General features: G+C 43.9%; 1 protein-coding gene across 1 annotated transcript; it reads right to left on the bottom strand.

The window, feature by feature from the left end:
* Window positions 1–8,827: 8,827 nt before the first annotated feature.
* Window positions 8,828–59,530, bottom strand: LOC148594047 (microphthalmia-associated transcription factor-like; the record flags this gene model as incomplete). Its single annotated transcript, XM_088528323.1, has 2 exons — window positions 59,421–59,530; window positions 8,828–9,074 (listed from the first exon to the last, which is right to left on the bottom strand). Coding segments are annotated over exons 1-2 (351 nt in total), but the record flags the coding sequence as incomplete, so codon positions are not given.
* Window positions 59,531–60,086: the final 556 nt, after the last annotated feature.

Raw genomic sequence — 60,086 nt, 5'->3', positions numbered from 1 at the left:
TTTTATGTATTTGCTCATTACAAAACAAGGCATTAACTACAGCAGGTATCTTTGTTTTAAGGTATGCAATTTTGTGCTCAACATCCTTACAAGGTTGAAAAAAATGCAACTCCAAAGGCAATTAGATGCATTATGTAACTTAAAAGTGTGTTAACAAGCCTCAAAATAGTAAGTGGCACCCTGTGGAAGCTCGTGCAATGACAGCTTTCAGGGCCTGAGCTGTTTAGCTCTGTGCAGGTGTTTGGAGGCAACAAGATGCTCTTATAACAAGTGACAAAGCATTGCTGAGAACTAAAAACTGAAAGAAAGTTTCACAGAGCTTCGTAGCTCCGAGGGTACCAGAAACTGCTCTGAAGGCAAATGTAAAACCTACCGAAGGGATGCACAAGGGGCACGTGGAAGGAGAGCAAGGAAGATGTTTCTCCTCGTTTGCATTAAAGCACTGTATTCAATTACACCCTACAATGCTGATGAACTAGAAGTTTGGAGGAAGCGTTCTAAGAGATTCATACTGTTAATTTCTGAGTGAAGATACTCTTATCTATAAGGAAAGAGGAGGAACTTTAAAATCTCCCCCCTCCCTCCCCTTTAACAAAAAAAGGCTAAAGGAATATCATCTTAAAAAATCAGACATTAGACATGTTCTGTCCTCAGCCCCAGGATATTTTCCACTACAAGCACTAAACAAGATGCATTACTAAAATGACCCTTTTGGTCAAAGGAGGGGCCATGAAGCTGGCACCCCATTCCTGAGGGATAAAGGGTTAAAGCAGCACCCATTACCTCAGCTGGACCATTCCTATTCTCCAGTAAGAACTGAGCTGGAATCCATCCGGCTGCGCGTTCCTAACGCAACCTGACATGCGCCTCTACAAGATCCTGCCATTTGGTTCTCCTCTCTGCCTCTTAGTAGGAGGTACTAGAAATAAGCACACCCCAAAAGCTAAAATGTAATTCGAACAAAGTAATATTTAATTATTGAGCTAGGGGAAGGAAAAATTGAATAACTTCTTAAAAAAACTAAAGCGAACAAAACCCACCAGGTCCTTTGCAGACAACACAATCTTGTTTTTGTTTCAAGTTCATAACTTGGCTCTTAAAGTAGTTGATAATGAACCAGCAGGCATTATTTTAAATCATCCAGTTTTAATAAATGAGCCAGAAAGGAAAGAGGCAGGGCTAATTACCAGCATTCCTTGATGAATTACCTAGCGGTGTGTGGTAAATCTTTGGGCGTCTTTGTCTTTATCCCCAAATTTATCCCTTACTTATTTCTCAAGAGGTTAAAGGACATGGGACTAATTAAGGAGCCAATCAAACGACAGACAGAACCATTCAAGGTAAGGCTGGCTTCTACACTCACAAGCTTTTGCATCTCTGCCTGGTACTTCTTAATCTATTTTTTTTCCTTTTTCTTCTTTTTTTTTTTTTTTAAATATATTACTGCTGGGGTGGTGGGGGAGGCAAAACGCTAATCTCGTCACAGTCAGGAAGGTTGAAATTGCCATGCAGTGCTGGGCAAAATGCTACATATTTGTAATTTAGCCAATAAGAAATTCCTTAAGCCTCTCTTGAATGGCAGGAATGTCTCTGGCTTGTCACTTTTAATTCATTCACTGCACAGGTCCAGCGTCTCAGGGAATAATGCTGGCAAACACAAGAACTGAAACATTTCTGAATACATGTAATACCCAAAGATTACCTTGAACAGAGCTACGTTTTCACATTTTTATGTTCAGCTTCTACCAGAGCTGTCGACTGCCCCATGCCTTGGTGCTGCATGGGGCTCTGGGCAGTATTTTCAGCTGAAGGAGCACATGGAGTTTCAGTGACCACCACTGACCTTTCTCCTATGTTCTTGGCTCAACCAGGAGAGTATGGTTAGACTTTTTTTTTTTTTTTAATTAAACATTAACTGCAAAAAGGGCCTAACACAACCCACAGGTGGATTGCAGGATCCCATTGATGCTGTCAATGTCCACAACCACCAACACCTCCAAACTTGCAGATTAGCTGCTGCTTCTGTGAAGTTTATCCATCCTCCACCGATGTGGAACAGCCTCTGGCACATAGCGGACCATCTTTTTCCCAAGTCTGATAGGTAGACTGTAAGAAATTGATGCCCTGCAGGAAAAACAGGGAAAAGCCAGCAAGCTCTCCTCAATTTCACAGCTGTCACCATGCCAGCAGGACAGCAAGTCCTCAGATGAAACCCCTAAATGGCACTCAAATGCAAACACTTTCCAGATAACCAGGCAATTTTGTGCCAGTACATCCTTATTTCCTTTTGGCAAACAAATACTACTTAAAATTAGCAGGTGAATATGGCCCTTGAGTAAGCACATGTGAAGGGCCACCAAATCCAAGCCGTGGAGGTACTAACACCGGCGGGGGGGCAGCAACAGGATAAATGCAGCAATCCATGAGTTCCCTTCGCTACATGCTCTGCTCCCAGGACTGCAAAGCCCCTGGAAACATCTCAGGCCCCAGCAGCACAAGTGAGCAGGGGCCCAGCCTGTCCTGCGCCCCCTCAACACTGAAGCTGTTCTACACCACAGGGACCATGGCTGAAGTGCCAACACAGAGACAGACACCTTCACCAGGCACGGCGTTTGGCCCGAGACCTTTGCATCCATAGGAAAACAGCAACTGGAATTAAGGATGCAAGCAGCTTTTTGCAATCACACACAACATTCAGATACTTCTACACAGAACTACATTTCACCCTCAAATTCCATGCATTTTTTGATGTCTAATAACCTCTACGTTTGGCAAGAGTTTGCTTTTTACCTCTGCATCTAACCACAGGCATCCACCACCAGTTCATTTCAGAATGGCTTACAGCAAAAGATTTAAGGTCCCAGCCAATACTTTCAGGTTATCAAGGCTTAGAGTTTAAGTCTAAAGCATGTACTTCATACAGGAAAAGCTTGTATTTAACTACAGAACCTCTGCCTTAAACTACAATACCAGAGTTTTAGAGTGGCTGAGTAGAAATAATCCTAGTTTGAAAAGTGCATTTGTAACTAGCAAGACCTGGGTTGGCAAGGTTCTTCTCCAGGTTGTCACTTGCAAAGACATGCCATGCTTGCTAAACAAACCAGCACCCACCACTATCTAGCTATTGTCTAGGTAGATTAAGTTAGCTTTAATGAGATAAGAGTGGCCACAAGCATACATTTACTGTAACGTTCACTGCCACACGTTTATCTTGACAGCCCGTTGCTCCTGCTCCTCGGGAGTGTTCAATAATCCTCCCTGACGTTTTCTCATACTTCCTACAAAGAAAACCATTTCTAACCACACAGGCTTCTCCAGCGAGCTGAGGGACCACGTTACCACCACAGGTCGCTCTTCGTGGCAGAATGCATTGCTAAAGCACCAGGAGGTATTTTTTTGATATGTGCCCCTAGTCGTTACCATCACTCAGAAGGCATTCATGGCATTTCACAAATGAAGAAATACACGGTATCCGCGGCAGATAACTTATTGGACTGGTGTATTTAAAATCCAAATGAGCAATGACACGAGGGCTAAAGCAGGAGGGCTGCTGGACCCCTGCGTGGCTCCAACCTGCTCCCTTTGCTGCAGTTCTGTCTGTTCTGGAAAAGCTGCAGAAAGGGGAAGGTAGGTGCAAACCACAGTGATTGCAGGGATGCGTCAAGAGATGAATGGACCCACTCTGGTGTCAGCAGTGACCAGCCTAGCAATCAGTATGTGGTTCTTGCCTTCAGAAAGCATATATAGAATCACTCTCAAAGAAGAGGGACACCTAACTACAAGCTATAGCAGAAAGAGAAACTTTTTCTTTGAGGGCATTTTAGCATGTGATCTGCTGTTTAGGAGTCCTGCTTATATCTTATATCACTAAAACACTTGTTCAGTATCCAAAATAATACCTGCACTGTGTAGAAACAATTCCCAGGAGGAAACAGACCAAGTGCAAGTCTGCAGCCCAACTCCTGCAGCTCTACACCGAACTGCAGCAGCGCCCGATGCTACCGTTGTGGGCTGGCAGCCATCTCATCTCAGCTGCACCAAGCAGAAACCACGCTCCAAAAATCCCTAACGCAGGGAGCGAGGGATGGAGAGAGATGTGGGATGCCCAGCACTTCTCATGCTACTCATGAAGCATAAAAGTCACCAAGTCCTGATCTGCAGGACCTAGCAGCATCTTCCAAGGAACCAGATCTGCAGTTCTATGAACAGCAGCTGGCCCTGAGTCCATTCCCCAACTCCCATCTGAGAGGACTCCAATGCATCTCCTCACTTGGAAGGCCCGCTGGTATCAGTCACCTCACCAGGGGCACTGTGGAAATGAAGGACCTGCATTTTGGGCAGGCAGTCCAACGCATCTAAGCGATTGTGTCATGGTTGTTCTGGACAAACCTCTTTATCTGGAAACCAGGCAGAACAACACAAACCATGTGGCGCAGATACAGCTATATTTTTTGTACCATCCCAACAAGCAAACAAGCAAGTCTCCACTTCTCCACCCTGCCCACTTCCCCAGATTTCCGCAGGAAGCTTGCCTTCTGGACCTGTGAGAACATGGAAGCAGAGCCAATGCAAGTTCTTTAAGTCCTCAAAAAATGCTTAGAATGAAAAGGAAATAGAAGCAAGTAATCTTCAAAGGAAAGTCTTCGCAATCTACATCTCAGTTCAGACTTTCACTATCTGCAGAGCATCTTGAAGACTGCTCAGAAAAATAACTAGAGGAACTTGCAAGTCTATTTTGGGAGAAGGCAGCATGAGGGCCAATAATTTCAGCAGAATTTAGAGCAACTCCTGTATTTGAATCTCTGAATCTTTTAAATCCTGGGTCAGGGGAAATCTGGGCCTCTTCAAAGCATGCAGAAGGGTGGTGAGTCCCGTACATGCGTGTTTGGGGCTCAACTGCAGCAGGGGCTCAATCAGCAGCATGGACTGCTGGAGAATACTGAACGTTACCTTACAGACAAGGCCAGGCCACCACTGCCCCTCACGAAGGTGGTGGAGGTGACACACTGCAGTCAATAAGCTGGCCAGCAGGTAGATCCCTCATTTTACAGGAATCCCGCACACCGTTGGAGCGGGAAGGGTGGCAAACAGCCACAACAGCCGCAGTTGCTGAGCTCTGCCGACCACACAGCACTGAGTGCCACAAAGGGCCGACTGCCCGAACGAGGAGGAAAACTAGTTGTCCATTATCAAGCAGGGAGACAAAAGGGGATCGAGTCTCTGACGAGCAGGGAAGACTTCTGCTTCCTCAGGCAAGGAGACCTGGCATATGTGAAAATGGCTGCAGACAACAACAAAGGGCCAGTTTCTTAATAGCAAGTATACAAAACCCAAACACATCTGTATGGACAAAGCTATTCCATAAATAGTCAAACACTCCATAAACCAAGACATTTTTAAGAAGCTGTTTTCCCTCCCCCTCCCCCCCTTTTTTTAAATACAAAGTAGTTAATTCTTTGTACCTTAAAAATGTTTTCCAATCCAACATTAAACAAGGCTTGGATCTACTCCAATCACCAATACATTTTACATTACACTCTGCTATTTAAAAGGCACAGCAAGAAACTGGACTGGAGCAGAAGCAAAGAAATTCCGACATTTCAGCAGGTTCAGTCCCCAGACGCCAGGAGAAGGACAAGAAGATGCCCACAGCTAAACCATCATCAGTTTTGCAGAAGCGTTCTGTGAAACCCTTAACATATCCTCCTTTTGCTATTAGGCCCCAGGAGTTGCCGCTTCCAATGCTTTAGACCTGGTCCTAGTACACTACTTAATTACGCTTCACAAAGATACACAAAATGCAAATTCCAACAGGTCATTTCCTACCATGCCAAGCTACATTACTAGACAGAGTAATGATGCAATTAAAGTTGTTACTCAAGTAGATGAAATCCTATTTATTCATATGGCCATAAACATACCACATTATGTAATTCTGAGATTCCAATGCAATGTGACATAGATTTGTATTACTCTTTCTTTCAGTATTGTTTTTAAAGGGACATCTTAGACATCTTAAAAACAAACAGAAACTGCAAACTCGTTAACATTTGTCTCCTTTGCAAGCCAGCCATTCCTAACTACCCTCCTCAGACACCCAAGTATTATTCTCACACTGCGAGATAAGGGAGAAAAGGCAAGCTGCACAGGGCACTTACTAACAAAATATTATATTAAAAAAAAAAAAGAAAAGAATGTGCCCACTTTGAGTATTTGGAGGGCTTAATGTTTACGTAAAAAAAAAAAAAAAAAAAAAAAAAAAAAGACCAATTACTAATGTAGTTCCCTATTCTCTTGTATAGAAAAATCTATCCACAACTGAAAATAACCCAAATAATTGATGTACAAAAAGCAGTTCCAGGGAAATGATACTACAGAGTTACTTGAGGCATAGCTGCCTGTCATTTCATCTTCACTAGGAAGATCTTGTGATTTAGCGCAAATATTATCTTTCCTTTGTCTCACAGAAGCACAATATGATCAAGATGTAAACCCTGAAATTTAACTCTATTTTGTGGGGTTTTTTGTTTGTTTCTTTTTTATTTCTTAGGATTTTTTGATTGTTTTTGCACAGAACTAATTAAAGTCTTTCTGTGAATTTGGTTTGAAGTATTGTTTTGCTTTTTGCTGACCCCCTCTTTCTGCCTTTTCTTTACGGGTAAGAATAAAAGAAGTAATCTCTAGCAGTTTCCATCCATCAAGTACACAAGCAGAAAAACTACCTGTGCCAAAGTCTCTTCTCTCATTTTCAAGTCAGAGAGTAAAAGGACTTTTTGGTTGATTTATACTGCAAAGAAGGATTAGGGAGGTTGTTTTTTTTTTTTTTCTGTTTTCCTTTTTTTGCTAATTTTATCAATATTTACATAAACACAGATGATAGGCATAAAGATGTCATTTTGCTTCAACTCAACCTTTAAAGTAGCTCCTCCACTCCAAAAAAGCACTCAGTGCCAAGTAGTACGAGCCAGCCAAGCACCTAGTGCTTTGCTGTCGTGGTTAAGCAGACTGGCACTTGGGCCAGTGAAGAGCACAGAAGTTCTCTTTTCAGGAGTTTTTCTGCTCTCAGCAAAAGCTGGGGATGCTTCTTGTGTGATTCTGAACAAACAGGATCTAGATTCATGTCTTCTGCAGGAGGTTCCCCAGCGATGCTCCAATAGGCCACAGGTCCACTTAAAAAAACCTTATGAAAGGCCAGTTCCTTGCCACTGAGTGTGCAATAACTGAGCATCACCTTTAAACTGCAGCTTCTTTAGCAATTTATACCTCAGAAATACAGGACTGCCTCCCTTCCTCTCTCTCACATATAAAGAGGGTTATGAAAAAGTCAATGCAGAGATCACCACTAATGATTCCTCAGGACTGCAAGTTTTCCATAGTCATAAAAAAACTCCTAAAGTAAAATATTTTACAGCAAGTTTTCTGAGAATAAAACAAACAAAAAAAGCCAACGAAACCCACATACAACTCATGGCGTAACGGATTAGAGCAAAAGTGTATTTGGTCTTTAACTAAAATACAGCAATTGCTTATTTAACCAAGGTCATTACAAACCAGACTATTTCATATCACCTCTGCAATTTGTTAAATCTGAATTATAATACTTATAATTAGTAAAAACCTGAACAAATTCGAGACACGCAAATGTTTAACAAAGAACAGTTTGTTTCAAAGGCACTTGCAAAAGTATTTCTTATTATAGGCACGCACACTCAAAATATTTTATATGTGCATTTCCATTCAATATTAAATAAGAAATTCAAAGTTCATCTGCCTACTTTTTGCCCCTAAATCAGTCTAACATTTTACTTATGCTTTTGATATTCCCCCTTTTGCATTAATTTGGCACGGTCAACACAATACCATAATGCATAAAGCAGTCACACACAGATTTGCCTTGAAATATTGAGCCTGCAAATCTGTCTCAAGACTAACCCCCTGAATGCATACCATTGATATACAGCAGCACGAACAAAATATACCAGGCTACTAAAAAACAAGTTCAAATAACTTATTTGGTAAGAGCACGCCTACCAACAGAATACAGTTACTAAACATCATAATGTAATAAAAATATTTATCAATAATGTAGAATAGGTAACTTTTCAAAACTTTGATGAAATATTTATTCTTATTTTTTCAGACACATTTTATATCTTTTGCTAGCACCTTTACCATTGCTTTCCTCTATTCAGACTTACCCTCTGTATGAAATTATCTCTTTTCTTACAGTTGTTCAAGTTTTTCCCAGTAATTAGCAAGCTACTTCTCCTTTGACAGAGAGATACTAACAAGCTCCTGCAGCTTCCAGTAGGGCAAGGAATCCAAAGCTACTAATAGCAAACAAGTCATTTAAGCAAAAAGGATTACAAAGGCTAGTTGCAAGAGGCTCGAAACTCACCCGTTTTTCAGATTAAGGCTTTCTGAGGAGGTCTTTTGTAATGAGTTTTGACTCCATTTTAAGCAACTGTTTCATTATTTACTTTAAAAATGGAATATTGATTTGAATACTTAGTTTTGTTTCTTTTTGAAATTAAAAGTGCCAGAAACACTGTGAAGAGTTTTCCAAAGGGAATACAGGAGAGACACCCGTTTCATAACAAAACCTCCCTCCTAAGATCAAGAGAGAAGGGAGGGAAAAGGAGGAAAAAAAAAAAGAAAAAAAAAAAAAAGGTAAACTAAAAAGGCTTTCCCATTCTTTGGTACTAGGACACCACATTAAGTGATAAACGAAGCCAGACTGTGGCTGACTTCCCAAGCCGAGCTGCCGCAAGCGCTTGCGGCCGCATCGCTGTGACACAAAGCGCGTGCGACGAGGACCCCGACGTACCTTGAGGACTTCCATGGGCACCTGGGTGGCAGGGGGCAGGCTGGGGGGGACGCTGACGTTGATGGCGGGCGTCTGGCTGACGGGCACGCGCTGCTGCATGAACTGGGCGGCTTGCTGCTTCTGCTGCTGCTCCCGCCGCTCCTGCTCCTGCATCTGCTCACGCATGAGCTGCTGCCGGAGCAGGATCCGTGAGGTCATGCTGGAGGAGCTTAAGGGAGGCTTGGAAGCGCCAGGATGCTCGGATCTGCTGCGGGAAGAGCAGAGACACAGGGCTTAGGGGCCGCCATCAGGTTGAGCACCCGTGCGTTTGAGACCCGACGCGTCGCAGGACCGAGCCAGCACCGACGCAACGCACGGCAAGGCGGGATTTGGAGGCACATTAGGCTGCCTTAACTTGATCTAAGCATTTTCGAGAACCATAAACTCTTGGAAGCGAGGTGCTGCTTTCAAGTTTTACTGCAACCATCCACGAGAAAAATAAATAATTCCCATATTCCCATTTACGGACCGCTTCTGGTTGTTTCTGACTTCGAAGAGCTTCTAGACAAAAGGCTGCATCAAGTCTTATGATAGGCACAGCTAACGTTCCAGGCCAATGAGCCCACTCGAGGGAATTTTACTACCTCTTCTAAGAAAGCACATATAACAAATATTCCGTTATTTTCTCCAGAAAAGTAACTGCGAGCAAATCTCACCATGGGTTAGATCATTCACAGCTAGAAACCAGATCCAAAATGGCGACTCACTTCAGACCAGTAAGAGCAATGGGATATCATCACCAGCAGGATAAACAACATGGGCTGTGTATAAATTATATTGAGCTGGCCAGAATATAACACACAGCACTTACTAACCATGCAAGAGCCACGTTTCACTTGATGGCACATGTGGAAGACGTGGCAGAAAACACCAAGTTGGCTATGAACTCCAGGGACATCTTCTGCAACCAACACTGGGCCCTCAAGAGCATGAGCCAATTTCTAAGACATTTTTATTGTGTCATTAAGACAGAACAATTAAGCTACTTAAATAACGAGCCACACGCTCACCAGGGGAAGTAAGGACTTAGGTTGGACGCTGGTTGGAACATGCAACTCCCTATGTCCACATGGGAAAGCTACAGCACATCTGGTTCAAAAATACTTGGTTTCTCATCCTGAACAGCTTCATTTGATTGGGTGGGAAACATATGAGAACATCAGCATTCCTACAGGAGGAAAGGGTATATTATGCTGTAATGCACAGCTATGTCTGTGAAAGCAAAGAGGAGCCATCGCTGCTACAGGTTCACCAGATTGGTCAAGGATCAAGGTTGGGAGCAATTCATAGTAGAAATTAAAATTAACAAATTAAACATATGTCTATTTGTATAAATAGATATCTAAAGGAGCACACTTTTAGAAGTGACCAAACTCTGCTTTTCCAGAGCATACATGTTGGGGGCAGGGAAGGCAAGGGAGGGAGGAGACAGTCTTGCTATTTAAGACCTGTCAGGTTGAAACATTCACAGAGACACTGATCCTTTTGATAAAACAAGAGAAAACCTTTGTGGTGAAACTAACGCAGCTGTGGAATAATCGCACTAATTAGCTGCTCAAGACAAGTCATTGACTGTGATACTTGCAAAAAAGCACCACACTTGCAATTAACAGCAGCGCATTATCACATCACAACACAGCGCGCAGAGCTCGGGGAGCTCATCTCACCCCACAGCACATTTCCACGCAGAGCAGGTTACCTATTCCCGGCACCGATTAAGTTACAGATGGGCACAGAAAAGGACCAAAATGCTGCTTTTAAGCGAGCACTGCACACTGTTGGCATCGCAGTAGATGCCTGATGGACCAAGCTGGCAACCAGGCAGTGCCTCCTGCTTGTGATCATTTTGGGGCATTTCTCCTCCTCCCAAGGCCAAGCATGCTGAAGATGATGCCAGAAAGATTCTTCCCCTGTAGGAAAACGTCTAGCCCTTTCATCTGCAGGAATTTGATCCCGGAGCGCATATGAAAGGAAGGTCTGAGCACAGGCACTCGCAGCAGCACGGCTGGGCAGCCAGGCAAGAAAGGTGCCGCAAGCAGGAAACCTTCATTCAATCTCCTGCGTGAGCACTGAGCACACCGCAGTCTTCCTCGTCTGGAGGAGATCAAGACTGTTCTCCTGTACATATGCCAGGCCACACTACCTAGAAAAGTGAAGAACAATCAGTGCTCCTTTAGCATATTTAATGCTCCTTGCTTGCTTTTCTGAGCTATGTAGAAATCTTAGGACACGCTCACAGCAGGGACACAGAAGCCTTGAATACAGAAGTGCCCCTAGCAACATGCTATCCGCTACCAGGAGAGCTATCTTCATTGAGGCATCCGAGTTCGAACAGCGCTTTTATCTACAAGAAACATGTTCTTGATCTGCTATTCAGTGCCTCCCTGCCCGATTAGATGCTCATTGCACCAGTGCAGCAAATGCAGCTGCACCAGCAAAGAACAGTTCTTGACGCTCCGATTTCCTGCTATTTATCACCTGGGAACGGTAATGCCCTTGCAGAGAGCAGGACGTCCCACCACACTGAGCACTAAAGTAGCATTCCTTCCATTCGCTGTAGCTTTCACCAAGAGTGGCACGGATGAAACATGGAAATAGAAAGCTAGTTGAAAACTCTCACAGGTATTTCATCCTCTAAGGTAAAAGCTGCACTGTCCTCCCTCCTAATCTCTGCTCCTCATCCAGCTTCTCCTGTCAACTGCATGGGATTTGCTGCAAAGCTCTCTGAGATCAAACAGGAGACAGATAGGTTTAATCATCACTCAAAACAATCCCTTGTCAGAAACACTGTTTTCCCAGAAGAAAAAAAAAAAAAAAAAAGGCAACTAAGCTTTAGATGTAAAATATTTTTAATCGAGAGAATATTGAAGATTGTAAAGTCTCCTGGTCTTGCAGCAAGACCCTGAAGTGCTGCTGAGAGGCAGATATCTCATTACTGAGCAAGCACGATCCCAAATCCAGGCACACAGATCCAAAGCTCACATGTAAACTGATTCACCGCGGGATTATGTAAAGTCAGCAACGACACATGCAACAACAGCTTGATACATGATGTGACTTAGATACTTCCTGCAAACACTGTTTATGGATATCATTTAATTGCTATAAATGAAACCAGCTCATCCTTTTAATTAACATATGATTAAACCAGTTATCCATCAGTCTAATAAGCATACTATAACACAGAATAAACGTTATTAGTTATGAATATCAAGTGCAGATTCGATTAATCACTAAGTGATAACATTTTATTAAAGAAATTTAAATTACATATTCTCTACACAGATGCGTGGGAAATATTAGTTACTGTACATATAAATTATCATGCAGATGGTTGTTGCATAATAAAAGGCAATTGATTCATAGCAATATCTTGATTTTGCAGCTACCAAATTAGCAAGCCAAACATTTTTTGAGCCTAATCTACCTTTAGAGACACGTAGAGATGCAAACAGCCAGCACCTCGTTTTACAGGCAGGATCTTTATCCAGTCCATACAAAGTCTTGCCTAAAGGAAAGTGAAGTAAAAGCAGATATTTCACCAGACTAGAAGGGAAAAAGCTCCCCCCTCCATCCCTCTGCCAAAGCTCTGTTATTGTGACGAGATCTACTGCTCTGCTACGGAGCAGAGAAAGGGTCCACCAGAGGAAGGCACAGTCCAGAGGGCAGAAAAGGGCAATAACACCCAAACAGAAGCAAAAGAAAAAATAATTGCAAAAAGGAGCCAGATAATAAAAAATAAATAAATAAAATAAGCACATACACAGCCCTTCACCCCTATCTTCAGGGAAAACAATTCGGTGCACAAGAAAACTACTACAGTGTTTTCCCCAGAGCACTTTGTACTTCATTCCTAAAACTTAATCATTGATCGTGGGTTGCGGTGACACTTCCCTCGGCCACCCAGTTGGCTGGCACAGCTTAAACTTTCAATGTAAAAACCTGCTGGCTCCTCTCATGCCCTTTCCTGCCAAGGACAGAGCAGTAAGCCGCCAGAATTACATAAATGGCACAGAGACCTTTATCAACCTCTATTACAAAGTAAATACTTCAGGCTTCTGTATTAAAGGAGGCTTCTGCTTTTGAACGCTATGTGCTGCCTGCTAATTTACCTGCCTTAGCATCAAGCAAACATTTCTCCACTCCCTCCAACTTTTCTTACCCTGACCTACCCCCAGCTGGGCTCTCCTCTCCTGCAGCAGGACTGTCCAACCCGGGTAAAAATGCACCCGCAGAACAACTTTTGGTGCAACAGGGATATCTACCTGAATGAACAGACAGCATCTGGTCAGGAGGGAGGGAATAAGAGATGAGCCCTCCAGCAGCCACCATACAAGTCTTAAGTAGATCAAGAGATCGTGTTAACAACCCAGGAGAACGGTTGAATGGGGGGCAGGGAAATAGAAAAACCTCAAACTTAATTTCTTAGCTATGAATTTTCAGCTCAAAACTACCAGGAAGCACTAGGTAGTATATACTTAGAAAAAAATAAAACTCTCTAAAACAGTTATACACCATTTAGTAGTTTTCCATTTTTTTTCCTCTCTCAAACACACCTTCAGAAGCTGCTGAACCTAATGAAAACCACTCTCATGACCCAGGAGCACTTGGTAAATAATTATTAAGCTCTGAGGGTGGCTTCTGCATGAGGTTTGGCTTAATAAAACACACGAGTTGATTTGCTTGAATGCCCCTTTACCTGGGGAGGCTGCTTGCCAGGGTGCTGGGAAAGCTTCAAAGCTGCTGGGTTGAACAGCAAGGGAAAAACAAGGAGGTTCCACCTGGAAGCTGCAAAGGTCACATTTTACAACCCTTTACTACTTCAGAGCAGCACGAAAAACTGCAAACCTAGAATACCATCCCAGACCTCTATATATACACGGGCTAAAATAACTACCATGATGCAACAAGTATTTTTATGTCGAGCCTTAGGAAGCCAGCAGAGGAGAGAGACCTAGCAGAGCGGGAAAGGAGATGACGAGGGGAGTTCTGCAAAGGGGCTTCCCACATGCTCCGATGTTTTTGCATTGAAAAACAACAGAGAGAGGTCGGTGTCAAAAAATAGGAACTCTGCAGTTCTCGTCATCTCAAACCACACAGTTTGCATTCTGAAAAAACCCTCCATTAGACCCCAAATGTGTGTTTGCTATGAAGCCTTAGGAGAACTTAAAAAAAAAAAATAAATAAATAAATAAAAGAAATAACACCCCCCAGGGGAGTATTTCCTAGGTTCTCCCCTGCTAAAAAGTAGCCCTTATTATCTCAGTCCGTCAGGCCCGGCTGCTGCAGCTTTGTGGACGATAACGCCCGCCTCCCCAGCACGGCGTGCGCGGCTCCGGGATCCCAAGCGGCTGCAGCTCTCCAAAGAGAGCGGCACCAGCACCGGAGCTCCTGCAGCTTCCCTCGGTTTTGCTCCCCCGTGCCCTCCCTGCATCCCTATCTACCCTTTCAGCTATCCTATCAGCCCCTCACCTATCAGCAGCTCCGCTCAAAGAGGAGGACTCCCTGCAGCAGAAAATAAGTAAGCAGATAAGATCCCCTACGAGCACAGGCACTCCAAGAATTTAAGAGAGTAGCTGAGAGCATTACTATATAGCAGTTTCACTCTTCTCCATAAGCTTTCAAACCCATCGCTGTCGTTGAAAAGATAGTATAGCAACAACAAAAACAAAACAAAACAAAAAACAAACAAACAAAAAAAAAGAAAAGAAAAGCAGAGGCAGATTTTCCTTTTACTTGCAAGGCTTCCTAGTCACCTTGCTGGAACCTTTTTCATCCGCTCCAGGCGCTGCTTTCCTGTTATCAGTACTTAACCTTTTTAAAGAGCTCCAAATGCATTTGCAAAACATTTTACAAACAAAAAGTCAGATAGCTAAAACAGCCAAAACATGATAAAATAAAAGGCAAGAAGATAACACGCAACAAAGTTTCTGTAGTTACCGGTTTTGTAGTGTAACATTTACCTTGTTTCATGTGGGTAAATAGGGACGATAACACTGTCGCCATGGGGGAAGGCAAAGTATGAGCACTGTGACCACCCAAAACCGGGCTTCGCAGCACTTTTTCATAATACCTGAAGTTAGAAAGTGGCATTTTATCACTTTTCACAGCGGCCTGGCAGCTGTGTTCACACACAGACTGAACACGTTGCACGTTCACAGTTCTGCCCTGCGTTCCCATGCTCAGCATCTCTCCAGGCTAAAAAGCCACCCTGCTCCTCAGCAGCAACTCCATAATTCATGATCTAAACCCTCTGCTCAGACTCTATTTTCTACTTACTGGCTTTGCATATTACCCTGGTGTTTAGTATCTCCCAAAGAACATAAGGCAGCTCCATAACTCTCCTTGCACAACTGACACCTTCACTCTGCCGCGCTGAGCGAACAGCATCTTAAATGGCAAAAGAGAAAGTGTTTATGGAAGATCTCCTTTAAATGACTAAGGATCCCAACAGTGGTAACAAAACAACAATGCGAATCCAGCACTCAAGCCGCAACACAGCTGCGCTATCAACATGTATGACTTATTCCAAGGAATCCTGGGATGAAACAGGGAAAACAAGCCTCAATGCAGCACCAAGATACCTCAAACATCAGAAATATCTTGAAGAGACGTTCTGAAAACTTATTTCAGGCTCTGACCTGAAAGATTCCTTCCAATAAAGCAACTGCATAAGTCAGAATTCCTCTGTAACTGCAAGTTTTATGTTGACTTCTTAAGCAACATTTCCAACTTTTAAGTACTTCTGGCTAACAATAAAAGAAGTGAGGCAAAGAAGATGGTTTATCGTGAAGGCTGAACTATTGTGGCAAGGGAATCCTTCATTCAGCAACAGGTTACCTTATCCCCCATCTTGGTATTTACACTGCAACTGTGATTTGCAGTTATAGGACAGCAATATCAGTCAGTTCTGCACCAGCCATCCACATGAAAAAGCACCTCTGAAGTTTAGAGACTTGCTAACTGAGGCCAAGCAAGGCGACAGTCACGCACTGGAGGACATGCCAAGCTGCCAAGAGCTCCTGAAGGGATGCTTTTCCAAGGGATGTTCTCCTAAAGGATACTTTTTGGTTCTCCTGCCAGTAGCATCCTTGTCATATCCCCACACTGCAGGGAGACCTTCTTATACCAAACCCACCTCCTAAGGCCACCCAGAAGGCCACCTAGCCGAGCATCCTGCCTCCAGCAACGAGGCGAGCAGGGAGCAGAACAAGGCAAGCACATACAGAGACCTCCCCACATGCGTGTCCAATTCCCTGCCATTCCCGGGTCAGGGATTTCCCAAAACGGGTAGAGCTCCTATGCTCTTAAGTGCACTCCATGGGTCATGTCACTCTCACCTCCGTTCCCACCCTGCAGCAGGGCTGACTGGGGGAAGTGCAGCCAAGGGTTGATTAGAGAACCTCTCATGTGCTCTGCAACTGCCCTAAGCTCTATTTTAAACTCGTGGCATCCACAGGAGCTGCAGGCTCTCACAGAAGAGACGCACATTGACTTTAAGGCTGGAGTACTGGAGAACTCAAATCTCCAGGGTCAGTTCCCCCTTTCCTCTCTTTTTAAGGAATTCTGCACCTTGTTTCTAGTCAAACTTCCAGGAATACCAAAGGAGGGGAAAATAACTATACAAACTAATTCTACACAGGGGGACATAATAAATACTATGTTGAAAACACAGTACAGAATGAACCTCATTTAAAATAAGAACATGCAAGCAATGATTATACATCGTGACTTTGCAAAGTGCAAAATATATTTCAAAAGCTTTCCTTAAAATCTATTTATAAAATACCTTCCCGCTCATCCACTGCCTTAATTTTACTTTGGAGCTATCCTCGTCTTCTGCATTTGTCCTATGTTACATATAAACAAAATAAAAAACATGATCTGTTCAAATGGAGGGAAGAGGAGAAAAGTGTTCAAAGATCTTCACTCTTGAAGCAAATTTAATTTTAAATACAGCCGCTGCAGTTTTAAAAAGCATAGAGCAACACTACATTTGATATATTTTGCAGAGTTTCATGTACATTAAGTGAGATATGCTGTCCATAGGAGTTGCTCAGCAGGAAAACCACTTCTTGTTTTGCTTGAAAATGATATTGCTGACTACATATAACGGAGTTAAAAAACAATGCTAATCTCTATACGTACCATGATACATAACAGCTGTTGACAGAAAAAGGGTATCAAAGCACAAAAAGCAAAAGTTGCTCAATTACCACTTGCATAAAGTGGCATTATCCCCTTCATGAGTTATAGAACAAACAAAAAAAAAAGCAAAAAAGCAAAAAAAAAAAAAAAAAAAAAAAAAAGGGGGGGGGGCAAAAAACCCCCACACATCTAGCCTATAGAAAACTACCAGTTTTAGGATTTCTTCACATTTTCCTAACTTCCAGACAGCCTGTTTCGTGTTTTCATACACTAGATGGAGCTTCATCTCCTCTCTCACCTGACTGATGCTACTCACAGGGTCTTGCGCATTATGGTAAAAAGGTAAAGAGGAAAGGGCAAAACACTAACCTTGCTCAAAATACATGAAATGCACATAATTCTGCATGGACATCACGCTATCAGTACCCTACGACTGCTGTGTAGTTCTCCAAAGAATGTAACAATTCCAAATTCCAAACCATTCTGTAGTTTCTACTGCATCTGCAAAACCCTAGCTTTATAGATTACACCACTTCCTATCCCCTTATAAAGGGACCGTTTTTAAGCTCATTACTGAATTATACACCACAATAACTCACTACTTTTCTGGGATCTCCTCTTGTATTCCAGCATACTCGCTTTGAAAATAAACTTTTCAGTGCCTTCGCTAGTAACCTCAAACATCTGCCATTAACAGTCCAGACCATTAGAATTTTTTTCAAAACACAGTAGGATACAGTCCATCAACATCATTTGAATTTAAAATTTAATGAAAAATTTAAAATTTAAATTTAAAATTTAATGAGAATGGGTGAATTTAAAACTTAATGAGACAAAGAGAAAGCCTAGGAGAACAAGGCCCTCCTGATACCTAAGTGACCAACATTGCAATGAGACTGTGAAAAGTCACAACCTTGGGCTATATCAGAGAGGGCAATGGCAAAGAGGACAAAGAAGAATTAGTGTCACCAGTAAAAGACATCTGTCTAAAAACTGAAGGAACTGAAATTGAAGCGACAAGAGAGCCCACTTTATATTGGGAAGCTGCAAGTTTGGCATTTTAATCTCAAAATGGAGGTTGACAGGGATGAGTGTTGCCATCTATAAATACAGCAGGGAAACAAACACCCAAAAAAGCACAACCTTGGCATTGCATCAAGTGATATGAACCAGCTATGAGTAAGATGAAATTAGTACCAGCAGCTATATTCTAAACAGTTCCTGAAACAGTTTTCAAATTGGAGGACTAGCAAAGGAACAACCTGCTGCTTTTCCAATCAAGACACACGATTTAATCAAAGCATCTCACCGTGGAACGAAGCGGTCAGTAACAACCTACAGGCCACAGAAGATCCCCTCCAGCCAAGGGCTCCAACTTGGACACATGACAAAGCAAATTCCTCGGAGCGCACACAGATCTGAGGCAGCACTGGAATCAGATACTGCACTAAACAGAAGCCGATGCCTTGACACACACGTCAGCACGGCCACACACTGCTCATCTGGGAAGCAAGTGTCCTAACTCCAACCGGCCGCTTATGGGGTCCCAACGAACACAGGCGTACTTCCAGAGCCACTAGCACATCCAGCTTCCAGTGCTATGTGCCTCGTATCATCTGGTGTGCTGGAGAGTTAAGTGTCAACAGCCACCATGCTGGGATTTCTTGGAAATCTCTCTCCTCTCAGCCTCACCTTTGGGGACCTTGTTTCCCAAATACTCCTGAACCTTCGTCCAGCTGAGTGAGTCAGAGTTCCAAGTGTTGGTCTGAGGTGGTCAATAATAGCTCAAAAGCATGACCCCTCTGTTTAATGCCATTTATAAGTAACTTGAGTGCCTATGTCACTGCCTTGCAAGCAGTGCAGCATGCAGTGAGTGTAATTAAGGGCACTCCACCTTTTGAGGAAGCCTGTCACAGCATCCCCCGGATTTGGGGGCTGAACCACACCAAGACTAGCTGGAGCTCAGAACTTCTTTGACTTGGGGCTGCCCCCAAAGGGAATAGCAGGAGTCAAAGGATATCACTAACTTCGAATGCTACAATTAAAAAAAGAAATCTGAAAATAGCTTGTAAACACAGGTCTTTTTTCAATAGAAAAGTGATTCCAAGTCACTACTACTTAATCATGCAAAATCTCCCATCATGTTATACAAATGATAGCACAAAAAAGCAAACTAGAGTCAGAAAACTACATGGGAGCAGTGATGGAAATGAGAACCTTTATTCATTCACATTTGGAATATAGTTTGCTTCAGCGTCCTTTTTTCTTCAACCAACGCGTTATCCAGATCGACCGGCCTGCCAAGTCATCTTCAGAAAAATTGCTTCTGGCAATGTTGCAAGTTGGTCACCAGTTTTGGACAAAGACTTGCTTCCTTATTCAGCCAAGGAACAAAAATAAAAATAAAATAAAAAGCACACCTACCCCACTTTCTTCTCTCATAAGTATTCCCGTAGTCTCCACACAACGGCTTCCCTAACCACAGTAGAGGCAACTGATATTCCAGATCAGGCAGTAAAAAAACAGTCAAAGTCAGTTCAAGTACTTCCCTTGGTCAGTGTGATTACAATGTACACACAACTTGTGAGCTTTCCTTATCAAAACTTGCTCCATCCCCCATCAGGACATTGCTTTGGCGGGAAGGCCAACCCAGTTTACCTGTACGCTACATCCTGTTACCACAGAGAGTTGGATGCTTCAAACTCCCAGGCTGTAAGGGACTGATTTATAGAGGTCTATCTGCACTCCCTTCCCCAGCAGATTCTGACACCCCAATAACCAATCCCAACAAAAACCCCAAACCAAGAGCCACTTAATTCAGCCAGAAACAACTCAGTGCAGACAGAAGGCATGGAGAAAATTAATCCAGAGCAGTCAAGAACATCACCTCTCCAAGGCAATATGGCAGCTAGAGGGTCCAAACCAGGTCATCACCCTTAATGCAGATTTTGAGTGAAGTCTCCTAAGGGGCTTAAGATTGAACAGTAAGGGCAGGAGTCCTTAAATCCCAATATCATCCATGCTCTGTAGCCAAGAGAAAGCCATACGTCTTTAATTACCCTACGTAGCACCGACAAGCAATGCATATGATGCAACTGAAGGTAAACCTGCCAGGCTCTCGCAACACCCACGCACAAGTTTAGTGGAGGAGAATCCCCTAAGCCCTTTACACCGGTATAAATAACCCAAACCCTTGGCATCTTATTACTGTTTGTTATAATGAACTTGCCATCAGGCATTTCCACTGAACATTTGGACAGAAGAGAATGGAAAGACCTTCAAGTGGTATAACTTTCAGCTCAGGAATGAAGAACTTCAGCTTCTACTGCTCTTCAAATACAGTTCCGATTATTGTATAAATTTAAGTACAAAAAAAAAAAAAAAAAAGGCAATGCAACCTGAAGATCATGATCCTTTCTGGCACAGCAAGTCCTCTCTATACACATATCAGGCAACCATTGTTCTCAAGTGTTTCTTTTAACTGTATTTGAGGGCAAGCAGACAAGACCTACAAAATTTGTAATGCTAACCTAAAAAAATAATGCATGCGATCCAATGCATGAGGGAATATCTTCTAAAAATCAAGTTCGGGTTTGTTGGTTTTAAAACAGGGCAAAGATATCTTTCCTATAACGGTCCTAAAAAAAAAACCTGATCTTGTAGCGTTAGTAATATCAGCCTTAACTTCCTTAGTTAAGAACATCAATAGATTGCCATAAACCAAAAGGGCAATAAAAAGCTCCAATTCCAATGAATACAGATGATGTTGGTTTGAAAGTCTGGGGAGCTTCTTCCATTGGGCTGGGGGTAGGAGAGAGTCACATCTGGTCCCATTCACCTTTAGAAGTCAATGGCGCCTGCAGCACCACTTCATCAAAATAAGCTGAGAGCAATGCCCACAAAAATTAAAGCAAGCCAAAAATCCCAAATAAAACTCACTGAACTAGGGCAGCTCAATGTCTTACTTGAGGGATGTTTTATGGATGAGGCCCAGGTTAAAATGCCCTACTTGAGAGAGAAAGAAAAAAAAAAAAAAAAAAAAAAGGGAAAAGGGAGAACTTGTCAATCAGTCACTTCATAGAAGCAACTAACAGGCATACAGATACCATGAAAATCTTGAAGGAATTGGTTCTGTCCAAAATTGACCAGTGTGTTCTACATTTTGACGCAGCAGCTTAAAAAAAACACCACAGTTCAACCAATTAATCATTTTCTTACTGCGTTATTCAACAGTGGCACCATTTAACAGACTGTCAAAGTAGTATCCTCCAAGAAGCAGAATCCAAGAGCTTTTTTTCCTAATAATATTTTCTATCATATACAGAACAGCAAAATTAAAACAGATATTGGCAGATTTTTAGAAATTGTTTTTAATGCTGAAGTCCATCTTTATGGTTTTCATCTGATACTAAGGTAATGAAATTCTTTGGAAGTAATAAATCAAATGGGCAAACACAAGGTAGAACTCACGCTGCACACATTGCTGTATTGATCAGTATTTCAGGCACATAGAAGCTTTATGGTCAGCTGAGCGCCAGATAGAATGACCAAACCACCTATTTTATTCATCCCAATTAAAAAGGTAAATGCAACTGTTTCTAACAGAGTAGGAGCATGGAAACATGGAAAGACAGAAAAACAAAGATACCTACAAGAAAACAGATTTAATTTCACATCGCCAACACAGCAATAAAACACGCTGTTTGGAAACATTTTTCCACTCCTATTTAGCCTAAATGGTTGTACAAATTCCTGCCAAGGTGAGCATTCCAAAATTTGGTCGCTTTGAAGGAAAAAAAACAAACAAAAAACAACAAATACACAGGCATATTGAACTTCTATACTGCAGAATGCTCTTTCCAGGGTGTAAGAGTATGTTGCCCTTCATGCCTGCTCAACTCCAGCTTTGCAGTCTGCATATAAAGTTTTGCAAATACATTTTTAAAAGTCTGAAAGATTAAAAATAAAACTGTCAAACACAAAGATTTTTGCTAAATATTCTGTGCAAGTGTAACACCAATTGTAACTTTTTACTGTTTTGTTGGTCTACTCCCCACAGTTTAACATCCAAAAGGAAAGTATTATTTCCACAAGGAAATGAGAAAATGAACCTCCATTAAAAAATAGCGCTTGTATAAAGTTAACAAAACTGTAAATTTCCCATCTTTTTAAAAACATTGTATAAGTTACTTGATCTATACTCTTAAATGGCAGTTTCTGACCATTAGCAACAGTAAATACAGATACAGCCTTTTATTTCACTATCAGAGCAGAACTCAAGGTGCTATTTCTATAGTTGGATTATTCCTCCTGTGCTTATCTGTCACCTGAAAGCCACAGCCAGTATCATTTGAGCGTTCAAAACACTCCTCTCTCCCAGCAGCTCTCCACATGCACACGGGCAGAGATTTCACTCCCTATCTCTGCTTCCCATTTCGCTCTTCCGAGTTTCCATTTTTTACTTCTTCAGGACGAATCCTCTTTTGGCACAGGGTGGGGGGTATTTGGCTGCAAAGTTTCCAACTGAAATTTTGTCTGCCCTTACTATAGAACTCAAACAGCTGCCCCGCAGCCCTGCTGGCTCCAACACGCAGAGCTTGTGCAACACGAGGGGTTTCAGACAGGAATGAGCTACAGAACCAACTGGCTGGACATTAAAAGCACACTTGAAAGGTCTTGTGCTCACTTGTTAGACTTTTCCCCCGAGAAAACAAACAAACAAGGAAACATTTACCAGACTGATTTGCTTTGTTCCCTGCCCCCCTTTTCTTTCCCCCTCCTTGATCACACTATTTTTTAATTTTGTTACCTGACTTGGAAGAAGTGGAAATAAAAGGCAAAAAAAACAACACACACAGACACAACCAAATGCTGAAGGCAACTTGCCAAGGCAAGCGTGGCCCCACACTCCACAAACTCACCCGGCGACCCCATCCTTCAACTTGGCTGCTCCAGTCAGGCACAAGCTCAACCTGAACGACTGCTGCAGGCCGCAAACCCAGCGCTGCCCCGAATGGGCTTGGGAAGCACCAGCGTCCAGCGGTGCCTTCGCTTGGACTCCCACCCTCCACCTCCCAGCCTGGCGCCCCTACTTCTGCAAACGCAAACCGATGAGTAACTAGTGCTGCTTTGTAAAACTCCCAGACCCATCATCGCTCACAGCAGCTTTTGTTTCCTGTATTTCCAATAAAGTATAAATGCTCACATGAAACATGCACTGTTGCACCTTTGCTCTATTGCTCTGGAGACTTTTCCTGGGCAACCTTAAGCTCAGATCTCTTAAGTGACTTATGTGCACGGACATGAAGTGGAGCAATTGCAGAGCCTGGCTGGAAGCACAAAATAATTGTGCTTAAAGTCCCCTTCAGATATTAAGAGTTCAGTGGAAAACTTGAAAAGGGAGCAATTGCCACTTGCTGCATAGATCCAGGTGTTCTGTGCTTACTCCTATGATTACCCCCTCCTCGGAGGGGTGAGGTGAGAAAAAGGCAGCAAACACAGGAAAAAAACACCAGAGAAGGGTAACACATGAGGAATAAAAAGAAGGGGACATAAAACCATTAATGTGAAATGACAGGGGGAGAACCATGACAAAAAGTCTTCCCTTGCACAACCCCTGAACTGATTCACCACTGGTGACCCAAAGCCACACCAAAAAAAGCCCCTTGTTGGAAAATTGAGGTTTCCTCCCTAGGATCAGTGTAGTTACAGGAACTCCTAAGCATAATAAAAATAAGTGGCTTCCAAATAATCTCCTTTATTGGAAAAATCTGCCTTGTTTTTATTTAAGGCAGACTTACCATACAGTACAGGACCTGTTTGCTTGCCTGCTTCTTCTATTGTAGAGGATACTCATGTACCTGGCTGAATAGAGGCCCTGCTTCACAGCTTTTTAGTTCAGAGATCAGTATTTTCACACAGACCACAAATCTAGCCTTAACAATACCAAGTTTAAGGTCCTTTCTAGCCAGCGTTACCCGGAAAGTGACTCAAAACTGCTGTGCTTTGGACACCTACATCAGGCCACAGCATTTGCATATCGACAGCATTGTAGAGCGCTCAGTACTTCTCGGCCTTCTGATTTCTGTTCAGAATGTCCCCATGAAACAACTTAAAATAGTCAGAGCTACAAAATAGGAAGTCAAATTATTAGGCAAGCTTCATCTGCGTAACTTATTCGGTGTTAAAAGGATGAGACATGCACACTGAAGACAAGGGGCTGGACTCGGTGACCCCAGGCGCCTCAATCAGGACTACGTTTCTGCAGCCAAGCTGCTTAGGATGTAGATTTGCAATTTATTTTATGAGCCATCCCTATAACTCCAAGTGCAGCAGCAGAGAACACACCAGGCAATAAAGCTGATGGCAAAGCACGCAGGCAGGAAGCGAGCACTTTGTGAGTGGTATTATGAGAATATTACATGGCAATAAGTTTCTAAGTGATAAGGCCTATCAGTATTTAAGCTTCCCAAAGCATCGCAGCCAAAGGCACATGGATAGCTAAATCTGAGGCAATTAATCGGTACGCAAGGAAGCAGACACAGTTATTGTACCTCAACAAAAGTAATCTTTCCAAACCACTTTTAAACAACATCGATTTTACTTTGGTTGTGAGTTCAAAGGGAACGAGTCTGCATTGTTAGTGCTACCAATAAGGCAGGTACCAGCCATGCAGGCACCAAAATAAATCATGAAACTATGAAAATCTGACCAAAAGACTGGTTTGAACAACACTCTCACAGCCAGCAGCATCCCACAGAATGGGACGAGAGCAATATGGGAATTCACCTGTAAGAGCATCGTTAACAAGCACCTGCTTTCCGTTACTCACAGTGCACAGAATAATGGAGGAATGGTTGTTTTTTCTCTATGCTACCGAAAATAAGCAACAAGAGAAGTCAGCCAATGTTCTCAGTCAATAGGCAAGATTAGCAAACTATGAAAGCAGCTTTATGAGGAATTTTAAGTGGTCTATGACTTCCTGCAAAACAAGAGCAAGTTCAGCACTGCACTTTATTTTTATGTTCAACAAAATATAAAAAACATATCTAAATAAAGAGTGGAAATGGAAATATTCAGTTTATTATCAGAACAACTATTTTGGCTTGAACATGTTGAAAGCAATTTGCACTAGAAAAGACCACACGCACAGAGCACTGGCTGCTTCCTACTATGTCCAGTTACCATCCTCCTATAAAACATTAGTTTTCATCAAACCAGATTAATTGTTTTGTTAGGAAAACAATTAAAAAGAAAGAAAATATTTTTTAAAAAGGCAAGCATTCAGATGGCTACATGTCTTCCCCGAAAATCAGCAGCACACAGAAAGGAAATCTTGACAAAACCGGCTCGACACACTGAGGCGGGTAAAAAAAGGTGGCTAAAACAACAGAGGAATTAGCCTCTTTCTTCTCTGTCAATTCAGATGAAGCACAGCTTGGGAGGCCTTTTAAAAGCCCTCCAAAAAATAACCAAATCTCAGCTCCAAAAGCAAGCGAACACTTTCCCACTGATTCACCGGAACCGGATCACTGCACCAAAGCCAGGCTGCGGAAAATATGGATTTTATCCCAGTGTCTGATCATTTAGTCACAGCTACACTTCTTTATTAAGCTGTCAGGAAAACTAGATAAAACAACAGATAAAGTCATTTGCTTCACAAGGGCAAGACCCACAGGATGTTTGGGAGGAAAGCCTTTTAACACGGCAGAAAATACAGTCCATTTTGTGAACTGCCACCCACAGTTGCACAGGCTGCACATGCTTGTTAACATACCTGTGGTGCAATATTTTCATAACATTATTTTAAATTATTTTAATAAGACACAGCAGAAAATGCTGTGAGGAAAGTAACTTAAGTACAGCAACCAGAGCCTGATTTGCAGTTTCAGACTTTGATCTGCTGTTAATATAAAAATTACACTAGTTTAGAGATCAGGGATGAGAAATAAGGACTCATTAGCTCTTCTTAAGGGTTCATGATTCAAACCTGACAAAACACACACTTCAGTGTTTCCAAGCTTAAAGAAAATTCCAGCAGGGTCATGGAAGCTGCTATTTATAGTCAGTTTAATCTCTGCACACTCAAACACAGCTCTTCTACATGCACACATTCTGTTAGCACTTAAAAAAGAGAACTTTGTTAATGAAAACTTAATCATCCACAAGCTCTGCAAATGTAAATGAGCTTTGCTGCATAATAATAGCTGCTCCTGACTGCTCTATAACAAAAAACAGCTTATAGTTTTTCAAATCAAAATCATTACTGGAAAACATTCATTGATAAAACAGAGAAACCGAAATGTGGAAAGCTACCCAACAATTAATTGATTCAACAGGAAACAAGCTCGTCTTGCATTTAGTACAAATCAGCACGATTGAGATTGTTCTCAAACCTTGCATTTCCAGGCTAGAGCAGTGGAACACCTTGAGAAGCATCAGACATCCTTGCAACCTTGGGTCTTTAAGGTCATCTGCAAACATAAACGCAGCCAGTACCATTGCTCTGCTCATTGGAACATGCCAAATTCATCCCGGCGTAGAAGAACATGCACGGAACTAAGTGTAGTTGTCTTCAGCTACACACAGAGGAGCACAAAGCCCTCAGGGAAAAAAAGGAAAGGCCTCAAACCACCAATGCAAAACACAAGACAAGTGCCTTCCAGTCTCCCTTGGGTGTTGGCTGCCTGCTCATTGCACAGATCACTCAGACATGAGTCCATCGGTAGAGGAGCAAACGGGTCAGGCAGCCATTTAATCGGCACTGGGTTCGCGGAGACAACATGGGATGGTTCGAACGCCAGCACTGCTGGGCAAAGAGTGTCTCACCAAACTGACCACCTTCTAGGACAAGAGGATTTTTTCTCTGACTCTGCAGACAAAAAGGGAGAGCAGCGAGAGTTAACTAACCACAAGGTGTTTGGAAAACTGGAGGGACCACCCAGATCTGAAGGTAATGGTTGACGGCTGAGACCACATGTTGCAAATGGTGAATTGTAGCATTCTTCAGGCATCAATACTGGGATCAACAGTTTGACATTTCCACTAGTGACCTGGATGAGCCTTGGAAATGCTGAGAGTTTGACTAGGCAAGGCTGCTTAGAGCCTTGTCCAACTCTGAACTTGGACACAGAGCCAGGGGGCTGGATCAGATCACCTTCAAGGGTCCCTTCCAACCTCAGTTATTCTGTAACTCTACATTTGGTCCTGGAACACCGATGCTTGGTCTTTGTCTCTTAAATTGCTAATCCTCTACTTAAAAGCATGGAAAAATATCCATATTATTCCAAACTAGAGAGGTTTCAACCATTGCTTGCAACCTTAAGGATTCTATGGCATACAGGATGCAGAATGAAGTAGTGCAAGCACATCACCTCTTGGAAAGGTACACAAGAACATTTACAGGTGCAACAAGATGATCCTGTCAGCAACTTGCCTGGGCATTTATTGCTACGCAGATGCCACACCAGGCCATCAGCTCATGTGGCCATGGGCATTATGTTCTTTATTATTCCTCATAAATGTTTGTTGAGCTATTGTATTTTCAACATCCAGAGGCTGAACGTTTCTACTAACCAAATCTTTTCAAGGGATTATGTGAACATCGTTAAAAGTTTACATGAAATTTTCACAGTACTGAAATCCACAGTTGGCTAAGCCAGCAAGAAACCACTGATCCCTTTCGTATGTTCTCTTCTCCCCATTGAGCATGCTCAGCACAGAACACCATTCAGACATGACAAATTTTACCAAACATCTTCTTAAAAGACCGAGAGATTCAAACTCACTGAAAGGGAAGAGGAAGCAGCTGAAATCTCCCAGAAATAAAACTCTAGTCAGTCCAATTTCCGTATATTTTCTATTCAAATCCAATACACACATGCACATAGAAAGACACAGCATAGCAGTCTTCAGCATAGAGCTATTCACCAAAAGGGCCAGCTCACAAAATCACTGTTTTATTATTTTAAGCAAGGTTTTAAAAGAGATTACAGGTTGAAGGAGCACAGTAGAGCATCTTCATTGTGAAACAATACTATTAGTGACACCACCACATTATCAACACTTGGCATTCAAAAGCTTTGAGCAGTTACTCAGCATTAAAAATAGAAGTGTTTTACCAATGCATATGCATTGGAAAAACAAGGTAGAGCAAGTCAGAATCTCTCCGTGTTAGTTTTTGACAAGTGATATAAATCTTTTAGCAGTCACGATTCATAACCAGCAGTCACTTCTCTTAAGGGATGCCTCCAGGAAACTTGATGTACATCCAAACTTCTGCAAACTTGCTACTTTCTGTTGGATGCCTCTTTCGTTTTCCCAAAGAGCACAAATGCTGTTCTGGGCAGGCTAGTGCATGCCAGGGAATCCTAAAATAGAAAGCGCTGGAACTACCGATATTGCAAACACAAACACAGCTACTACACAGAGCGGTGACAGCAATAGCAGCGACATGGAGCCAGAGCAGCAGCAGGGTCGGACACGGTTACAGGTCTGCCAAGCTGCTAAAGGCTCCCTAAAATCCAAGAGAAAGAAAAGGAATGGCAGTTTCACATTCTGAATCAGCACAAATTCACAGCACAACTCTGGCCCTCAGGCTTCAGCATTACTAACTTGAGGAGTTTTACTGCAGAAAGCGGAGGTAGGAGCACTACCAAAAAAGCTTTAGCAAGGTAACACCTATAGGAGTCAAGAGCAGAATCTGTATAATTATCAGCATGCTGTACAAAAAAGGCGTTCTCAATTAGCAGCTAGGACATCACGTCTCCTGCCACTTTTGTAGAAAGAGGCTTTAAAAGCCAAGCATGTTTTCCTATAACAGGGACTATGGAGGAAGAGATCACAGAGGACATGAACACACACACACACACACACACACCAAAAAAACAAACACACACAATACAGATAAAAAGAAAGCTGCATTGAGCAAGACTGGCTTTCAGACACTGACCTAACTAAGCAAACAAGGCTCAATTTTAAAGTCCGATTAAAAACATTAGACAGCGTATATATCACTGCACACCAGCCTGAATCAGGTCCAAGTCAAAAGTAATAAATAATGTCATGTTTATTTTCGTCCCTGACTCCAGCCTGGACACTCCAGCTCTATCTCTGCTTGTCGTAGCATTTTAAGGGAAGCACAACACAAAAACAGAACAGAGGACAGATCACATTACATATTTCAGAGGCCAATCTCAGTGCATTACCCAAAAATAAGCAGTTTAGTAAGCAGTTTCAGGACAATAGAAACACCAAAGCTCATATTGAGAAATACTTTAACCTTTTAATTTAACTTCCTAGTGGCTTAAGGGCAAACGACGCTCTACAGATTTTACAGTAAGTAAATGGGATGCATTTGGAAACTTAGAAGAAAAATCAAATATGCTCTGAAACCTTCCCAGGGAAGGTGACTAAGGCTTTAGGAATGCGACCCACGGGCAGGGTGTGCAGCCCCAGCGTGGTGCCCATGCGGCAGTGTCATTCAAGCTCGTGAGTCTCCTCCAGGCTTCCCAAGGGAACGTCCAGCATCTCTCTGGTGGCTCCTGAGGACATGAGATAGGGCCACTGCGGGGACAGGCAGCATCCCAGCCCTCGACTATGTTTCTATTGCCCTGCTGCTGCTGGGAATGCAAGTGGATGCAGCATTTGAAATTTTGCATCTTTGCATTTTGAAATGCAGAGACAAAAGTTTCAGAGGGAAATGAATCAACAAACAAAAAAAGTGTCCGAACATTGGAAAATTAAGAAAGGGCAATCTCAGCTTAGCCAGCGCAGAGAATAGTTTGCAGCATCCTCCTCCCTGCAAAGTATACTTGCTCCAGGATAAAAGCAGGCTCACTTTGCTCTTACCAAGGGTTCAAACTTCAGGTCAAAAAACAACGACGAAATTCTTACTGAAGACAGAAAAGATTGTTCCCAAAGGACACCTCTGTGCATCCCAAATAATACCTTCCAAAGGCAGCGGTTTAGCCCAAGGGACAATTAAAGAATCTTTCTGGAATAATGCACCCTTAGGCAGATGGGGCCAAACTATACACAAAGTGCCTGTTACTGAAGCTAGTTTAGAGTCTTTTAAGTAAAACAATGACTGGTTTAAGTAAAGAAATAAATTGATCCTACATTTTACCCTCCCTTCACAAGGTTACAGTACGAAGCTACAGATACATGAGCTGTACTCATGCATCCATACAGAAAAACCCGCTGCTTGATGGATTTGGGGCCAGGACTCAGAGAACTCAAAGTAAATGGACCAGACTGCCCTTGGTCAATCTTAGACCAGTGTTCAGTACATCTCCTTCGCTCTCCCAAAATATAAGTGAAATTGGGCCAGATGCCTGCGGGATGCATCCGCAAAGCACTTACTAAGAACAGCTGACGAACAAACCCATTCCCCTGAAACATCAAAAGTTATACTCTTGTAATAACAAAAAGTAGTACTCCTGCAGCCATGATAATCAGAGGATTTGAACTAATCAAGAGAACCTTTTGGTTGCGGGAAAGAGAGAAAGAAGAGAAGAAAAAAGAAAAAAAAGAAGAAAAAAGCTTCTAATAGAAAGCCTTTAACAGCCAAATCCTTTACTAGGCTCAGAGGTTTCACACCTAGCTCTGCTCCCATCACCACCAAGCTCTGAAATATTCTTGTTTTGGTATTTCTCAGAGAAGACAGCAACAGGGAAGAAGACAGAAACCACAATGAACAAAGCCTTCCTCCCCTCCCCTTGTAGAGTCAGTTCCATTACAATACAGCTCTATTGGTTCAGGCATCTACTCTTCTATATGATTTAAAACACACACAAACAATGCACTCTAAGAAAATTATTACTTAATGGTAGGCCAAATCTAAAATACTATTAGGTTCATGCTATTCCAATAGCATGTTAGAAAGAGGAGGCAGAATTACCAATGCACAGATTTTTCACATGCCATTGGTTGTATAAACGAAGAAAATTGCTGCTATTGTGCAGCAACTACTGAGCTTTCGTATGAACTAATAATTTAACCATAAAAACATTAATCGGTTCTTTTTCATTACATTTTACAGAAGCCCGGTTCTCAGACGCAAAGCCAGCTCTGCTTATATTTGATTACTGTTTCGGGGGAAGGAAATAATGAATCATTTATGAACAGAAAAGAAAAAAAAAAGAAAAAGAAAAAAACCCAAGCAATTAAGCCGTCACTCCCAATGCAGTTGGCAAGTTTCCTTTATCAGAGGATGGTAACACGGGTAAAGTCAAGACAACGCAGCCAAGCTCCTTCCCCTTCCAAAGGCTTTCCCAACACCGAGGTCATGAAGCCCTCACTCCTAGTTATCCCGCTATGGGCCAGTGGCAGTGAGATGTTGGCTATGAAGGGCACTGGTTTGGGTCGTGGCCACCAGGCCTAGCGCAGAAGCAAAGCCAGCAGCAGAGTAAAGCGGCGGCAGGGAGGCCAGAAGGAGCCCTCACCTCAGCTGAACGCCAGGCATTCCCACAGGCCGCCCCGCACGTACGCTCTCCAGCCTGGACTGCGCTCCAAAACACGCTCAGCTTCCCAAATCCTCATAGTTTCCATCAGTGATGCCAACAAAAAAAAAATTCTTGACATAACGTAGGCTCTCCTTGTCCCGAGAGCAGCATTTGCGATGGTGATGACTACCACACTGTGTTTCCACATGGCTTACCTGCCTCTCCTGTGCACCCCATGTTAAATAAATCCACAAAAGCAGAACAAGACTTAGCACAGAGGGGACCTGCAGCATAGGGAAGGCAGAATCCAGGTATCGGGCAGGGAGAAGGAACAGCAAGTATAGACAGGGCCAGATAGAAAACAGCCTAGAACACAAGCTGGAGAAGATAGGGACACTCCAGAGATCCTGCTGGAAGCAAGGGAGGAGGAGCACTTACATGGTGTTCATGGAGAAAGATTGAGCAAGAGATGCAAGTCAACAAGTCCAAGAAGGGTAACAGTAGCTCTTAGGGAAGAAAAAAAAAAAAAAAAAAAAAAAAAAAAACACATGCACACCATCATAACTACTGGGGAGTAGAGAAAATAAGAACAAAAGATCAAGAAACCCCGAAGGCTTCTTGTTTTATTCTTTTTAAGGAAAGGTCAAGCCCAAGCATTGTGCAACACTAACATGAAACGCCTGCTTCCATGAAGCAGCCCGGTCAGAGTTCACCCTCGGCACAGGGACCACACGGGAAAGCGTCCTTGCGCCAACGGAGAGCCCAGCGGCTGCTCAGGTCCCACAGTGTTCTGCGAGGAGGTCTCCCTTGCAGAAGCTCGTGAGAGAGCTTTGCTTCGCACAGGCAAGTCTCGGTTCCTGACTGCTGACAACCTGTGCTAATCACCCCTAAAGCAAAGCCAGCTCCTTCTCAGTTTCCACTTCCATATCTGCAAAGCAGGAACAATAAAGACATCTCCCGGATGGCACTTGCAGGTCTGTTGGAGAGAAACTCCAAGCTGCATTAGAAGAGAAGGCTGCTGTTGTCCAGGCACAATATTGATTGCTGCTTTAAAGAAGAGACAGGCCAAACACTTGGGTGCATAAATCAAGCCCAGCTTCACTGAGGGTACAAAGTTGTGCAAGACAAGGCAGACTGAGTAACCTCCAGTAACACTGGCAAAAAATAAATAACACCCCTACTCCACACCCAAAAAAAAATACAAAACAAAAAGACCAAACAAACAAAAACCACCCTGACACCTGATTTCATCTCTCCCTGCCTCCCAGCACCCTCTGGAACAGTGTTCCACACGCACCACATTTCATTGCACAGGCAGCTTAAGCATTAGCTGCCCTCCAAATAAATCGGGAAAGGTATCTGGGATGCTTGCAGATCTGCTTTCTTATTCACAGCATATTTGCCTCTGCAGTTATCCCTCAAGTCTCTGCCCAGATGCGAACTGAAACTAGTTAAGTAACAGCACAGTTCACCCCGATGATGCAGAGTTTCTAATGAGGGACTTCCCAACCAAATAATACTCAGACTTTGAGTAATAATTATTCATACATGCTATAAATAAACACAGTTCCTAATACTTTTAATGTACTCTTCAACCACCATGTACCCTAGCCTACTAGGCCTTCAAAGCTAGACCGTTTCCAGGAATAAGTTACATTCTCCTGAAATATTTACAGTGAAAAAACAATATTTCCCACAATGATAGAGTTAAGCAGGGCAGCTCAAGTTAAAATGGTCTTATGGGACATCTGCTTTATTATAGTTTTCTTCTTTCACACAAGGTCAAAAATATGACGAAAGTCAAAAACCCCCACACACCTTTTGCTCTACTACATATATTTGAAGATAAGTGATTAAATATGCACTGTTTTTCTCCATCCACATTAAAAGTCAGAAGTTAACAAATGTTAAAGCAACCAGCTGCAGCATGACTTGCTTCTGCAAATTAAGACAGGGAGAGTCCATTTGCTTATTTGCCCTATATAGCTACATAGCATTAATCAATAATGGATATTATACCCTCCACTGAAGAGGGAACGCTCCTTCTCCTTACATAAATAACTTGTTTTCAGGTAAGTCGCACACTTTTCATATAACATTTGTTTTCATATATTAACACACTGCTTTGATGCAGACACACACAGATACATAGACCAGCTTCTGTAACCGCTGTTCATCAGTTAATTATGATTGTACTACCACGACACACAAGGACAGCTGCCTTCACTCGGCATTTTGTACACAATATTACACCTCTTACCCAGAGAGCACAGGACAAGTAGCAGAAATGACTGTTTATGCCCCAGAAGCCTTAAAATGAAAGGCCACAAATGACATAAGCAAGAGGAGAGGAAATAAAATTGCACCACGAGACAACAAAAGTCTTTTTGTAAGAGACAATCACCAGGTTTTGCTTGCCTTTGTAATAACAATAATAAAGAAAAAGCCATTCCTACCATGGATCTTCTCCTCCCTTCAAAGGGAGGAAAAAAAAAAAAAAAGAAAGAAAAAGAGAGATCCTCAGTTACACCTTTTCACACTAAGTCGGCGGCAAACTCACTTTGCTGCAGCAGGAGCAGCAGGCAGGATCTTTAGGCGGCCAGGCCCGGGGTGGTCCTGCCTCTGCGCCGCGGAGCCTTCCCCTCCGAGCTCCACCAGCCACGTGGACCTTGTGCAACGTTTTCTGCTTTAGCTCTTCGTGCGGCACCATCTCCAGCTCATCGTTACCTGCCCGCTACACTCCTCTGCAGTCGAGCTGGACTTCTTGAAGAGCACGGCACAGCCAGACAGAAAAAAAACTAATAATATTGAAGGCCAAAATAACCCAAAGGAACTGAAGAGACAGAGCAAAAAGAGGCAGCGATGGAAAAGCAAGCTAGGGAAGCAGGGGCAGCCACAGGCACCTGCTCCAAGAGCTGGGCTGAGGTGACTCACCTGGTCCTCGGCCCAACTCAGCGCAGGCTCAGGGGGAAGTGCTGCACATCAGGAATCAAGGGTGGAGCTGCCAGCACATTTCCTGAGCAATCACAGGAGTAATAAGCAGCCTGCTTGTCCATCCCATGAAAATTATAGGAGCATCAAGGCTGTTCAAACACACACAGCATGCAAAAACACTCCGAATGCTGCTCCATCATCTCTGGGCTGCCAGGAGGCCAGCAAGAGCCAGACGTGGTGGGGATGCTCCAGAGATGCACCAGGCACCACTGGGACAGTCTCAAAGCCACAAGACAGGGAGCACTCATGTAGGAAAGAGCCAGCACATGACAGGATGGATGAGAGTCTGGTAGAGCAGGCTGTCTGGACGCTATAAGGCTATATTGATCAAGGATATATTGAACAAACTTTTTTACAAAAAAGCATGAGCAACTGAGAGCCTGAAGAAAGGAGAAGTTCCGCTGAGTGCTGTAAAAGAGACTGAAGGGTCTTCTCCTGCTGCTTTTAGTCCCGCTTACTCTACAACAGAAGACTCAAAGGCACATACACAGCAAAGAAACTGTAAAGACAGAGCAAGGAAGAAAGAGCAAGGTGAGTTTCCCCCTTCACATCAGTTCCCAAGCAATTCCTCATGCCTAGAAAATCCCTAGCCAAAGTTCCTGCCAAGTGAGACCATCTCAACACTTGCAAGTCTCTTCACTTCCTTAGCCGTGAGGCTCCCACTACCCCACTGCGTTTTCTCACATACCCAGCTGATACCTTTGTACTCTGCCATTCATCTTTCTCATCCTCTTTTCATCCTCATAACAGAGCTATTACTTACAGTGCTTCTAATCACACTTAATTAGTGTATGTTGTATGCAAGACATCCATAATCTTCAAAGTATCTTCTAAATGCACGAAGAGATTTCCCCCTCTGCTCAAGGTATTTGGCAACAGGACAGTGACAGACAGGCCACCAAGTGGACTTTTTTTTGTTTCCACTCCCTAAGGCGGCACAACCCTATGAATCAAAGGCTCATTTCACACCCACCTGGGATGAATGAGCTTTCCTAAATGTTTATGACATGCTAAAGAAGAAAGCGGCAAGGGGAACATATGACTCATCAGCTATTTGCTAATCTAGCCTTGATCTTCGTATAGGATATTAAATCTGTCAAGTTTCAGAAACACTCGGGTTTTCAATGCTTGTCTCAGAGCCACAGCACACTACATTATGGCTGACCACAGTACAGGAAGGATAAGACATGCACAGTGACTTTCTTTGTAAGATAAACATTGCCAACTTACCCAGATCAATCAGAAATAAAAGAAAAATTCAACCTTAAACAATAACATATTCACCAATTAAGACTTACATGAGCTCGTATCATCGCTACCGTGTTTGGTTAGATGCATATAACAGCACTAGCTCGCTAGGCTCAATCTGCAGTTATTGTTTTAGGCCACTAAATTTCTTCTCAGGTTTCCAGAAGCCCATATTGTTTTTTCCCCATCTCATATATCCTCAAAGGTATTTGGCACAAGAAGAGACAACGCCTATATACTATAACTGAACAGATAAACAGTCTCTTGGATAGCTGTTTAAACCATTCTATTAAATTAAGCACAAAAATATGGAAACCCCCCAACTTTCCTTCCCCTCCCAATACTCCCACTGCCCATTTCAAGTCTGTTTGGGGGAAGCCACAGCTGAGGACACCAGTGACTCACATGGCAGAAGAGCAAACTCAGAACTGCCACTATCAGTTCCACTGCCCTCCACAATACTCATTATCGAAAACATTATATTAAATAAGCCAAATAGAGGAAAAGCTTATTTCTCGGTATCCACACAGGAACTACCAGCTCAGGGCCCAAAGCACAGAGGATTGCGCTGCTCCCTGAAGCAGGTTCTCTCTTGACTTACAGCTATGATTTTGTGCACTTGGGTCCAGCCCTGCCAGATCCATAGCATCAATGTAACGGTGGCCATTTTTGCAGGAGGATTATACCAGACATGAAAGGCTCTCTTCATTCCCCACTGCCTTTCAGCTTCACAAAGCATCCTATTCTATGTTTTCTTGCAACAAGTGACACACATTATTTCACATACTTTTGCACAAAGCATGCATGTATTAAAATACTTCATTCATTTCTTCACAAAAAAAATTGAGAGAGAAAAAAAATACAGTGCATACCAAAGCCGAGTTTTTAAGATATATGGAAGACGTTATACTGCTCGGTCACTATCTGAACTTCCCTCCCTGTATTACATACCCAAAGAAACTCAGCAATTTCTCTTACCACCTGGACATATAGGACCTACCTGACACATACACAAAAAAAAGCTAAAATATGCATAAAACTACAAGCACCAGTAACTAGCAGTAATGAAAAGACTCCCTATGGTCCAGACTGAAAAATCTCCTAAAGGTTTCCAGGCATTTCAGAAAATACTATTCTGATTTCTCCTCTTCCCCTACTTCTTTCCCCTACCCCTCCCTTTATTCTAACAAAACTGCCCCCCTGCCCCCCCCCGCAATCTTTCTTTCCTCCCGGTCAGTATTTTTATATTTTTATTGCATATAGGCATTTAACTTGTGTTGGGTAAGAGGGGAATTAAGCACCTAAAAACCTTAAGCTGCTTCTTTTCAATTTCCTGTTCATACGTTTTTTATTTTATATTCATATTCAATGACTGCTGATGTGCTATGTCCTGGTCTTTTTTTTTTTTTTGTTATTTAAATGAGACAATTTTCTTGTCATCATTGGCAAGGAAAGTTTGTTTCTATAAAGAGTGATCAACAGTTAAGCTTAACGGTTTGGGGTTTGCTAATCAATGAGACAATCATGATTAACTGTGGTTAATAACCATGGTTTCACACCCTGTGTAAGCTCTGCTTCAGAGCAGACAGAACAGACAACCTTTAATTAACTTTTATTTTTCTTTTTAATACAGTTTTGTATGTTTGGCGAACTCATGAGAGCATTTTGTTCCTTTTAAGGAGAAAACTCAAATATTTTGGGTCCATGCAAACAAACAAATGCTAGAGATGACTTCTGGTGCTCTATAGTCTGCACTCCATGAGAAAGGACTTTGCACCTTGTGTTATGGCATCAACTCCCTCCTCACCAGGTAAATCCAGTGCCAGTCAAGAGCTGCAGAATTGCTGGGGGTCTCAGAATAGCACTGTTTGACTCCAACAATAAAAAAAAATAACCAAATTGATCTGTTATTCCCATTCTTGCCAGCAAGTGTTGCTGTTTACCAAGGAAATAGCGCAAAAAAAAGCACGAAAAGAAAAACATTGTTCAATTTCCTTCTTGCATTCGTATCCAAGTCTTTCTACGGAGCTCTGATTCATCGGTTCAAAACTGAGCGGCTTCAGAGCAGCGAGCGGGTGACAGCGCCTGCAAACAGGCAGCGAGCAGACTCCTTCCTGCACAGCCTCTCCACACACGCGATCTTCTGCAGCGCAGATAGACACTTTGCAAAGACCCAACGAGAAAACTTGCGTGGGGAGATAGCTGCACACGCTATTCTCAGCGAGAGACTTCTGCATTTGTCGAGCTCGCTCCTGCTGGCCCTGCACAGAAAATACAGCTTTTCTAATGTGCGTCCTAAACGCTGTGAGAGAGAGATACTATTTTGGATTGTTTTGTGGAACTTGAAGCATGGCTGAGAGCTCAAGCAGGTCTTTTCATGGTGTTTTCTTACATTAAAGTCAGTAACTCCACATTCAAAGGAAGACCAGAGTTGCCCACCAGCCGCCACTGCAGATGCAGCCTCGAGCAGCAGCCCTGAGCACGGGGCTCATGTCCAGGGCTGTGCTCAAGCACCAGACAGTCAAGAGCACAGCAAAAGGCACCTACCTCCTCCAGAAACAGGCCACAGGGCCATGCATCCACAGCAGGTTGAAAACAAGGGATTTATAAGGCGTTTCTTCTGGCTAGATATTATCCCTCAAGCAGAACCCAGTATTAGTGTTTATACAATGCTTAAGCAAATCCTTAATTTCCAGTATATGATTTGATTCCATTTCTTGATCTTCTCATGCAGGTGACAGAACTCTGAACAATTGCAAACACTGTAGAGATTTGCAGAGTTAAGCAAGACAGCACAAGCCTCAAACATCTCTACATGGCAGCAAGCAAGATGGGAAACTTGGTCTGAATTCCCCCAAGACAGACTGAAACAGCAGAGCAGATGCTCCAGTTCTGCATCTTAATACTTCCTTTTACCATTTAACTTCGCTGCCACTTTAAACTGAAAAATTATTTTCTGTAGGTTAAAAAGTGTATTATTGACTCTTTCATCCTAACATCACCTGGTTTCCAAAGTTATCCCACAGCATTTATTCTTGGGCTGTATTAGGAGTGGGGCAGTGGGACCATTAGGAATTCCACCTGCAACACTCACTTTATAGGTGACCACTTAAAAGTCACTCTCACACCTGGCAATAACCAGGACCTTTATTTGTAGCCACTGCAGAGGAAAGGCCCAAGACTGAGCAGATTTGGGTGCAAAGGATGAGGTAGTCTGCAAGCTGCAGGGACTCAAAGCAATTTTAGTCAGTTAAGCAGCCAAAAGCAGTATTAGTCCATATTGCTTACAAGAAGCATATAAAGCCTCTTCCATCTGGCTCTTTTTCTCACAAACCCCCAAAGTAACAGTCAGAAATACCCTTCAGTAACCCGTATGTGTCAACAAGCCTCGCTGCAGTGCACAGTGTTTGGTATAACTTATTTCACAAGCCTCTGGCAGGACTGTAAATTCTGGCAATGTCAAATACATTTCCTTTTATTACAAAACCCATTTTGAAGCCATCAGAAATCCTTCTCTTTTGTAACTTAGCACTTCTATATTTAGAATATTACTCAGATTACAGAATTTTTCCTCCTCCTTCCTGACGCTGCAGAAACAAGAGGGGAAAAAAAAAAAAAGAGAGAGAGAGAGAGAGAGAGAGAGAGAAGGCAGCAGCGCTACCACAAGCTACCAGGCAACTTTTCAAACGACAGGAAAGGTTAAGTTCTCTAAGAACAGGGCTGTTCCTTTGAATTTGGAGGCCTGAGCCATGACTTTCAGCTGAAATGCTGTTCTTCACTCTCCCCACCTGTAACCTTTCCCTTGCTGTACCTGCAGCAGTGACAGTTGCCTTCAGACTGCAAAGGCGCAAGGTGCTTTCAGGAGAGGGGGATGACTCAGAGGCGCAGAGGGTTTTAACTAATGTTTTCAAAAAGGAGCTCAAAAAAAGGCTCTTAATCCTCTACTCCTAAAGCCTTTAATAAAGGTTGTACTCTCAAAGTCTGAGAAGACTCAAAAATGCCATGTCCTGCTATAAAGCTTATGTCCCCACTCAGGTGGCCTACCCACCTTCCTGACACCCTGCTTAAGGCATCATCACTCCCCAGTTACCCTCAGGCCAGCCGAGAGGAGCAGATCAAGCCTACGGGGGACCCTGTCCCCCAAAAACAAACAGACTTTCAGAAGCGTTGGACTAAGTTGTTGTAGACTGAAGTACATAAAGCAGACTTTGTGGGTCAAAATATAACAGAGTTGATAGAAATTGAGATTTCTGTTAAACTGACAACTCAAATCATCTATTAAAGAATAAAAAAGACTGAGGATACCCAAAGACGAGCACTTCAAGGGCAAACTGGGCATAGGAGACCTCTAAACTAATCCTAAATCAAACAGGTGAGTATTATCAACAGGACAACTCCATCCAAAGCAAGGCAGCAGAGAGTCCTTTCCCACAGATTTTGCTTTCTCTGAAAGTTCTCCTAGCTAGATGGGAAAGACAAGCTTTTCCCATCAGCTCTGGATTAACTGGCTCATTTATCTACTCACAAAAGATATTCAAAGCTTTTGATTTCCTGGTAACAACCTGCTCTGCAACCAGAACTAGTATCAGGGCCTATCTGAATAACTTCGTACAAATAAACTGGGACAGGGTTGCAGATGAGTTCCCAGATTCTTTCATAGACTTTGTTTCAGGCACCATTCCAACAGCATCTTAAAATTATGGAAGCAGAACAGAATGTGAAGCAAGGTGGCATGGCGCTGCCAACACGTCAAGCGTTTGCAGTGATTCCTTAGCCCAGACTTGACGAGTCGTTCCTGGTTTTGAAGCAACTGCAGAAAGAAGGAACAAGACATCAAATCTACCAGAGCTCAGTTGATTGGTACCCAAATTACAGATGTTGAGCAAGTAGTCAGAAAAAGCAGCCTGATGGTCCATCCAGCTCAATACCCTACTTCAAAGGGCAGGAATAGGAAACAGGGAAACACCCAGCCTGGCTACTCCCCATGTTCCATTTCCCCTGTCCACCTCCTGCATCTGGAGCCATTAGGTAGGGGGTAGAGTAATCGCTGGTCAGTCCCCTTCAGCATGAGGTTTGTCCACGATGTGGTGTCCAGGCCTTTTACGAACCTGCTAATTCCACATATCGCCACAGCCTCCTGTGGCAACTAAATTCAGAAGTTAACTACTTGTTTCAACTGCCTTCTGTCTCTGCAAACCTGTATCATTGCATTGTAGTTGTTTTAGTTTTAATAGAGGTAGGTAGTTTGTCAAACGATAGAAAGTACGTGCAACTATTGACCTCAGAACAAGCCACGTGGGAAACCACTGGTTCGGCACAACTTTAATGTTTCAGCATTTGTATTCATTCATAATCTAACTTCTTTTCTGAACGAAACCATTACCATAATTTTAGGACTTAAATTCATCTGGCGCTTTTTCCTACAAAAACTTTTTCTATGCTCCCATTCTCCCTTTCTCAAGCAAAAGGGTCTTTGAAAAACTGTATCAGATATAAAGTACAACTCAGCCTGCTATAGCAATTTCCAGATGGTCTCCAATGAGATACACTCATATGCTCACTATGAATTTTCCAACAGGGAAGGAATAAATGAAATCGAGAGGACTCCTAAAAGAAACCAAGAGCCTCGCTAGTGCCTCACGAGCTACAGCATTCCATCTCTCCTAATAAAAATCATGCACAATTGGATCTAATCCACAGAGATACCAAACACTCCCAAGTGACTTCATCCTTGTCTCTAACCCAAGCAACTTTTGCATGGAAAGAGGGCCACGTCACAAACAGGTATTCAGACAGTTGGCACACCTAACTGGAACCCTTGCTGGAAAATCCAGTCATTAATATACGGAGTATCTGGAACAAATACCTCTACTTTCACTATAGATTTTCTTTTCCGAGTTATCATTTTCCCTCCATGTTCAGGGACTTGGCAAAATAAACAGAAAAAAAATATGAGTTAGGACCAAGGGTTACAAAATAGATCCTAGTGGGCCTAAGTGGAAGGGATGTCAAGTGAACAAGTTTGAAGAAACCCAAGGAGCACTCAATGGTCTGAGAGGCTGCAAACCATCAGACAAGACAACCCTCCAAAAAAGGTGCAAAGGAGCCAGTGCAGGATGGGGAGGTTGGGCACCAGGAGTCAAGGCACAGAAGGCACGACAGAAGAAAGCCTTCTACTTGCTTTTCAGACCTGTTGCCTTGGTATAGGCATTAAAACAAACTGCCAGCCAGCACTTCTCTTCAGCATCACCTGCTCAGTGCATCCTCCTGGTCATGAGGGAAGGTCCTTGCACACAACTCCAGACCAACCTTACGATGCCCTCCCCAAGTTTCTCTCAGAAACTCTCTCCTGGGCAGGACACTGCTGAGAGTTGATACCCGTGAGCAGGGACACCTTCCTGCCACGCTGACGGCGCCGCCTGTTTCCTTCTCCCTGTCACCATCTGCTCCTCACGGCTTGTGCTCAGACCACAGACTCACTGCAAAGCCGCCAGCTCCATCCGGACTTTGCGTTAACACCATCCCAGCAGAGCAGGACACTGCTTCTCAAGCAAGGAGCCTGAGCTACAGTAGAATAAATAATAACACACAGAACAAAAGCTGTTTATAGAGGCCTTTGTTGCTGGAGCTTCCCAGATAGGCTGCTGGAAAAATAACACTGCATTTCATAAGAATTTCCCTCCAGAGTGCCAACTGCAGGGGAACTTTCTTGAACTAGCATAGCTCCAAAGTACCCAGGACCAAAGTCCCTGGTCTGTGCACAAAGCAACCAAGCAGAAAGGAGGTTTAGATTCAGGCTAATTATTCCGGACAAAAATATGGTCTCTGACATAATGTAATAGCTATTTTGGCACAACTTTTGAGGAGCATGAGTAAGCAGCCTCTCCTAATTGTTGTGCAGATCCTTAAGTGGGTAGCGACTGCATAATAGCTTCATGTTGTCTTCTGAAAGTTAACACAGATGTGAACCCTGTCAAACCAGTCCACAATTACCAGCAGTGGCCACACACTGAAAAGAAGTTAATCCCACTTCATCCACTATATATATTTTCAGTTTTTCCCAGAAAAAATAATTAACACAGGATGACTTGGACACTGCAGCTGCAGCCAGAAAAAGTGATTCCAGGTATTAACAGGGGCAGAAGGGCTCCAACAGGCTATCAAAATACCTTGGTTTAATGAGTTACCATTCATCAGCTGAGCAGCCACACATTTGCTGTTAGACCACAGCAAACAGGCACTAAGACAGCTTAGTCTGCAGTGAAAGAGGTTTGCATTAACCTACACCACAATGTATTTGCTAGAGACTAGGACTCTGCACAGAGATAACTGCTGCACATCAGTCAGTTGTTGCACAGAATTAATTGAACTATGAGTGAGCCATAAGATTATTAGCTCAGTGAACCATTATATTTGGGACACAGTTGCTAGGAAATCTGCATAAAGCTCAAGGAGAGAGTCCTGACAGGTCGTCAGACAGCTGGCTCATTCATTTGTGAGATTCAATGTGTTAAAAAAAAATATATAGAAAGTCATCAAGTTTAACTCATTGGTGAGGATGTGAACACACGGATCACAGCAGTCATGCTCCCTAGGGGAATGTTGTTTTTAAGACAGTGAAATTTGGCTGCATACAGAAAGCCAACCACAGGCCAGCCAGCAAGCAACTCGCATCACTTCTGCCTTGTTTTTAATGTGATCAGCAGCTTTCACATCCCATCTCATCCAGCACAACCACCAGCTGCTGCAAAAGGAGAGGTCCTGCTTTTCCACCACCTTAGGTCTCAACAGGCATCTTGCAAGGGCATGGCCATAACGCAAGGCCGTTCTGCAAGCCAATCCAACGGAAAACTTGTGTTTCCAGCTCCTTCCACTGCTGAGATGGATGGACTCTGTGCAGCCCAGGAAGCTGCAGGGCGGCTGGGCCCGTTTCCAGCCTTGCCCAGGGCTCGCAGGGGTTGGTACAGCCACTGTGACCCCCCAGGCAGTGTTCATAAGGTGAATTTTTACCCCACATCACCACCTTGGAAATAAAGTAGTTACCTAAGTGGTGAAGATGCTACTCCCACCCCCGTACAAATCACTCAAGCAGCAGCAAAGGTGATTATCAACAATGGCTGAAAAAAGCCTGAGTATCTTGCACTTTTACCCCCAAAACCTGCTAGGAAATACAACATATGTTTGGGGCTAAAACAACACTGATGAGTGATGCTGCCCTCTGCAAGTGCCATCAGGTTCGCATAGCTGAATAAGCAGTCTTATCTACTCACTATTACCTCGGTCAAAAGAGGCATAAACAGTATTTTACACCCATGATGTTCACAACAAGAGGACAAAGCTGCCTTCTACCCCAGTGCTCACCCAGGACCTCTGGTCCAGTTTTCTAGGAGAAGGCCTGTACCTTATACCCAAGGACAACTCAAAGATCTCCGAACCCTTAGGGGAGCTTTGAGCCAGGACATTTGCCTCCAGAGCACGAAAGTTGCAGCCTAAAAAACAAGAGTTTGGGCAGCAGCAGCACCCGCTGTTAGTGCCCGCTTTCCTGAGCTGCTCCCAATGACCCACGTGCAAGAGCCCAATGCTTCTCGGGGAAAACTCAAATCTGCTTCCCCAGCATAGCAGCTCTGCACATGTGGAGGGAAGAGGTAGTAGCTGGTGGCAGTACTTAAATGCTCCTCTTGCCAGAAGAGTTTGGTGCCACTTTTCTTCTTAACAGTAAGAGTTGTGGTAGAAGGTAAAATAAGCAGCACAGCAGTAAGAAAGGGAATATATATAAGAAAAGTCAGGTCAATTTTACTGAAGGAACTCCACAGCCTGTATTCTTGCACATACTATCTTCCAGCATCTCTCTCCAACTGCAAACTCGGTGGGAAAAGGTAGAGCCCAGATTCAATCTTAACCTGTAGTACAAGAGGGGGTCTGGGTTAGCCCACATTGCCCATCTGGATCAGCAACATGCCCTGTCTCATGGCAAGCGGGCAATAACCACCCTAGCCAGGAGCTCCCATTGCAGGAAAAGCTCTGCCATAAACCCACGGGCAGCAACAGGCCAGCGTGCAACAACCCACATCCCAGCTCCGTCACTAAATTCCCAAAGCAACCAAGAAGACTCCCTAGCTATGCAAATACAAAGGCAAAGCAGCTCCTCCGAACTGCCTTCCATTAACACCACAGCTCAGCAGAGCTTCCCGTGCACTGCGCAGAATCTAATCCTGCACAGCCTGTTCCAACTTCTCATTACTGAACATCTTTCATGTGTTAACTCACATGTGTTAGATATGCAGCACTAAACTAGCACCTTCTGAACTCCAGAGTAAGCTGGAAATTAATTACTAAACCAGGTTTTTAAATAAAAGTAAAACTCTATTAAGTGCCTACAGCAATGCTAAAGTTGATGGCTTAATTGGCGGCAAGCACTGCAGAGTTAAACTGCCCTGACAGCTCGATCTGCAGAGCAGCTCGCACGGCTCAACGAGACCTCCCAGATCCCAGTTGTACCCAGGCTACAGGAGATTCACATCTCGCACACCCAGGCCTTCAGATCACTGACTTCGTGTCCCAACACGGCTTCCCCTGCTCCCAAAGCCGGTGTTTTCAGTCAAATACGGCATTTAGGGACGACCTGGCAGGCCGATGTCCAAACCTCTCCCTCATTCTGCTCCTGCTCCCCTCTTGTACGTAGCGCCAAGCCTATGTTACACGGGAAGAGGCAGACAGCAGCTATGGGGTAAAACACACAGCATCTACAGAGAGAGACAAGTAACAGCCTTCAAGATCTGTCAGCATCTAAAATTCAGACAACACTAATTTTATCTCCGAAGCATCCAGCAGCTATGCTTTATAACGCTCTTGGGGAGTACAGATATCACTGCGTCGTGTTTACCACTGAAATTACTCTCATTCACAAGAGAAAACTGTCCAAAAGGACTGCATAAATATAGACATCATCTATAAACTCGAAGAGAAAACAAGCATTGACTCTGGTCTCAGGTTTCCTTCAAGTATCTAGTCGGCAACAGCTACTCAAGTTTCTCTCCAAGTCCCCCCGCTGCCCTGGGATAACACCCTCAACTTTCTACTCCGTTTCTCAAGAGCTATTGGAAAGGCAAAAGGAACAAAAGCTGGAGCAGTAAACAGGGGTTATTTTTTCCATACTGGATGTTTGGCTATTGCCAGTAAACTACAGCTACCAAAACATGTCAGAGCTTGACGATACACAGGAGTGAACGCTGCCTCATAAAACAGAGGCTGAAGACTCTGCAGTCAACAAATGTTCATTTCTGTGCTTAACAGCAAGTGAATCAAGTAAGACTCCTACGGCATGGCATAAAATTGGACTCTTATTTGCTATTATAGTGTTGTTAAAGGTTCTTGTTTAATTGCTGTGCTTTGTTTTATCCAGGAAGGCACCTTGAAGTTTTCAAGTAAGCTTATTTCTTCTAAAAAAGATATTCTGCAAGATATCCGGTTTGTTGGTCTTTGAAACTGCCAAAAAACAACCCAAAGCAAACCGAAACATTAGCTACCCGGTTCAGTACGAGATTTGTTTAAAATAGCTTGGCAGAAATTCATTGTATACTGTCCTCACCGACACAGAAACAACTGCATGCTACAAAAAGGCACTTTGTGTGCATTGAGAAACAGACTCCAGAATTAGCCCCAGAACACAAAATGACCAAAGTTCATGTTTACTATTTTAAAAGCAATTTTAACTTTACTATATGAATTCGTAACAGGCAAGTTAGTGCTGGTGCATCAAAGCACTGGAATATTTTAGTCACCGCCCCATGGAATTATTCTACATGTTAAAATGTCCAGATAACATCACAGCAAAGAGCGTTTGAGAGATGCTTTGCACAAACAATACCAAGGCACAGTTCTGCAGTATCGGATAATGCTTATTATTAATAGGTGCTTATTAAATATAATGATACATTGTAGAATGATACAGCAAAATCTAGTCCATATCAAACACAACTGAATCAAGAAAAGGAAAAAAAACACAGCTGTTTTTGAGCAAAGACAAAAACAACACAGTAGCTTACCCACCCAGCCTTTAACTATTTCTGTGCAGTTAACAGCTTTTAGGACCAATTGCAACAGTTCAAATGATACAGAATTTATTTTCTGCTGTCTTAAGTAGAAAAGCAAAGCAGAAATACAAGAACTTTTAGTGGGGGGAGTGAGGGTTAGGCCAAAAACATATACCTCAGCCTGCTCAATGAGCTACCATGATATACAAGAAATAATAGTTTTGAGTTATACAGCTGTAACCTATTTACCTATGCACGAGTTACTTAATAAGGAAAATCCAATATTTTTGTGCAGTCTACCCATCTTGAGGCATATTTAAAGCCTGGCTGGACATGGTCCTGAGCAACCTGTTCTAGCCAACCCTTCTAGAGCAGGAGGTTGGACAAGACCATCTCCAAAAGTCCCTTCCAACCCAACAGAACTCATATTCTGTAATTCTACACACACACACACACACACACACACACACACACACAGTGGGGAGGAGGCAGAGGGAAACATTGCATATCCCCAAAGAAATCCCATTCCTCAATCTTCAAAGCCTCCAGCACAGCAGTTGACTTTGAGAACATCATCTGGATGGAGAAAACCACTGCATCCAGAGCTCTTCTTTCAAGGTAGAGGCGCAAGGAGCTCCCCACTACATGTTCAAGGCATCATTCTCAGTGATTTAAGCATACACAAATCTAGCTACTCATCTGTTGAACGTCTAAGACTTTCCAGTGCCAAGAACTTTATCACTTCATTTCTATCAAGAAAAAACACGAGCCAGCACTCTCATAAGGGACAGTTAGCGCTTGGACTTCATCTCAGTCTGCTGAAGACAGGAAGGGTGATATCGGTCGGTCTCTTTTTTAGTCAGTTAGTTGTGTATGGCACACCACAAACACTATGCATTTGTCTTTTTTAGAGGGACTTTTTACTTATTTAAGCACTCTTTCAGTGAAAGGGGAACATACTAAAAATCACAGTATCAGGCTCCAACGCAGAACGGATTTAACACCCCACTATATGCTGAGCACACTTCTGCCAGGCCAAAGCATTTTAAAGCACATGTTTAAACTTATGTACAGTCCCAAGCAGCATCTGCACACTCCAGCATTGCAGGATCAGCAATCCCCACATTTGCTACAGCCCTAGGGCTGCAACAAGTTCCAGCGTATGAGTACCAAACCAGTTGAATTATTTAGGATCCTGAAATGAAGAATACATTGAAGCGTTCTGCTGAACTGAGGTTTCGTCCAGGAAAACCTTTAAGCATATGCTTGACTTGAACATGCATTTAGATCTAATCCCTTCCAGAGAAGCCTAGCCATAAATGCTGAATTATTTCCTGAACTTGGAGCTCACACTATGCAGAGAGCTCAGAGTAAGTATTAGGCAAAAGAAAAGAAAAACCTAACTATAGTAAGCATTGGCTCAGAAAGAATGCTTTGGGGAGGGAATACATATCATTTTAATATTTATATTACTTCCAAGACTTCAAAAAGATTCAGTTGTTTCTAAAATCCCCAGACATAGGTCAGCATGGAGTTACCGCCCTGAATTCTTAATTCAAATTTGCACCTTCAGCTAACAAGATGCCAGGGAACAGAAAAGAACCTGTTACCAAAACCTTAGATTAAAAAGCAGAAAAACACAAAAATAATAAAAAAATCAGTTAAATTACCCAGATGGTTTTCATTCCAGAGGGGAAAAAAAACTAAATCAGCAGTTTGCAGAGCACGGCATTCTCTAAACACAAAATAAAGGGAAAACAATACACAAGCGGAGAGCGCAAATGCTGAGCGCATTATATTTTTGTTCCAGCAGAACTGCAATACAATCAATAGAGTCTTGCAGTTCTAGAGCTCCCTTCTCTCTGCTGCCAAGGCTGCTCTGCAGCCGCACACGGCTCTGAGAAGCAGCCTGCGGAAAGGAGGAATGACATCCCCAAAGCCAAGCAGCCTCCGCAGCATTAGGTGAAGCCAGATATCCCCAAATTTAACATCCCATCTGCTTTGGACAGGCCTGCACCCAGCAAGGGCTTACCAAAAGCAGAGCCCGATTCTGTTATCTTGATTCAAGTAGAAGGAAACCCGTCTTGCACTGAATAGCGATTATGGGGTTGCACTTCTGATAACTGTGCTAGTCCTACCACAGAAACAAACCCGCTGAGAAAGGATAACCGAGACAGATAATGCATTTTTGGGCACTGTGCTACTTTATAAACCCTGCATTACTCAACACAAAGCTATTATAGATGGAAAATATGCATTGTACAACAGCACCAAAAAAAAATTCAAATCCACCAGCTGCAGAAAACTGATCAGAAAGATAAGCAAGAGAAGAGCCAGGGAAAATATCCCTGCAGTTACAGATGGATATTCATCCCTTTCACACTGCACCTCACTACAATGTTCCATAGCAACGGGGCAATAGTCAGATAGCAGCAATGAGGCTGGTAACCATACGAACCAGCTCCATCCTCCAGCCTCCTAGCGCTCCTCATAAAAAGGGAACGAGAAGACGAGCGAGCAAGTCCAATATCTAAATAAAGAGGAGCTGTAAGCAATCACTGTGGCATTTCTCCTTCACAGTTTTACTTTCCCTCGCTACTGCTAGCTTTTCCAAGCCTGTGTCCCCAAGATTGTTTTCCTGGATTAGTTTTGCACCATGCGAATGGCACATTGATTCCCTTCTCACCCCATAGAGAGCAGGGCCACCAACTGACACTACAAGCGCCATCAGAGGCTCTCCAGGTTACAGCTTACCACCTTTACCACCACTTTTCTCATCAAGCCAGAAAAGCATTTGGGAGCACAAGATCCTCAGAGCTGCTCCTCCACGGGAGGACTCATAGCCTGATGTAACCCTGCCAGGCAAAAGGCCAGACGAGCAACAGTTGCAAAGAGCAAGTTAATGAAGACCCTGCTGCAAACAGATCAGTGTAGGTAGCAAGGGTGTCCATGGGTCTTTCCTGTGGGAAATACTTGAAAATTGCAAGACCTCCCAAGCTTTCCAAATGGTGCCTATTAAGTGTATTCAGTGCCAGGCCTCCCCACAGAGCTGCCTAGCACTGTCTGCATTGCAGATTTTCATTTCTTACTACAGAGTCCTTGCACTACAGAGCAGCTGCAGCACCCTGGAGATCCCCAAAACAGGCAGATCCTTTAATGCATTTCTGTATTACCCCGTGCTCTTGGAAAAACAGAAGGTCACTGCAGGCCCAGAACATCTGTACAGCTAACAGCTGCTGCAATAGGACAGTAAATGCCTAGAGATGTATGAGCTGGAACCCAAATCACCATTTGGGGAAGAGTTTTGCAATTAGATTGAAACTGAATTGCACAACAAGCCAAATCAATAAACAGGTTGATGCGATAGAGCCACCTTGTTGTTTTAAAACTACCCTCTGCCATTCCTTTATTCCTTTGAAACCTATCCACTTTATTTCCTTTGAAATTCACCTTCTGCATACCTTGCTGTACCCATTTCACATCTCTGGGGGGGGGAGGAGGGGGGAAAAATGTATATTTTAAGCTCTTTTAGTAAGTGATCCATACTTACCCTCCCTCTTTTTACATTCACCTTTGCCTGGCAGCTCCCTCACCCCACACACACCACTCGCAGCAGTCCCCTCATCACCGGTACCACCAAGGTCAATCCCGCACTGGGACTTCCTTTCCCTTCTGCCACCATTCAGGAACCCCTGGCCACTCTATCCCAAGACGCCTTCTCCCCGCATCCAGTTACCGTCCTGCAAGTCGCACTTCTCTTTCAGAGGAGTCCCTGGATTTCACGCTGTGACCCCAATTACACAATTCTGGGCAGCTGCCTTTCTGAAACAGATGTTCTCCAAAATTGGATCGTTTCAGCACCATCTGCCTTACTTCCTGGAAGAGCTTCTCCACACTGTATAAGTAATTATATATTTACGGAATCACGACAAGAACCATTCCTGATGAATGCTCACTCCCTGTGCTACCTGGTTATGTTTGTCCTCACCAGTCTAGAGGAGGAATGAATTGGGGAATATCAGGGATAAATATTACCAGCTTTTGCCAAAGAGCACCTCCAAAAACCCACAGTTTAGCGATTTGGAACCCAACAAGGCACAGCAGGAGGACAAGGGGGACCCGCGTGCAAGGCCACAAAAGGAGTGATCACATAACACACTGCTAACACACATTTCCTCCCTCCTTAGTGCCAGGTAGCAAACGCAGGACAGCCCAACTGGCAGACACCTCCAAAGCTGGAATAACGATTCACCAGAGAGCAACCTTCCTGTTGCAACAACACGAAGATACACCCAGCTCCTCTTCTAACTCTGCCCACATCTTCATTAAGCAGCTTGACAGCTGGGATGCGTCTTTAGCCTGGCTGAGGTGGGTAAAATTGTTCATATATTGGTACAACTAAAGATTGCTGGACTGAGTAGAAGCCCAAATACAGCAGCCAGGACATGCCAGGGGACCCACAGCATGACCCCAAAGTCCTTTCGGCAAGATTTCCAGGGCACAGCCCAAGGAACCAGGATTTTTAATAGAAAACAGGGCGGGGGAAGGAAAAAAAATTCCTCTCCCTCCTTCCTGCTTTCCCTATCTCAATAGCATTCCAGCTTCCCCCTCTCAGGTTGCAACTGTTATTTATTCAGGCTGAAGTTCACAAACAATAAAACAGAACGGCCCTGATTGACTCTACCTCTGAGCTGGCTCTCTAGCTGTGTGTAAGGGTCACCTCCAGGAAGAGAAGCATTTCCAAAATAAGTGATTTTACACAAAATCTCTCTTCTTGTATTCAGATAAAACATTCAGAATCCTGGAAGGAAAAAACTGTGCACAGGCTTTTCTCAGATCCCAACATCCCTGTCCTCCTGGATTGCCACTGCTTGGATAGCACTTGGGGTTGTTACGAGCTGCCAAGGCAGGAAGAGGTATTGGAGCATCCAGAGCGGCTCTGGAATACAGGATCTTTGATTGGCCTGATGTTGAGACACAAACATTGAGCTTGGGAAGCTTCCAAAGTCAGAAACTTTGAGAAACTGAGTAACACAGTGGTTCTCCACACCCAAAACACTAATTTTCCATATGTAAAGTCCTTTCCACATGGTTTCTAATTGCAAGTCAGGCATGTAATCACTGCACATAGAGAAACAGAGCTTGGCTTTAGTATCTCCCGACAGATACAAACCTCCTCCCTGCTCTTTTCAGCTCCAGCTGCCTCTTCTCCTCACTTTACAACCGATCCCACAACATGGTCCAACAGGGTCTGACCTCGCAGGACGCTGCACGAGCCCACGCCGGGCAGCAACCACAAACGCAGCCCAAGCGGCGCATTTGGCAAGATTCACATTCCCGTTTCGTGCCAAAACCAGCAGCACAAACGGAGACAGAACGTACCTGTGAAACTAGATCACAGTTCTCTGGAAAGTATTAAGAAAGGGTGAAGCCAGCTCTTCCAACAAGCTGCCACGCTGACTCCGAGGGGACCTTAGCTGAAATATTCTCATGGAACAGCAACTGCAGGATCAGCATCCAACTGTATTTGTGATATTCTGGAGAAAAAGAGGCTCTCAAGAAGAGATGTTTGTTTGCTCTTAATACAGAACACACAAAACCAGCTCTGTACATCTGCAAATATATCTATCATTAAGAGAATCTTCCTGGGAACCTATTAAAAAAGCACTGTTTGCTGTCAGCGGCTGTTAATTACCATATTAAAAGGGCAGCCCAAAGCCCACGCGCGCAGCGAGGAGCGCAGCGAGCAGCTCCGCGGCGCCCGCGGGAAGGGGTCACCACGCACGGGAGCAGCGGTTCTGCCCTTCACCCTGCCCAGCCACTTCAGGGAGCAGCTGTTGGCAACAGGACGCGGCGGGGAGGGAAAACCTGCAGTGTTTTTTCTGCATAATCCCTCACCTCTGAAGAAAAAAGGGGAAAGAAAAAAAAAAAGTATAAAACGCCAGGCCCTGGCTTGCACGTTTGGCAGAAAGCTGCTAACGCAAACACGACAGAAGCCCTTGCAGCAGAGACGTTACCAGAAAATATGAGCTTGCTCTGAACTACTCTGAGCCGCTATTAGTGGTCGGAGCATTAACTAGCTGTTGTATCCTGCGGTGTCTAGCAAGAAGTCCTCCTCTGAGCTTTCTCAACTCATTTACTTGCACCAGGGACCTGCACCCGGGAAGAACATCCCCTCTCACCCTAGACGTTCCTCTGCAAAGATATGTTATGAACATGCAACAAAACCTTTCCCTTTCCTTGGGCTGTTTTCCCCCCCCAATATGAAATACAGTGGGAACCTGACTGCAAACTAGTCATTGTGCTGATGCTATTTTGTTGCTGGGATTATTTAAAAAGACCCCAGTCCTAGTATGAGGGTAGTGTAATACAGTTATTTGCACATTACAGTTTGCTATGCTGTTTCACTAAATAATAAAAATAAAAATAAAACCTACAATCCTACAGTCACTGCATTTTGAACACTTTTAAAGGAAGAGTCAAACAATAACGGCCCTGAGCCCAGCCAGCTTATAGAGACTTTGAGCCTCGTGTAGCTCTCAGAAGTGAGACAGCAGATTGTCCTGGAAGCAATACGGACTCAACACACAATTTCAATTTTTAGCAGAAGAATAAACAGAAAATTACAAAGTCTTAGAGTGTTTTGCTTTGGAAAGCAAACACAGAAATGAGACAGTAGAGACTGTCTCTAAATGGGTTTTCCCAATATCCTCATTTTTAAACAGCTGCACAGATTTCCAGTTCTGCCTGTTAAACTTCTAAGCATCGGCACATGTCGTGAGACAGGGAAATCATATTTTTAACGTATCTGAAAGCCCCTTCTGCTCGCATTTCCCAGTGTTCTCACTCCCAACGAAGCAGTACAGCAAGAATTGGTCACGCTGCCAACCACTGTTCTGGAACAGGCCTCCAATGCCACCATGAAAAGCGCAAAATAAAAACATATATAGCTCAGAACAAGCTTCACAGTGGCATGTGTAAATGACAGCCACCAGGTTCACAGCCATCCAATATTATATGGTCCAGGGACCTGGGAAGTTCCCTCTGCTGCACATGGGAAAACAAGTGGAAACAGAGGCACCTCTGCTCCCAGGAACCACATCGGTTCATTTGGAGCCACACAAAAAGAGGCATCTTACAGGTAGAAGAATTTACTCGTTTAAACTATAACACAGATTCTGGAAACTGATAGCAGACAGCTAGGAAAGCTTCCTGCTCACCAGAAAGGTGCAAATTATTTCACATGGCAAGTGTTAAGTATGTTAACACAAGTGACACAGCCAGTGGTCCTGTAAATAAAAAGGAGAGAAGGGACTCTGCTAAACAGATAGCACTCACACTGCAAAGACAGGAGAGCCAGCCCAGCTCCAGCTCTCTGCACGAACAGCTTGGCAGCTGAACAAAATCCTCAGGAGAAAAATCGGACTGGGGAAAGAAGCAAAAAGGTGCCATTTAGTAGTTCATATCAAAGCTAACGTGGAGCTGAATTTCATAGGCTATTTCTGCTTCCTTGCTAAATAGCAAAAGCCTACGGCAAATAACAGAGGAGCAAGAGCTTCTCGGAAGAGAAAAAGGTCACAGGAATCTTTCACAATGGAAAATGTTCTGCTGCAGGCAGAGAAAATGCCCTGCTGCAGCACCGGGGCCCAATATGAAATAAAGAAACTTGATTTGTCATACAAAGTCTTATTGTCCCCTGTGTTTCTACAACAGACACCCCATTTACAGCCTCTCCTTTTAAGCCTGTTTCCAAAAATAAAGGGATTTTTAAAAACAAGTGTGGCTAGGTTTTCCATCCAGTGAAGAGAATTTGGGGTGCAGAATAAACATGGAATTACTGACTCACAAAAACGTTACTGCAGAGATCTGAGAGGGACACAGCTCGGGCTTTGCTCTGCTCCCAGTGACATCAGCAAGACTTTCACCTCCAACGTCACTCCATACCAGCCTACGTATCATCTTAAAGTCAGCTCTTACCATTTATTTTGAAATATATAATGTTCCTCTGCAACAGACTGAAAAATATTTCAAGAACTTTTTAAATCTGTTCCTCTAAGACACTTGTAATTTTTTTTCTTTTTTTCTTTAAAAAAAAAAAAAAACCACTGAGACTCGGTTCCTGAATGCAAGCACATGTGACCTGTTCTAAATAAAGGATATTTTCCACTTCTTGCACAACTGGAACAGATATAAGCAGTAGCTTGAACAAGCTGCATTGCAGAACCAGAACCCAACCAGAATGTAAAACACTTGAATAAGATCCATAAATAGCAGCAATATGAAAATACTACCTCTGATAATGCACAAACCAGTGTTGAGAAGGCTAATGCAATCAAGCTGAAGTTTAATCACAGTGCAACGTTGATTTACAAAATTAAACTCGATCAGCTGCAAACTAAGGCACTGTGAAAAAGTCCTACTTGGCTGCAGAGTGAACATATCTTTCAAAAATCTGTCCTCTTAGGTTTAATTAATATTGCCCTGACAAGCATCGTGTATTAAAAGGAAACTGTTACTAAATGTAGTCTTCAGAGATTCGTATTTTCCTCTTTTGGTGCTGTACTAGACCTTTGGAGAGAATCCGACTCGGATAAAGATGCGTTACTCATTGACAGCAGCAAAATAGTCAGCATTTACATTTAAAAAAAAAAAAAAAAAGCACCTAGACACCTGGAATGACGAGAATTTGAGACAGACATCACTATTTTTGCAATGACATTAACTACATCTCAAAGTTATTGCTCAGAAAGCCAGAACAAGCTTCCTCTAAAGCTATCATGCACCTTCAAGAATTCCCTGTTCACTTTTTCCACTAAAAATACCTCTTGTATTTTTAACCAGTCTGAAATAAATAAGCTGGAAAAAGGCAACAGAAAATAGAACAAGGAGTAGTAATTTACTTGTAGATTTGGGGGAACATAGTTTTAACAGCAGCAAGACAGTAAATTACAACTGACAACCATATTCTGGTACTTATTAGGTCAAGTGCACCACCCAAATAGAAACACATTATTGGAAGAATATATATATATTTATATTTTCTGCTGCATGTGGCACATCCAGGTTAGCTAAGGTTACCATGCACTTTGAGTTAATGCTTTTACACTAAATATCTCTGTGGGTCAAACTGTCCCTTCAGTAGCACTTACCCAGTGTTCACTAAAAGGGAAACGTGTACGGAACAGGGCCAGAATTTGGCTGGTAAACGGTAACTGCATGCATTATCCCAATGTAATAGGACAGTAAAAACACACAATAAGCTAATTATTGTGGCAAGTAAGAGCAGTACAAAAGCAAACTGTAAAGTTCCTCCTTCCTGACACCAGTTCTATATTCAAAACATACATTTCTATTAAGATAAATGACTTAAGTACAGTTGTCATAACATTAATGTGGATTCTTTAAGACCGACAGCACTCTGATGACTGTGTGCAGATATGACAGGATCAGTGTTGACTTTGGCTAATACCTGACTATTCTTTTCAATCAGTTGTCAATCAATCTGAAAATAAAACTCAATCCATTTGTTTGGGCCAGAAAAAAATCCTGTTTACTTGGTGCTCAATATGCAGGTGTGTAAAGATTTAAGAGCCTTGCTTATAAATTAAGAGAATCTGCTAATACTTCAGGATATCGCAGCAGGGGAATGAAACATGGAGATAAGAAGAAAAAAATATATATACATATATAGAGAGAGAGCTTTCCTGGTTAGTAACACAATTCAGTTTCTTCCTACAGTGAAAAGTAACTCTGGAGAAACTGAAGTGATTGAAATATATATATATATATATAAGTTTTCAAAGACATTCAACCACAGCAAATACCAGAGAACCTTTAAAAATGTCTAATGCTTAGTGCAAGAAGCTACATTCCCATGGGTTTCTGAAGAGTTTAGGAAATATGGCTGGAAACAATACATCTCAGCCCAATGTATTATCTTCATCCCTTGTGATTAAAGGTTTTTTTTTTGCTGGGCTTACATTTTTCCTTGGCCTCTAGCACTCTTAGCACTCTGTTGTGGCTTGGCCTAACTCAGTACAATATTTAGAGCAAAAAAGCTTTCATTATTTGGCCCTTCACAGCTTTGGATTGCAGACTTGAATGATGAAATTTGGATGGAGTAACTGCAAGGGCATATTAAAGGGGAGAACCATTTAACTGCATGTCTTATACTGGAAAATGGGCAAATTGGGAGGAGCAGAAGAATCAGGGAGTTATGCAAGACAAAAAATATAATTTTCTTCTTGTTTTTGAGCACTTGGATTCTTACCTACTGGTGAGCTACATGGCTTTTTTACATATTCCCAATCTCAGCTGCTATGAGCAAACCCAAGATGCCTACTGCCTCTTAGGGCTACCAGACACCACAGAAAACCCCCAACATTAGAAAATCAGCAACCCTCACCAGGGTAAATGGCAATTTACATGGGTCTCCTGCCATCAGCTCTGCCTTGTCTGCTCTCCTCGCTCTTCCTGGAGCAAGACTGTGAAAAAGGCAGCAAAAAGGCAGTTCTCATGGCACATCGTGACACTGCTTTCACCTGGCATTATTGCCTCGGTCACCGAGTATCTACTGCTGATTTGCACCCATGGGAGAGCAGCACGGCACTGCAGGATACCCTTGGTAACCATCGGCCAGACCCGTCTGGGGCCTGAGTTGAGGGACACCAAGAGTCCCCTTAGATTAGGATCTCCTTGTCACGAAGTTAACCGGTCCACAAGCAACGTCACCACCAGTCATCACCGAGCGTCATCGCGTGGCTCCGGGGACAAACTCGGAGGGACCCAACAGGATCCCCTTTGCCCGCTGCCTCTTTGACTCCCACAGGCCCAGGAAGACACCCACAGCTCTAAGTCGAGGTGACATCTGCACACGAGCGGTTTGGCCAACGGTGCCCTTGGCCATCCCTCAACAAGGTTGTGGCAACCATCAGCCCAGCCTCAGGGCTCTCCCTGGCATGGATGTGCGAGGAGGGACAGCGAGGAGGACCAGAGGCAAGCGGGTCACCTCCCCGTGCGGCCGTATGGAAAGCTGCTTGGGAACACATCGGAACAGGTTGCCCCGAGGCACTCCAGGATGTCCAGGTGACTCAGGCCTCGTTCCTCGGAACCCCGGAGCGGCAGCGCTGGCTCCCAGGGAAGGTCACGTGGGAACATAGCGTGGGAACGGAGCAACTCGGACAAGGGAAATGACGAGATTTAAGGGATGGACAAATACTCCTGTGCTCCCTTACAAGGCATTTTATTCACTTCCCCCCAAGAGAAGTGAACGCTGCTGGGGTCCCAAAGCACCAGAGTCACAGGAGTCAATAGCTGAAACAGCTATGGATGGGAATGGTGATCACAGTCCATGTCAAATAACAGCCTGGTACCTCTGCTCCCTGCCTGCCTGCTCCAAAAAGTGCAGATTACAAGGTGGGCATGGGTAAATCACAGCTCCTGCAGCCCAGCAGTTATATAATATAATATACCCTTGCAGTTACTCCAGCCAAATTTCAGCCCAGCAGAGCCCGGGCCAGGCTAAGGGCTCCAGCTGCTCTGCACCATCTTCCCACATTAGCCCCGATGTTGGTAACTTCCCTGCATCGCCCCGGCGGCAAGGAGAGGAGGCCTGGCCTTTCCCACCTGAGGGGGCCACCCCCATCGTCCCAACGTGTTCCAACATTTCCTGGCAACACGAGCGGCTCGATTTGAGCTAGGGCTACCCCAAAGAAAGACCCCAAGCAGCAAGAGGCCCTGCTCTGCCCGCCCTCAACACAGCAGCAGGGGTTCAGCATATTTTACTACAAGGCTTCCAATGTTGTCTAACCATTCGGAGCACAAATAAAAACCTTTATTTACTCTCAAGCCTGCCTGAGGAGGGAGAGAAGGAGGGGGGGGGGCTAAGTCCGTGTTTATTCTAGGACAAATTTAATTAACATTTACCCTGCTCTTCACCTTTTAGCTACACACAGAGGCGCGCAAAGAGCATCGCTCAAAAGCGAAAGCCAGAAACGCAAGGACGGGCCAACACCAGACTCGATGACAAGATACGGTCACAGCAACAACCTCACGCTGCGCAAGAGCGCGATGGGGCAGAACGGGGGTCAACACCAACGCAGGACACGGAACCAAGACGCAGCAAGAGCGGAGGGGACACGCCGGGGGCGTTTCACGGACGCGAGACACCGCGGGGGCTTTTCCGCGGTGGCCACGGGCATTCACTGCCTTTCCCCGGCTGCAGCGAAGGCACCGCGCGAGCGGGGCAGCGGGGGAGCCCCGGCAAGGCGGTATCTGCGCGACGCAGCAGCCGCAGATAAGGGCACCGCGCCCACCTCCGAAAAAACCACGTACACGCTTACACGTAAATTAAAACAGTAAACAAAAACACGGGTGTATCCGGGTCAGAAGTTCCCCCAAATAAGTAAACAAATAGCGGGGAAGAAAGACACAGGCGGGGGAAGCGCCGCGGGTCTCGCGCGGCCGCCGGCGGCACCTGCGCGGGCAGCGCCCCGGGACGCGCCGGCTCCGCGGCTGGGGGCTCCCTCCGGCGCCCGCTTTTTCCTTCCGCCCCCCCCCCTTTTTTTTTTTTTTTTTTTTTTTTTTTGCAAAACTAAAATAAGCGACGTCGCGGCAGCAGTCGCTCGGGGCCTGCTCCGCGGGGGCTCTGCGCGGCCTGCGCGCCCGCCGCGGGGCTCGCTCGCCCACCTGCTCTTCAGGGGCTGGCTCTTGAGCTCGTAGTAGGTCTTGGGCTCCTCGTGGAACTCCTCGCCCACCTCGAAGTCCGGCACGATCCCCGACTCCGCCTGCATCGTCGCTGCTGCTGCCGCCGGGAGCGGAGCGGAGCGCCGGGGAGCGGAACGAGCCGAGCGCGGCCTCGGCTCCCGCACACGCGCAGCGCAGCGCGGCCCGGACCGCCCCGTCCCGCCCCGCCGCCCTCGGAGCCGCCCCGGGGCCGGCCGGCCCGCCCGCCCCCGCGCACCTGCCCGTGAGCTCACTGCCACGTCACGGCCGCCCGGCGTGACGTCACGCGGCGCGCCGCTGGGCGCCGGTAGCGGTCATCACTTTTTCCAGGCACAGAAGTGACAGGGAGGATTGTCCCAAGCCTGGCTGTGCTGCGGACACACTGGAATTTGCAGCACTAGGAGCAATACCTTCAAGCTCGTGTGTTTGAAAATGGTGAAAAGCTCATGAAGAGCGTTGAAAGCACTGTAATACATTTCCTTAAATATCCAAGGCCCAGCTGGGCTTTGGTTAATTGCTGCAGAAATCCTTCACACCACCGGCTCTCCCAGGTTGGCTCCGGGAGGATCTGCAGGCTGCCGTGTTCACGATCAGAGAACATGGGAGTGCAGCTGGCGCAGGGAGCTGGGC

Source organism: Tinamus guttatus, unplaced genomic scaffold, assembly GCF_059628265.1.
Source record: "Tinamus guttatus ecotype Peru unplaced genomic scaffold, ASM5962826v1 Tinamus_guttatus_pri_ptg000307l, whole genome shotgun sequence".
NCBI classification, from domain to species: Eukaryota; Metazoa; Chordata; class Aves; order Tinamiformes; family Tinamidae; genus Tinamus; species Tinamus guttatus.
Note: the sequence above shows the minus strand (reverse complement) of the source record. Positions and strands in the feature narration are given on the sequence as shown.